This window comes from Chlorocebus sabaeus, chromosome 8 (genome assembly GCF_047675955.1).
Source record: "Chlorocebus sabaeus isolate Y175 chromosome 8, mChlSab1.0.hap1, whole genome shotgun sequence".
Lineage (NCBI taxonomy): Eukaryota > Metazoa > Chordata > Mammalia > Primates > Cercopithecidae > Chlorocebus > Chlorocebus sabaeus.
This window is the reverse complement of record NC_132911.1, coordinates 133,055,323-133,127,411: the sequence shown is the minus strand read 5'-3', so window position 1 is coordinate 133,127,411 and position 72,089 is coordinate 133,055,323. Positions and strand designations below refer to the sequence as shown.

Genomic DNA, 72,089 nt, shown 5'->3' with positions numbered 1-72,089 from the left:
TTGAACTTTGAGCACATTTTGTGTTTGTTAACAAATGCAGATAATAGGCTGGGCGTGGTGTCTCATGCCTGTAATACCAGCAGTTTGGGAGGCCAAGGTAGGTGGATCACTTGAGGTCAGGAGTTTGAGACCAGCCTGGCCAACACGGTGAAACCGCATCTCTACTAAAAGTACAAAAATTAGCTGGGTTTGGTGGCAGGTGTCTGTAATCCCAGCTACTCGGGAGGCTGAGTCAGGAGAATCGGTTGAACCTGGGAGGCGGAAGTTGCAGTCAGCTGAGCTCATATCACTGCACTCCAGCCTGGGTGATAGGGTGAGACTTTGTCTCAAAAAAAAAAAAAAAAAAAAAAAAAAAAAAAAAAAAAAAAATGCGGATAATAGAAGGGTAAGAGCATTAGCACCTCTCTGATTATTCCTTCTTGAGAATAAGGAGCATCGAAAGAGGAGTAATATTCTCACTGAGTTATTGATGATAACTTCCTCTGGTCCTGGTGTTTCTGTGCCTCCTAAAATCAACATCCCAAATTTTGAGAAACTCAGAATCACGTGATGTGAACCCGCTTCCATCGATGGCATTTGGAGCCTCAGTAGAAAAGTGGTGCTTTATCGATAGAAATCTCCTTCCTACTGTCTCTCCTTATCACTTGGAATTACATAGGAAAACTTGGTACTGTGAAAAGCCACAGAAAATAGGCTTAGTAGTTTACCTGGGTTGAGCAGACAGAAGCCAATGGCTCCTCAAGAACTTGGATCTGAGGCCACAGAACCCTGAGAACATGGTCACCCCTACTTCGCAGAGAGCACACTCTCAAAGCTTGGCTGGAACTGGACAGGTTTCATCCTGTTCTCTCAGGACTTCAAGAGAGAAGAGGAGGAGGAAACAAATTCAGTGTGTAAGTACTCCCATTAGTTAAGTTGCCTTAGGGAGTTTCAGTAGAAATGTTAAAACATTACAGGCCTAAAGGACTTGGTATTCTTACTTTTTCTCTAAAATGTAAATGGTTTTACTTTTTATTTTGACTATAGACAAGTTAAAAAAAAAAAAAAGAAAAACAATTGTTAAAATGTTACAAGTTATGTTGATTTAAAAAGTGAGAAAATAGGCTGGGTGTAGTGTCTCACACCTATAATCCCGCACTTTGGGTGGCTGAGGCGAGAGGATCGCTTGAGCCTAGGAGTTCGAGTCCAGCCTGAGCAACATGGCGAGACTTGTCTCTACAAAAAAGACAAAAATTAACTGGGTGTGCTGCCACACACCTGTAGTCCTCGCTACTCTGGAGACTGAGGCCGGTGAATTAATTGAGCCCAGGAGTTAGAGACCAGCCTGGGCAATATAGAGAGACCCTGTTTCTACAAAAAATAAATTTAAAAAGTTAGCCAGGCATGGTGGCACAGGCCTGTGGTCCCAGCTACTTAGGAGGCTGAGGCAGGTGGATCAATTGAGCCTGGGAGTTCAAGGCTGCAGTAAGCCCTGATCACAACAGTGCACTCCAGCCTAGGTGACAGAGTGAGACTCTGTCTCAAAAAAAACAAAAACAAAAACAAAAACAAAAAACTATTAAACCCGCAGAGCTCTGCTGCCCTGAGGTATTAGTTCTCTAGTCTTCTTTGTCTCTTCAGATGATTTCACCAAGCCATAGGTATCATGAGATTAGGGACCAGATTGGTATTGTTCATTGCTTTCTCGTCAATGGTTACAATAGTGCCTTGCACAAAGTAGATTATAAGTACACTTTTTTTGTTAAATAAATGACTATATGTATGCTTAAATTCTGTTTTACAAAAATGAGATATCATATCTAGAAAGTTGTAACCTAATATTTTCCACTTAATGTATCATGTAGTTTTAACCATATCAATAAATAAATATTTGCATAATTTTTTAGGTGCTATAGAGTAGCTGACTTTTTGCCTTAATAGACATATCATACTTTATTAAAACAATCCTTCATTTATACATAGTTAAGTTCTCACTATTTTTTAATTTTTACAAATAATATTGCAATAAGTATTTCTGAAAATACTTTTGCTGCTTTCTGATTATTTTCTTGGTATAAATTCCTAGAAGTGTAATTACAGAATATAAATTATATATTCTTATAGATTTTAATTCATGTTGCCAAATAGGTCCCCCAAATAGATTGGGCCAATTTACTTTTCCACCGGCCACATATGAAAACATGTTTCCTCAACAACTTTGATAAAAAACAGGCATTGCCAACATTTTAAATCATGTATTTCCATGACTGCTGATAAAAAAGAACTTTCTTTTTTCTCTTCCTTTTTGTTATTTGCATTTCTTCCTTTTGTAATTACTTTTGCATCCATTAACCTTGTTTGAATCCATCTCTATATCTTTCCTTACTGATTTTTAAGAGCTTTCTATACATTCAGAACATTAATAGTTGTGTTATACAATGCAAATATTTCCCATCTTTCCATCACTTGCTTTTTGATGTCGTTCATGACAATGGTAATGGTAATGGTTGTTATGCTACTACGTTTAATTGGTTTTGCTGTTGGTGGTGGTGGTGTTGGTGTTACTGCTTGTGGCATTGTTGGTTTTGGTTGTAGTGGTATCAGGGCTGTTGCTTTTAGTAGTGATGGCGACGCTGTGTCATTTAACCTTACAGAAGTTTAAATTCTACCAGTATTTCCTGTTATAGTTTCTGCCTTTGGTGTCATGTGCAAAAAAAAAGACCATTACTATAGCAAAGCTATGTCTTTAATAAATGTATTTTGTTCTAACTATCTTATGATTATACATATAGATACACACAGATTTTAATCTTAATTTATCTGAAATTAATTTGATACAAAATGTGTACTAGTGTCAAAGGATCATAAGAACATCATGAACTATCTTAGATTGAAAGACAAAGCTGAATTTATTGCTCACCATCAGAGAGAACTATGCTGCTAAATCAGTGTCCCCAGCAGGAGGGCAGCAGATCTTACAGAGGGTGGTGGGGAAGTGTGTAGGTCAGTGGCTGGAGGATTTCTAGGCATGTAAGTATTCTGGAACTGCAGAAAAGAAGTTGTGTGGAACTGCTGTTGAAAGACTGACATTCAGAGGTGTGTTTCTTAGAGTGAGTCAATTCCTGATAAACTGTTTTTCCAAAATAAGAGATGGTCACTGACTGGTTGGCTTATAAAAAGCAGGTTCACTAAAAGGAATTGTTGATCAACTGAAGAAGTTTAAAAGCACTTCTGGTAGTCACCTGTTACTGTGACTGTGAAAAATCAGTCTTTTCCTAGGATTGTGGGCACTTTTACCATTCTCAGTGGGGATCAATTTTTCCCCAAGTGATATGAATGGAAGAGAAGATTTTGATTATGTTTTAATATGTTTATTTTCCTGCAATGTGATTTTCTTGAGAGCAGGAAACTTACGTCCTCTTTTCCTTACTCCCAGTGTCAAATAGAGGGCTGGAACATAAAAATGTTTAATAAGGTGAATTATGGGAGCCAGGCTCTCAAGCACTAGCCCAGGCTATAGCCATAAATGACCATTTAAGTGACAACGTATTCATGTGCTCTTTGAATTTTGGCACTGCGAATATCTTAAAGATTATCAATAACCACTTCTTCACATCCCCAATGACACTCATGTTCATATTTTAGAAGGCAGGCAAAATTGATAAAAATCAGAAACATTCATAATAATGATTGATTTTTATCAATTTTGCCTGCCTTCTAAAATTATTATGCCAGTTAATATTATTTAGTATTTGCCATGTCAGTCAATATTATGTCCTTTACATGGACTACTTCATGGAATCTTAACCAGAATTCCTTGAAGTATCTGTTATTATTAACTTCATTTTACAGGTAAGGAAATCGAGGTTGAGAAAAGTATTCAATGAGTTACAGGAGGGTTGGGGTGAGGAATGGATGAAACCAGTATTCATTTAACATACATAATATAAAAAATTTTTCAAAATACGCAGGCCTATTTTTCTTTTTCTTTTTTTTTTTTGAGACGGAGTCTCACTCTGTTGCCCAGGCTGGAGTGCAGTGGCCGGATCTCAGCTCACTGCAAGCTCCACCTCTCAGGTTTATGCCATTCTCCTGCCTCAGCCTCCTGAGTAGCTGGGACTACAGGCACCCGCTACCTCGCCCAGCTAGTTTTTTGTATTTTTTAGTAGAGACAGGGTTTCACTGTGTTAGCCAGGATGGTCTCAAACTCCTGACCTTGTGATCCACCCGTCTCAGCCTCCCAAAGTGCTGGGATTACAGGCTTGAGCCACCTCACCTGGCCCTATTTTTCAGATTGGATTATCTCATATTGACCTTCTATAATTGGGAAGAGAATGATTTTAGAGAAGACCAGAGATCTATGTTAGTTGACACTGTTTGTTAGCCATACATCCATTACATAATTTAGTCTTCATGGAAGCTCTGTTAGGTGGCTGTTATTACATTTTATCTTTTATAAACGTGGAATCCAAGGCCTAGAGAAATCGAATTGCCAAAAGTTGCACAGTTAGTAAATGGCTGAGATAGACTTTTAAACACTGGTGTGATGCTGTTTAATTTCAGTGACTAGATGATGCTCTCCACACCTCTTCTTCCTATGTCTAAAAAAAGTGACCTCGGTATACTCTAATTTTTGATGAGCTGACTTTATAAGCTATATCAGTTATGAGAATTATAGGAATGTATCCAAAAATCTTATTCTCTTCCTTTTTGGAAATTTAGCCTGTAATCTGAGTTTGGCTAATTCATGCAAGATTTGCCACTAATCAAAAATCCATTTCTGTGTAAACTGATCTCTCATATTGCTGCTTTGATCGCTGTAAAGAGAGTAATGGATTTTTCAATTCATTGTTACATTATTTTCTAATTCACTTATGGTCTTAGGAGTAATTAATTACTGAATGTGAGAGTAGAAAGGTGTGATGACCTTTCATTAGCAGCTCAGGAGAATGGGAGCAATGCCATCATCTTACAGAGCTAGAATGAGAGAAGAAACAGAGTCTCATGGCTTGGGGAGGTCTCCACATTTTCCCTTCAGTCCTTTAAGTAATTTCCAATTGACTCTTTCTTGATGACTGTAGAGTTTATTCCAATAAATGTAGTATTTTTCCAGATGGCATTGTGCAGTCACAAAAATGACACTAAAAGGTAGTGTCCATTACCTTTAATATAATGGTTTCTACTAATTTCAGATAAAAAGTTTTTAATAATTTCAGATAAAAAGTTTTTACTATGTAACACCTCTGCTTTGTAGGATTTAAATTACTCTGGCAAGACTAAGTAAGGCTTATTCTTATGAGGTCTTTTAGAACAACAGTGATAGTTAAGTTTAGGAAGACAAATAAATGAAAATATCTTTAGAGGCAAATATAGGCTATCTATTTAAAAATTATTACAGAATGACTTTTGTTTTCCATTGAGACTCTATCACCCAGAATGAACAAACTCAACAAATGTTTGTTGAATGACTGAAGTAATGATAGTAAGGTACTCTTAGTTCTTTTCCTGGTTCAGTGAAGTCTCTCCAGTTGTGAAGATACTTGGTGCTTTCATCTGGAAAAAGAAATGGTTGATTAACATTTATTTATTATCTATTAATATTGCTACCATTTTCAGACATTTCTGGGTAAAGGAAAACAAAGATGAACAGAATAGATTCCTGCTCATAGGTCTTAGAGTTTAGTTATAGAGACAGCCATGTAAGCAAGTAAAGAAACTGACATAGTAACTTCTTTTTTTTTTTTTTTTTTTTTATTATTATACTTTAAGTTCTAGGGTACATGTGCATAACGTGCAGGTTTGTTACATATGTATACTTGTGCCATGTTGCTGTACTGCACCCATCAACTCGTCAGCACCCATCAACTCGTCATTTACATTGGGTATAACTCCCAATGCAATCCCTCCTCCCTCCCCACTCCCCATGATAGGCCCCAGTGTGTGATGTTCCCCTTCCCGAGTCCAAGTGATCTCCTTGTTCAGTTCCCACCTATGAGTGAGAACATGCGGTGTTTGGTTTTCTGTTCTTGTGATAGTTTGCTAAGAATGATGGTTTCCAGCTGCATCCATGTCCCTACAAAGGACACAAACTCATCCTTTTTTATGGCTGCATAGTATTCCATGGTGTATATGTGCCACATTTTCTTAATCCAATCTGTGGTAAAAGGGGAAGAACTTTCTAGAATGTCAGTAAAATATGCCATCTATCTCTATTAGGTGAGTTATTCATATTTATCGAGGGCCAATATTGGTAAGTCATTCTGCCAAGCACCGAGGATCCTAAAACTTAAAGAGATACGGCTGGTTTCTGCTCTCACAAAGCTTCTCATATTTCCTGGTGGAGAGCAACAAATTAAGCAAGTAATTCCATTAGACCGGGCTGAAAACCATGGTAGGGAAGTACAAGGTGCTCTGGGAATGCATAGCCCAGAGAATCTACCTAATTGGATGAAGAGGAGGGGACACTTAAAAGTTAAAAGGGGCCGGGCACAGTGCTCATGCCCGTAATCCCAGCACTTTGGGAGGCTGAGGTGGGTGGATCACCCAAGGTCAGGAGTTTGAGACCAGCCTGACCAACATGGTGAAACCCCGTCTCTACTAAAAATACAAAAAAAATTAGCCAGGCGTGGTGGCAGGCACTTGTAATTCCAGCTATTCGGGAGGCTGAGGCAGCAGAATTGCTTGAACCCTGGAGGTGGAGGTTGTAGTGAGCTGAGATTGTGCCACTGCACTCCAGCCTGGGCAACAAGAGCAAGACTCAGTCTCAAAAAAATAAAATAACATAAAAAATAAAACATAAAAGGCTGAGACCTGAAGATGAGTGGGAGCCAGCCAGGCAGAAGTGGCAGCATAAAGTGAGAGGAGATGTGTATGTTCAAGAAACTGGAAGATCCAGTCTACAAAATCTTAGTCTTTTTTTTTTTTTCCTACAGGAACTTTTTTTTTTTTTTTTTTTTTAACTTTTAAGTTCAAGGGTGCATATGCAGGTTTGTTGCAGCACTATTCACAATAGCAAAGACATGAAATCTTAAAAGCAAAGCATGAGAAAAATGAGGCCAAGGAGATAAAATGGTCAGATTATAAAAGGTATTATTAGCCACACTTTATAGTGAACATTACTGCAAAGAGCTATAGATGTCAAGGAAACCATTTAATGGCATTGAGTAGGGAAAGAAAGTAATTTTGCACTTGCATCTTCTAGAGTGGCTGCATTTTTGTGTGTAGTTTCAGGAACTAAATTGTGGTAGAGGTTACAGGACACAGATTCTGGCCTTGGAGGGTCAGGAACCTTAGTGTCAGTACCACATTGCAATTGAAATGAGCTTTCAAAATGCCTTGACATTCACGATCTCTTGCAGTTCTGTGAGAAAGTCAAGCAAGAGCATTAGTATCCCATTGGACTGAGGAAGAAGTTGCATTTCTGGCTGATTCAGACACGTGGCCACCATTAAGTGCTGTGTTGGTTTTGTAGTTGAGGTATCCCCAGACCTCTGGCCTTATGCTGTGGTGCGTTGCCTTTTCCACTGCATTTACTGTGTGGGTTTTCAAAGGCTTATGCAAAGCCAAGCATTTCCATGAAAAATGGGTTCCTTTCTTTATATCAGCCCTCAAAATGGCATGATTTTTCATCTCTGACTGCCCAGGCTTTTCTTAATAATACTTCGACCACATTACCAATTATAGCAATTTGGGGAGTGGGCAGTTTCTCTAGGTAGTGTGATATAAGGGGCTCCGATAAGGTTTCTATCCTCAGAAGTCTTTCCAAATTTGCCTGCCATAATTATGAAACATTTTTCCTTTACATCCTTATTTGTTTGAATGATAGTAGCAATGTCTACAAAAGGAGTCATATCACAAGCTTGTTCCCCCTACCATCCAAACTGGGGATGCTTGCTCCACCCATGTCAGGAGTTGGAAGATCAAAGACTTGCAGAAAATTACAGTTTTAAAAATGAGAGAGCTGGAAAGAATTGTAGGCATCTTATTGTTTGATTTCCCTATTTTATAGCTAAAGAAATTGAAGGTCTGAAAAAAAAGAAGTGACATATATTACTGGACCTGGGTAATGACTACATCCCTGGTACTCCGACCCTCAGACCTCGTTGTCCCAAATACCATGCTAGGCTTATTGTATCAGCTAGCACTCAGTATGTGCCAGGCTCTGTCCTAAGTGCCTAAGATATATGAAATCATTAAATTCTCATAACAAACATAATGAGGAGACAGTATTATTACTTTATACATAACATAAAAAATCTTAAGCAAAAAACATTGAGTTTCTGAAACCTACAGGGCAGGCAAATGTCAGAACTGGGATATGACCCTAAGCAGGCTGCCTTTACATGCCAGGCTCTGAACTACTACAGCAGAATAGAACTACTTTTGAGTAAAAGTCAGGCATGTATGTTGGGGGCAGAGGAGACTACAGAAAGTGGAAGAACATGAGAAATAAAAGAAATGGCCAAAATACAATCTGGGATGACTTTATAATTTCATAAAGAGGTCCTGTTTTGTCAATACATTTGAGTGACCAAGAGCACTTTGACACTCAATACATTCCTGCTTGTGCCTTGGAGGCAGAACAAAGCTCATATGTTGATCACAGGACTAAACATAAACCAAATGTGTGCCACAGTTGCTGGAAAAATTAAAACATTCTTAGGCAAAATTATTATAATAGAGTTGGAATGTACAGATTAAGGCGGTGATAAGTTCAATCATTTTCTCTAAGATAGACCACATTGGATGTGTTGTTTTAAGTGTAGGATGTCTTATTTCCAAGTTTGTGTTGGTCAAGTGGCACCCGTTTGAGAAGCCTAAACAATATGAGAGCAAGATCTGAGACCAATACCAACCAGGAATGGGGAAGAAATTGTGAATGTTTAACATGGAAAAAAGATGACTTGGAAGAGGTGTGAGGCTCATTACACATTCTTGAAGAACAGTTGCACAGTCAAAGAATAAATGCTTTCTGCCTTGCTCCAAAAGGACTAAGACATCATATTTCACTCTAATAATTGGAGCTGTTGCAAGAAAATAGAATAGGATGAGTCACAAAATAGTAAGGTAGTAAGTTTCATATCTGTTGGTGGACTCAGCTAGAGTTAGATAAATCTCCCAGGAATTATTTCAGGGACTGGGGAATGGAGAGACGGGGGAGATAAAGTACGCTTGGCCTACACGATCACCAGTCTCTGTGAAATTTTTAGTTTGGGAAATATTTTGCAAGTGTTATCTATTCAAAATTTCTTCTCAGTTATTGAGTGTATGTTATTGTAAACCAAAGATACCTAACATAGGGGAGCTTTGCTTTCCAGCATGGAAACCACGATGCCTAGTTTCATATGATGCAGATAATAACCACCACTTAACTCCTAGACACAAGGCAGCTTCTGTAGATCATTGGGTTTCACTTTTGTGAGTGACAAAAAAGAAAGGAAGGAAGAAAAACTAGCATAAAGCAAAATGGTGTGGTGGCAACTCAGGGAATTACTTATTTTTCTGCTGCTCTGGTGTCTTGGGAGTGGAAGCATATCTTGTCAATAGTGAATAGAAGCAGACATGAGTTATTATTATGGTCTCTGCCTCATAATTTCTGTCACCAAGATGTGCTCTGTTTATTACTGCACTTAGAAAGCTTTGGAATATTAGCCACATAAAGCCTCTCTCCATGGATTCTATTACCACACTCTTCAGTTGTTCCAGGAAACCAAGACTGTGGAATCACATTTCTGGGGAGAAATAGCTCTCAGCCTTGACTCTTTCTGGCTGTGCAGTCCACTGGGAAAATTTTGTCATAGATCATTAAAGCAAGAATGATCCCCAGAGATCCTCTGTCTTATCTTCCCATCCCCCCACTGCACATTTGAGGGATTGAGACGCAGGGAGAGAGTAGACATGTTCAAAATCATAGAACACGTTATAGATTTCAACTTCTGTTGCACATTCCCAGTTCAGTGGACCTGCTGTTGTGGGAGCCAACCAACCTCCTTTGGTTGGGTCCAAATGCTCATGAGTGGAATTAAGGAAAGAAGGGGTGCAGTGGACCTGCTGTTGTGGGAGCCAACCAACCTCCTTTGGTTGGGTCCAAATGCTCATGAGTGGAATTAAGGAAAGAAGGGGTGACAGTTTAAACAATGGGCCAATGTTGTGAAGCATGGGATGCCTTAGTTTCCAGTGGATGAAAACGAGAAAGGTATGTTGGAAATTTAAACATGAAAGAGTAAAAATGATTCAGATTCTGTCAAAGCTCCTCGAGGGCACTAGGGCATCTAATGTTCTCTCTCTTTGTAAGGAAGACAAGCAAGGTCTTCCCAAAGTGAGCACCTTGAGCCTCAGTTTCCTTCTGTGTAGAAATGGGACCTGCCTTACAGGACTGTTGTTGGATAAAATGACATTGGATATGTAGCACCTAACACTGCTCCAGATATAGGAGGCCCTTCATACCTTCCCTTCTTCGTTTTTTACTGAGAGATGAAGAACAGTATTTCCAAGGACTGGTCATGGTATTCGGATCTCTGCACAATGGTGAGGATGGAGTTGAGGTGGGATTTGGGGGAACAACATCTGATTCTAATCTCGTCATAAAGATTTTAAAAGCTCCCAAAGGACAAAGATCACATGAAATTGTTTCCCTTACAGTGGCTCCCCATGGCACTCATAATTAAAGGCAAAATCCTAATAATACACAGGGCCCAGAGGGCCTTCTGTGTTCAGAATCCTCATCACCTCTCTCCTCTTGTGCTTCTTTTTCTCTGCTACTTTTGCTTCATGGAATGAGAACAAAGCCAGTGGTCAAGAAATATTTGTTAAATGAGCTATCTTCACAATCCCTATGTGGGCTAGATTGCAATAGTGGAATAGTTCATTAAAGTTTAAATTCTATAGATTGTTTATATACCTGATAAATTATTCAACAGTTAAAAAAGTCCAAAACATGGTAGCACCCAATGAAGGCAGGACTTGGTGAAATTAATACACTAATATGCCACTGATTGGTGTGCAACTAGTGATTGTTTTGTGATTGCAATTGGCAATACATATTAAAAACCATAAGAAAGATAAACTCCTTTCATTTAGTAATGTTATTCACAGAAATAAAATCTAAGGTAAAAAACGTTGCAGTAAAATGGCCACACTAATAAAGATATTCTTTGCAGTGTTATGTATAATAGCAAAAATATTGAAACATTAGAATGGTTAAATAATAGTTTATTCAATGGAATTGCTATGAATAATTATATATAATTAAAAATATAATGCTAAAACTTTTTTTTACCAAATAATGTTAAAAGGAATATTAAGTAGTATCTGCACTATACTAATATTAATGTGAATTTATATGGACAAGAAATGAGCAAGAATAGTAAGAATATATAAAATAAAAATTGTGATTTGTATTGTATAAAATTTTGCTAATTTAAAGATAAAGTATATATTATGCGTATCTAATTTATATATATTTTATAAGAAAATATAGCAATAAATTAATAAATACGAAAGTGTTATTTATTAGAAATATTTCGAGAACTTTTTTTAGTTTTCTGATTTTTATTTGGAAAATCTTTTTTCTTCTTTCTATTGAAATATGAAAGTGAGGGGACAATTATTGCTCTTTGTATGAGAGGTAAAATTGCATTTCTTTTAGTCCTGTCTATGCCTTTCTCTTTACTTTTCTTTCAATCAAAAATAGCCTCTCCTCTAACTTCACCTGTAATTACTCATCCTTCATTTTTTTCTCTGAATGCCTATCCTCCAATAAGCTTTCTAAAGCTGTTGTCAGTTACTATTCCTTTAATTTATACATAGGAGATAAAAATATTTGTAGTACTCATCATCCATCTATCCATCGATAGAATCAACAAGGAAACGAGGCTTCCCCAATGCCTCAACCGTTATTTGGAATTTAAGGTGTTCATTTGAGACTTCAAGTTTGTTTTTCAAAGACATTGACAAGAAGAAAAAAATGACAGAATCTGTTGTGTCTTTATCTTTTTCTTTTTAAAAAAATGATCATTTATTTTGGCCACAATTTTTGGTGGAGCTTTGGTCTAATTTAACTGTATTTCTCATAATATCACAAGCCAATGGCTAAATGAGTTGCCTTTATTGCACTGGAATCCAGCTTTAGCATGTTTCCAATATCTGGTGAAAATATTCATTCACATAAACAGAAACTCCATAGTAGCTACATGTGGAAGTTCTGAGGTAATGTCTCCTTTCTCAAAAAAGCTTCAGTTTAGAATTTTCCAGAGTGACCCACGAAGCAGTTGGTTTTATGCCTGAGATTCTCCATTCCCATTGGGTCAGATAAACTAAGTGAGAGCAGACAGGGGAGATGGTGAGTGGCTGCCATATTCCAATCAGTGCAAGATTTCTCTTTTCTGGTTCACAAAAGAGTTCCTAATCACATCTGGAAAAGAAAATAACAGAAGTGCACTAGGATAAGTGGGTGAGGAAGAAAAAAGCAGAATAGTGTTTTTTGAGTGACTACAATGTGCCAGATCTATACACACTTTTTAATATTATTATTACACTTCAAGTTCTGGGGTACATGTGCAGAACATGCACTTTTGTTACATAGGTATACACGTGCCATGGTGAGTTGCTGCACCCATCAACCCGTCATCTACATTAGATATTTCTCCTAATGTTATTCCTCCCCAACCCCCCACCCACCGACTGGCCCCAGTATACACATGTTTTTGATACCACATTGCATTTTGAAGAAGCCATGTGACTTCTCAGATGCCATTATCCAAGCGGAAAAATGTAAGAAGAAAAACAAAAACTTCGTGATGGTTAATTTTACATGTCAGCTTGACTGGGTTAAGGGGTACTCACATTTACCAACTAATGCTGGTGAAGCTTTAGCTCTGGGAATGCCCGTGAAGGTGTTTCCAGAAGAGATTGACATCTGCATCAGTGGGTGGAGTAAGAAAGATCTGCCCTCACCAGTGTGGGTGGACATCATCCAATTCATTGAAGGCCTGCATAGAATTAAAAAGCAGTGGAAAGATGAAGTCACTCTTTTCTCTGGAGCTGAGACTTTCAGTTTTCTACCTTGGACATCAGGACTCCAGGTTTTTGGACCTGCAGATGTGGAAACTTACACCTGCCCTACACTCCCCCGCCACATGTTCTTGGCCTTTGGCCTTGAACTGAGACTTAGACCATTGGCTCTGCTTGTTCTCAGGCCTTTAGATTCAGACTTAATTACACCACCAGCTTCTCTGGTTCACCAGCTTGCTGGGGCGCATGTGGTGGGACTTCTCAGCATGTGGTCCAATTCTTGTATGTGATCCCATATGTGATCCAATTCCCACAATAATCCTATCTATCTATCTATCTATCTATCTATCTATCTATCTATCTATCTATCATCTGTCATCTACCTACCTACCTACCTATCATCCATCTGTCTATATCCATATCATCTATCTATCTATTATCTATCTGTCTGTCTATCTATCTATCTATCTATCTATCTATCTATCTATCATCTGTCATCTACCTACCTACCTACCTATCATCCATCTGTCTATATCCATATCATCTATCTATCTATTATCTATCTGTCTGTCTGTCTATCTATCTATCTATCTATCTATCTATCTATCTATTATCTATCTCTCTATGTATCGCCCATTGGTTCTGTTTCTCTAGAGGAACCAGACTAATACAAACTTGGAACAAAAAACAAGATGACCCAGCAAGCCAATGACAGAGCCCATCATCCTGCTGAGAAGGCAGTTTATAATAGTGATATTCTGTGCAAGTCCCAGGAAAATGCTTTTTGGCATCAAACCAAACATAGAATAGGGTGAATAGGCAGCAAATGAGATGTTTTATTGAAGATCAAGCTAGTTCACATGAATCGTTTCATCCCATCCTTTTTATGTTGTTCCTATGTAGATATCATTAATCCATTCAGCTGAAGCTCTTGATTTCTGAATGTCTTAATCTCTAACTGCCTGGATTTTTTTTGTTTTTTGTCAGTTGAAGCTTCTTTTGCTTAATTACATATCAGGCAAGCTGGGAGTGTTAGAGAAATGATATTGGGAGCTTCCCAACCTATGACTGATGGGAGTTGGTGGGTAAATACTCCAGCTCCATCCTTCAGAGTGAGAGGACTCTGAGGTGTGACTATCAGAGTTCTATACAGTATCAAGGATTAAATTATACGTTCCCACAGTCATAATAAGCATAATAGCATACTCTGTAAAGGCTGCCTTCCTTCTTTAATTATGTTCCGACTTTCCTACAAGTGTTTGATGGTATCATCTCTCCAACAAAATACTTCCACTCAAATCTTTGCCTCAGGGCCAGCTTCTGGGAGAACACAGAGATAATTCCACTTGGTTTGAGGTGTTACTCAGGTACAGAACATGTGTTTGGAGCCTGTGAGTAGCAGAGCTCATTATGACTGCCTATCACCTTCATAAATATGACTCCCAATTTATAAATGTATATATTGAGAACCAAAATATGTCTTTTATAATAGCACATATTAAGATAGACAAGAGTTTGGTAAATGACAGCTCATGAGCCAAATCTGGCTTTCTATCTGTTTGTTTTTATGTTCTGCATCCTACAAGCTAAGAATGATTTTTACATTTTAAAATGGCTATTTTATAAGTACTTTAATATGTGTAAATTGCTATATAAGGTATTTAAGTCATTTAAATTGTTATATGAGTTGTTATATAAGTAGCCTAAATGTTGTCTCTTGGTCCATAAAGCCTAAAGTTTTTATCTATTTTGTTGTTGTTGTTTTGAGGCAGAGTTTCTTTTTTGAGGCAAAGTTTCTTTTTTGAGGCGGAGTTTCTTTTTTTGAGGTGGAGTTTCTCTTTTGAGGTGGAGTTTCGCTCTTGTCGCCCAGGCTGGAACACAATGGCATGATCTCGGCTCACTGCAACCTCTGCCTCCCAGGTTCAAGCAATTCTCCGGCCTCAGCTTTCCGAGTAGCTGGGACTACAGGCGCCCACCACCAGTCCTGGCTAATTTTTTGTGTTTTTAGTAGAGATGGAGTTTCACCATATTGGCCAGGCTGGTCTCGAACTCCTGACCTCGGGTGATCCACCCACTTCAGCCTCCCAAAGTACTGGGATTATGGGCATAAGCCACCGTGCCAGACACGATCTGATTTTTACAGAAAGTTTGCCAATGCCTGAACTAGTCAATAGCCCTTGGATGTCCTGGCAGTCTCTTAAATCCCACATTTATATTAACCATGCCAATCATGATGTCTGACTCACCAAAAGCCCTGAGACCAGAGAGGGCACTTATCCAGTGGGTGCTAACTTATACAATATAAACAACCCATGCTGTATCCTGTCGTGAAAACATGACCATGCCTAATCAATTGTTTTGTTTTCTCTTTGGAATTTTAAATAGGCAACATGGAGGAAATAAGATAACAGGAGCCACTAGAGTTAAAAAAAAAAAAAAAAAAAAGGTATAGAAAAAGTCATGAAATAGAATCAAGTTTGGGATATATTGGGGTGGGAGGACAGAGTATGGATACGAAGTCAGAATTATGAGAGAGCAAGACAAGCAAATGTTATGAGGAATCCAAGACCTTGACACTAAGGGCAAGTAGCTCTGAGACAGGGAATAGACATAAAAAGATTGCAACCCAAATATTCTGACTCAAACAACTCCTTTGCATACTATAAATCCCCTGAGGACACTCATGTCTTAGTCCTCATTGTAATCCTGGAACTAAATATTATTCAAATGAATCAAATAAAAATTGATTAACATTCATTAATTAAATCAGTACACTTGCTTTTCATCTCATGCTCCAGTGGAATATCTTTTAATTGACTTTTGTTGCCATTTAATTTGTATGTTGTTAGTCGCTCTTAATGAGTTCGCACCTTGACTTTCCAATTGAATTAGAAGACCCACAGGCTAGAAACAGTGGTGAAAACAGCTTTGTACCATTCTTTTCACACATTCTCTGAATGAATAGTTGCTGAGTGACTCATCAATATATTTTAAAATCTTTTTTCTTTTGCTTTGCAAGAAGGCATGCAGAGTATATTTATATCAGAACAAACTCTTCAGTTGAGTGAAGGATCTTGCACTCTTACATCTATAACTCTCTACCTCCATAAGTTCTTCCAAAAGACCTTATCCATCTACAGTATTTGGTGACTTTGTTCATTATTTTCCATCTCCCTGGTGAATTATTTTCACATTTCAAGTTTTATAAATTTTCTCTGGGACACAGTTTTGGACAATTATAGTCACTTTGATTCCCAGCAGGATCATCTCTAAAATATTCCATCATCCCATGAAATAATAGATCATGGATCAGCCAGAGGTAAAATGTTTTGTTTTTGGGAATCAGACATAAAACAATGATTTTTAACATGACAAGTGCTTGTATTGCTCAACATGTACCATCTAAAAATGATTTATGTTTAGACAACACCATTATCAAATGCTTTTAGTGTTATGGTCCCACAGTATTCTGGGAGCAAAACGGTGTGGTAGAATATTTGTGAAATGCTGTCAGGAAGCAGAGCTAATCCATAAGAAAACTCACACATATTTTTGTAATACTTGGGCCATAACTTGGAGGTATGTAGACTTTTCTAGTAGCCTTTCTAGTTCCTGCAGTTTCTGCAGGACTTGGCTTTGCATGTACCAGGGAATATCACTTCTCCCTGTGCGCAATCTGGTTGTCTCCATCTTATTTAGTCAGATGGTTCTGGGGCACATCCAATAAGAAGCCAACCACAAAAATGAGCAGTTGCTGTTTATAAAATCCACACATTGTTATATAATCCAGATGACAGCACAAGTGGGAAATGCTGCTAATATTCAGCTTTAACCACAATTTTAACACTTTCAGATAGCAAATGTGTGGCTGGGGTGTCTAGTTTTATATTAGGCAAAGTCCTGGTAGAAATAGAAACTTTATGAGCTAGGTCTATTACACTGAAATTTTACTGTGCTAGTTACATGCTGAGGCAACAGGCAGCAGGGACTTGGACCAATGTGAAGAGCCAAAGTCAGTTTTCCATAAAGCCCTTGGTTGGTTCTGCCATCATTCAGTGCTATGAAGTATTTAGCTATGTGCTTATTATGGAATAGTTTCTGTTTCTAAATGTGACACTGAATACATCTACCATTGGATCATTTCTAGAACTAACTTTTACCTCTCAAGGAACATATCACCACAGCTAAAAAAGCCATTTAAATATGACAGGGAAAATAACCAAAATAAAATGCATTAAAAACTAAAATAACCATAAGTCTTTTGCTGTTGTTAATTTATGAAGTTTCATCCTACCAACACTTCTTTGTATTTATCCATAGTCTATGTAATTTTATCAGATGGAAATATATTCGGACTCAAGTAACAGGAAATATGACTAATAGTGAGGGTTTATTTTTCATGTAACAAGAAGGTACTAGTTCAGTAGGACTAGTTTAGTCACTCAATTATGTCTAGGTTCAACTATGATTTACTTGTTTTTTCTCCAATGGGCTAGGTGGTTACTACAGCTCCAGCCATCATTGCTGTATTTGGGTTCAGAGAGTGGAAAAGGAGAGTAATGATGCTAAATATCTAAATATCTGAAGATGTCTCAAGATATTTCCCAGGCTAAAACTTAAACCACGGCTAACCTAGTGGCAAGGAAAATAGAGCGTTCGATGATAATGATTGGCTTAGACAACAGTTAATTATCTAAGAGTGGGTATACTAATATTCAGAACAAAATCCACATTCTGTTGGCAAGAAAGAAAGGTGTTCTGGACCCTGGGTAGGTGTATGACAATGTCTGCAAAAACATCCTTTGGGGATACTCAAGTCTCTTCTTCTATAATCCCATTGGTTTCTCCATCTTTGCTTTTTCTTTTGGTCCTTGTTTGACCCATCAAAATAACTTCTTAGTGAATTTTAAAGTAGTACCCAAGTCAAGAATAAATACAGAACTAATTATTATAAAAATTATTCAAATTTGAGAGTGGAAGAGGAATGCAAAAAATCTCAAGTGACAGTAAAAGCAGGAGCTTTGGAGTCAGGTGGAATCATTTTTGAGTCCTGTCTCAATCATTGTTTCTTACCCCCAGCGTGATTTAAATTTAGCTTCCTGAAAACTCAGTTTTATTGCAAAATGCAAATGAAAGCAATCATAAAAATGCAAATGAAAGCAATAATAAAAATCCTCAAATCAGAAAGTGGTTTGAGGATTAAATCCTTGTCAAATGCTTGTCAAAGTGCCTAACCCACAGTAAAGCATAAATGTTAGCTATAGTGAAACAGTCATTGGTTAAAGCTTGAAGACTATGTTGATGTCACTGTTTTATATAAATGTTTTAAAAAGTCTATGATTAGATGTGTTGATTTGGGGCTCTATTAAATGTCTAGGATTGTTATGGTTCAAATAAGTGGTTTAGTATATTGATGTAACACACGTGCTGAGCATGATAGAAGCAGACTCTAAGTCAGGTGTTGGAGACTCAAAGATGAAGTGGTTGATGAGTTTAATAGCTTGGAAAAATTACAAGTAAATACATACACACATGAGTTGGTACATTTGGATGTTCATCATATTGGAGTTGCTCAATGAGAAGTGAGACAGAAAGTTCAACTCTGTTTAAAATTTGACTTCATACTTAGGTTTGCTGCATGGATGAATGTTGGAGAAATAGTTGGAATATGTACCTGGCACATAGTAACCAGTTGAAAAATGCTGCCTCGCATTATTTTTTTTCTGCCTTATTTTTCTGGTTGCAAATGTTTAATTTCTATGTAATTAATATTGGTGTTGTAAAATTATATAATATCAGCCTGAGAAGATAATAAGCAATGTCAGAGCCCTTTATATAAGGAACTAATAAAAGTGGTAATTATAAAAATAACAATAAAATAACTAACATTTATCAAGGGAATGTGCCAGTACTGTGAAAAATTCTTTACATGCTGATTTCATTGAATACTGACCTCAACCATATGAGATAAGTTCTATAATTCTTCCATTTTAGAGGTGAGAAAACCAATATGTAGAAAGTATACATAATTTTTCCGAGGTTACAAATATAGTAAATATTGTAACTTGGAACCAAATCCAGGTTTATGCCCACTCTAGCCTCCAAGCTCTTATCTCCAATGATGTTATGCCTCCTCTTGTCATTGTTTACTAATTACTTCACATACTAATGTTTACTCAATAAATGGATTCACAAAATGAAACCTAAGTGGAGAGTTTCTAATGGAAGATGCTCCTTCCAGCTCACTATTTTACTAAAGCCTTGGGAGCATCACATGTTGCTTTTGTTTTCACAAGACTCAAGAGGGCAGACACACATGAGCATTTCTCTAATGAGATCATCTATTTTCAAAGGCCGACTTGGTTCTCCTGCTTATATTTTAGCTTCCTATTTTAATTTCGCAATATAAGTAACAGGTGCTTTTATTAACTGTTTGAAAATATGAGAAAAATTAGGTTTAAAACCAGGGAAACATGTCCCGCACATTGTTTAACTCCTTTTGGGACTTACTGATCTCTCAGTGCTTTCATGTTCACTTCCCTTAAAATAGCCAGTAAATTCATCTGAAGGGAAAGGAGAGGACTAATTAGGATGGCAATATGAATGATATTCTGTTTTTCATCAACTGTGCTTCCTTAAAGTCTAACCAATTTCTGTTAACTGAAGGAAGAACTGAGGAAAAAAAAATTTGAGAAATTTGTGATGCTGTTAGGCAATTCATACTTTTGGTGCTTACAATCTATAAAATTAGATTGTAAAATTTACAACCTATAAAATTATAAATCTATACATTTATAACTTATAAAATTATAAAGTTACATATGGCTCTACCAAGCTCACCAGGTAGACATCTCCCTACTCCAAATATCTGTTAGGTTTTACCATGAGCACCTAAAATACAACACATCCAAAATAAAACCCATCACCTCCCACCTCTTCCTCCATCCCCCAACCAAATGGTCTGTTTCGCTGGGGAACTCTTCTCATTTATTGACATTTCTATCCATCCCATTTCCCAAGTCAGATATCTGAAAGTTGACTTTGGCTCTATTTTACCTCACCTTCTACATTGAACCAAGTATGAAAAAAATGTAAGATTAACAATTCTCACATCTTTGTTCTCATCATCCACCTGGCACTACCTTCAGACCACCAACCTATATCAACTTCACTTGAATTACTGGAATGACCTGTTGTCTTCAGTGATGAGCATCATTCCTCAAGCTGTTCTCCAAGCTCCAGCAGCCAATAATCTTTATTTAAACAAGGCTGATACCATTGTTTTTCTCCTTATCAATCTTCTGGAATTTCCTTTCACTTTAAGAAGAATTCAAAAATTTTTTAGATGATTCCACGCTGGAGAAGGCTTAATCTCTGCTTACCTGTTCAACTTCTCCCCTATCTGCTTATCCCCGAGTCATGGTTCAGTGAGGATGAATGCTGCATGGTTCTTCAAGAAGCTTCTGGTCTCTATCACTCCCAGTAGTCTGTAATGATATTCTTGCTGCCTAGAAACATTTGCTTTCCTTTATATCCATTTTGAGTGGGTAATTCTTCACATTGCAGCTCAGAAATTACTTCTCTGGGATGCCTTCCTTGATTTTTAGGACTAGGTTGTGGCCTTTCTATAGGCTAACCCTTACCACAATGCATAGTCACCCTAGTCTACTACCTCTTTGAAAAACTGTGTATTTGTTAATCAGGTTATATCCCTGTGGTCTAGTGCATAACAGTTGTTGGGCAAACGCTGAAGAAATGGCATGCTGATAGGAAGGAAATGGGGGCCATTTGTGGAATTATTTCTAGTAAAACGTATACCTTTGGCTCAATTATCCTGATACTTTGAGATAAAACCTGTGAGTGTGTGTGTGTGAGTGTGTGTGTGTTTGTGTGTGTGCATATACATGCTTAATCTGAGTTATTAGGGTTATTACTGTTGGTATTTCCTTTTCTAAGCTAGATAGATAAACTAGGCTCATTCAGAAGACTGAGAGCAATTTTTAGATTTGAGGTACTCAGCTCACCTGTATTTGTTTTCTATTGCTATATGATAAATTACTACAAAATTTGTGGCTTAAAATAATACCCGTTAAATATTTCACAGTTCTGAAGTTCAGATGTCCAGTTCAACATGGCTGGGTTCTCTGCCCAGAGTACCACAAAGCTGAAATTAAGGTATCATCTAGACTGAATTCTCTTCTCCAAGATCTAGGAAATATAAACCCTCTTTTAAACTCATTCTTGTTGGCAGAATTCAGTTCCTATGGTTGTAGGACTTAGGTCCCTGTCTCCTTGCTGGCTGTCAGCTCTCGGTTTCTAGGGGCCTCTTGCATTCCTTGCTGTCGCCCCTTCCATCTTCAAGCAAACTGTGGTGTGCTGAACCATTCACATGTTTTCAATCTCTGACTTTCCTTTCTGCTGCTGGAGAAGACTTTCTGCTTGCAAAGGGCTCATGTGTTTATGTCAGGCCCATATATGCTCTTTATCTTACAGTCAATTGATGTGGGACCTTACTGACGTCCATGAAATCTCTTCAGAGTTGAATCAAATACCTATATTGGTGTTTGATTGAATAAATGGGAAGTATGTGTATACCAGGGGCCAGGAATCTGGGGCAGTCATTGGAAAATTCTACCTACCACACCACCATATTATACAATAAAATGAAAATAAATGAAAACCAAATAGAATATCAACAACAAAATTTGGTGATAAGAATTGGGTTTGAGTGGCAGTACACATGCTCTAATTTTTGAAGGGAAACCCAGATTCCTGATAATGTCACACTTGATATTATGTGCTGTGAAACTTGTCCTGTACAAACATTAATAGATGTAAATTCAGGGCTGCTTTTTACCTTCTGTTCCAGGTTACATGACTTTCTCGTTCACAGCCTCTGTTTGGCCTCAGGCACATGTTTTACTGAATTCCTCATCTTTCTCCCTTTTCATTTCTATTATCATTGTCATCATCATTTTTAATCACACCATTTACTGAACACTTACTCTGTACCAACACGCTAGGTATCTTATTTCATTTAATTTGTTCAATAACTCTTAACTAGTTGTGAGTGTGCCCATTTCATTAATTCACTCAAGACCAGCAGCAAATCAGTAGTCGAGGCTCTGGTTGTTGTCTTCTAAAGTCCCTTTGTTTCTCCTCAACGTTATACTGTTGTCTTTCAAGGATGTGATAAACCAGGTTCATTCAGGAGCATGTGTTGGAAAGATAAGGATTAGAACTCAGTGCCTGATACTTCCAGGCTTATCCTTCCAACTCTTCAGCTGTTGAGTCAATAACTGAAAAGATGCCCTGCCTGCCTTCTAAGAAATTGGCTCCTGTGGGCAAACAACACTGTCTTCATTTATTTCCTCTGACATTATGAATTAATTGTGAACTAAGTGACCAAATCATCATAATACAATTGGCCTCTAAATACTAAATTGTAAACTTGCGTGAATCAGGATCATGTGTCCTATAACATTTCTTTCTTTCTTTTTTAATTGAGCTTCACTCTGACATTCTCAGTAAAGTCTAACAATGGGTTGCTCTGTTTCAAGAGTTAGTCAGACCCAGCTGTTATGAAAATAATATGTTTGAGAAAATTGACTTGACATTTGATGGCCTTACGATACTTCTGACAGGATATAATCAACCCATTAGGGAGAAACAGAAACATTCCTTGTATAGCCACGTTATTTCTGGGCATGACCGAATTCCCTCAAAGTGGAGTGGGTGAGTTTTCAGGGCAAGCTGAGACTTCATCGCCTCAAGCCCTGCAGTCAAAGTGACTGAATGTACTTTCTCTTCCCTTGTCCACTGCCCTTGATCTGATGAAAGGAAAACATTACTTTCCTAAGCCAACAATTTCTTTTTTCTTCTTCTTTTCCTCTCCTGAAGTCTAAATTTATTACAAGGGCTTGGGTTTTAAAAGATTCTCTCAGTCTTTCTTCCACTCAGGAACAGCTGGGACAACTCTCTTGGGAAAGTGATTAGAAGCAGGAAGTGGCAATTGGGATTCCTGACTTCAGTTCCCAGGCCTCTCCTGAGCTCTCTGTGGGACTCTGAAGGGCTCATCTCAACCTCTTTGCTAAGTTCTTTGCTATAAAATTTCAGCCTCTAACTCCCTGCTGCTTTGCTTTTGTTCTTTCCCAAACAGGCAATATGAAGAACAGGGAAGAGAACCAACTGTAGAGTCAAAAATCCCAGCTCTCTAGGGTCTAGAAAGTGATCAAACTTTTTCAGGCCAGATTTTCATGTCCGTAAAATGAGACCAATAACGAGACCAATAACCTTGAAAAGCTACCGTCAATATCAAAGGAGAGCAAATATAGACAATACCTTACATAGTTCTTGGCAGGTCTTTTAAATTCTATACTAGATTTATTTCCCTGGAACTTCCTGCAATTTCTTTAAGTCATTCTATTCAATCTGTCAGTAAATATATGCCTGATCTTATGTTTTTAAAAAATGCTTCATCATAAAATAATCATATTAAATTGAATTATTACAATTAGAATTTATATATATACTACAAGTTTCAGGTTATAAAACTTATTCTTAAGGCTATCCTCACTTAATGTTCTGATTCACTATATCATAACCTCCACCAGAAAAGGAACTGTGTCTATCTTATCATGTCTGTGTCATGAGTATCTAAAAAGAGTCTGGGGTGAGAGGGAATAGTTTCCAGATGAAACTGTTCCAACTCAGATCACTAGGCATTCGTTAGATTCTCATAAGGAGTGTGCAGCCTAGATCCCTTGCATGTGCAGTTCATGATAGGGTTCGTGCTCCTATGAGAATCTAATGTCACTGCTGATCAGACAGGGAGGTGGGGCTCAGGCGGTAATGCTCACTTGCTGAGCTCACCTCCTGCTGGGCAGCCTAGTTCCTAACAGGCCACAGACCAGTACTGGTCCATGGCTCGGGAGTTTGGGATCCCCGACCTAGAGATTTGCTAAATGAGTAAATTATGTAATTAATTAAATGTCTTTCCACATAGTTTCTATTCTCTATGTTTGGCTTTCCCTTGTGTATTTTATATCAGGGGTTGGCAAACTAAGGCCTGTGGGCTAAACACTACCTGTTGTCCGTTTCTGTACATTTAAATTCAGCCATGCCCATCCACTACACTACCCATCCAAAAGTGCTTATATTTGCTTTTGCACTATTGCAAAAGCAGTTTAATAGTTGTGCCAGAGACTATATATATCATGAGATGCAAAACGCTTACTGTCTAGTTCTCTGTCTTTTACTAAAGATAGAGTGATATTTCCAAAGTAAAAATCCAATTATTTCACTATCCTTGCTTAAAGTCCTCAGTGACTCAATCATTGTCATAAAGAAGTCTAATATTTTTCTATGACATGATCTGAACCCTGTCAATCTCTGCAGACTCATCCCTTGCTACTTTTTTGCTTAAACCATGTAATTTTTCAGCCTGTCAAAGGTTCTGGACCTTTACATAAGCTATTGCCTGTGCTGGGAACACTGTTCCTTCCAATTTTTCCTTGTTAACCTCTACTCATCCTTCTTGAATTTGCTTAAACATCATTTCTGTGGGAATGCTTTCTCTGAAGTTACCTGTGAGAATGCTTTCTCTAAAGAAGTTAGTAGATTCTTGTTCATGGTCCAACTGCATCTTGTACTTTTCTTGTTCCAGCACTAATCAGCACTTTGCTAATGATAAAACACAGGTGCAAAAAAAAAAAAAAAAAAAAAAAAAACACACAGGTCAATTTGACCATGCTCACAGTAGTAAGCAGAGAGTTTGGGATTTGAATTGAGAGCTGTCTAAATCTAATGACCACTTTCTTTCTGTCACACTTTGCATCTGATTAATATGTAAGATAATATTTATAGCATGTGGAGTCGGTACAGGATGATGTATGGGTCTAATGAAGCATAACCTTGGGATTTTCTAATCAATGCACAATGCCAGCCACAGAAATATTAATCATGGTAGCTGCGACACACCTGTTAACAGTCGATTTAGTTGGCAAGTGCCAAGATTTATAGATGTCCCTGCCGTTATAAGTTATCTGCTGTTTCATAACAAATTACCCCAACACACAGAGACTTAAAAGAACAACCCTGTATCATCTTACAGTTCTATGGATCAGAAATCTGGGTATGGTTTAGTTGGGCACCTCTGGCTCAGCATCTCACAAGAGGTTGTAGTCAAGTTGTCAACCAAAGCTGTGGTCTCATCTGAAGACCTGACTAGAGAGACATCTGCTTCTAAGTTTACTCACATGGTTGTTGGAAGTCCTCACTCCCTTCCCATGTGGTTCTCTCCACATATCTACCTCACATCATGACAGCTGGCTTTCTCTAGAGAAAAGTTATCTAAGAGGGTGAGACACAACTCCCAACATGGAGTCTTCTATAACTTAATCTCAAAAGTGACATCACATCATTTTAAACATGTTCTATTCATTAGAAGTGAGTCAATAGATCAGGCCCACACTCACAGAAAAGGAATTGGACAAAGACATGAATACCAGGAAGTGGGAATCATTGGCAACCATCTTGGAGTTGGCTTAGTGTCCTGCCCTTACTCTGCATTCCACCTGTGAAGTTTTAGATCACAGAGTTTCCTTCCAGTCAGATTTCAATTATAGGTTTGTTCATGCTTTTTTACAGGAACATATGGAGTATTTGCATATTGACATTTTGGGTTGGATAATTCTTTGTTACTGTGGGCTATTTTGTGCCTTACAGGATATTTAGAAGCATCCCTGGCCTCTACCCACTAGATCCCAGTTGCACCTGCTCTATTCAGTTTAACAATCAAAAAATGTCTCCAGACATTACCACATTCATAGATTCATCAGAAGTCACCCTTGGGGGCTAAGACTGAGTCAGTGAGGAATGTTGACAGCCTCAACAAAGTCAGGCTTCTGCCAAGAGAGAGTATGAACAGATGTAGGGCAGGTAACTGGCAGTGTTTTTTAAATAAATCTAAATCCTAACTTACATAGTTCCAGGTAACTGGATAATAGGATAAAAATATGAAAAACACTTTGTAAGGTTATAAGAGCTGAGGTATGAAGGTATTAAAAAGACAACTTGAGTCCATATTCTATGCCCAAATCTCTCAATGGTAGAAATTCTGACTTATAACGACTAAGTTTATCAGTGCTTAAAACTTAATTCTCTTTACTTTTATCTATTAAACACCAATTTTCCCCAAGAATTTTGACATCTGGTTCTCTTATTCCAGAAAGTAGCCTAGTGTCTGAATACATATTTTATGAATGAATAAATGACTTTTATTAATACCTTTGACTTTTACCATTTGTATGTAAACAGATGATATTAGAGCATAAATATACAGCCCAGAGAGCTTTCTTATGCTCCAGGTCCATTCATCTTTCATTTATCTACAACATCTGTGTATGCAGGTTGCTTTCACACAGATTAATTTTAAAAGTAAACTTATCATCTCTTTCCTAGAATCTTTTTCATATTCCTGAATTTAATATCTCAGTGATTACCAAGATAGGAACATGAAAATCATCTTTGATTCATCCTTTTTCCTCATCCCACTTCTTGTAATGTCCTACCATTCAATTACATGAATGTTCATTAAATATGAACATTTATTCATTCCACAATCATTCATTGAACATCTGGTGTGTACTGGGGACTGTGGCACGTCTCTCTACCACTACCAACACTGTTTTCATTCACAATCTCATTACATTTTATCCAGAATAATGATATTATTTTGTGAGTGACTGGGGCTATTCAATGTGTTCAGACTATGTAAGTAAGGATTACTCGACAAGAAAACCAATCATACTAGATCAATCTATTTATTATTTTATCACAAGTTGATACCTTTGATTTATAATTAGAACCATATTTAATTTTAGTCCATTCATATAGCATAAGTGGTGGGAAAAAATACCACACAATGAATTTGAGAGAAAGTTAAGACAGAGCCAGTTGCTTTATGGTGATGGAAATGAAATGCTTACTCAGAGTATGTCTTGTAGTCACCAAAACAACCAGATGATTTGTTACAGGTTTCCATCTATCCAATCCTAAAACATCCATTACTTTAATTGCAGTAGATCAACACTGTGGTCATTCTTTCCTTTGAACTATGAAAGAAACACTCACGTCTATTCTCCCTAGGCTTCCATTGCTTTCTGAAAATAAGGTAGTGCTCAGGAACCTTATGTTAAAAGGAATGACAGTGCCTAGAAATAGCCTTCTGCTGTGAAGCAGGAGTATATTATCATAGTAGATGGCCTCACTGAGTCACAAGACCCATTGCTGTCTTTTGGTGGTGGGTTGGTGATTATGAACAAGTCACTTAAGCCTCCTGAGCCTCAGTTCTGCCATCTGTAAAGTGGAGATAATTTCCTGACTTCTTTATATTTTTAAATTTATTTTTCATTTTTATTTTTATTTATTTATTTATTTATTTTTTTGAGATGGAGTCTTGCTCTGTCGCCCAGGCTGGAGTGCAGTGGCACAATCTCAGCTCACTGCAAGCTCCGCCTTCCGGGTTCATGCCATTCTCCTGCCTTAGCCTCACGAGTAGCTGGGACTACAGGCACCTGCCACCACGCCCAGCTAATTTTTTGCATTTTTAGTAGAGACAGGGTTTCACCATACTAGCCAGGATGGTCTCTATCTCTGGACCTCGTGATTCACCCACCTCGGCCTCCCAAAGTGCTGGGATTACAGGCGTGAGCCACCACGCCCAGCCATTTTCTGACTTCTTTATGGCATTTTTCTGAGCATTATATAAAATTTTGTTTGTGAAACCATTTGAGGGTTATAAACACTACATAAGAAGCTGATATGTCTTTTTCAGAGTGTCGTTATTAATTCAGAATTCTTGCTACTTAGCCTCTCAAATATTATTTTTCCTCTCTGCTTAATGGAAATAATACCTCAACAATCTGAAATGTGGATTAATGTGACTTATGACTCAATAAATATTAGTCCCTCAACATTCTTGACGTCTTTTGTAAGAAATATATATTTTTTTGAGACAGAGTCTCGCTCTGTTGCCCAGGCTGGAGTGCAGTGATGCAATCTCGGCTAACTGCAAGCTCTGCTTCCTGGGTTCAGGCCATTCTCCTGCCTCAACCTCCCGAGTATCTGGGACTACAGGTGCCCGCCACTACTCCCAGCTAATTTTTTATATTTTTAGTAGAGATGGGGTTTCACTGTGTTAGCCAGGATGGTCTTGATCTCCCGACCTGGTGATCCACCCGCCTCAGCCTCCCAAAGTGCTGGGATTACAGGCGTGAGCCACAGCGCCCGGCCAACAAATGTTTTTATGAATAAGAGTGATCAAAATTTCAAATTCAAGTTTTTAGCACGATTTCAATTCTATTATCATACATAATATAAACCCAAAGTTGAACAAAGCTAGCATTATTAGAAAAAATTGTAGTTCAACTTGCTTCAGACACAAGCAGACAACTTTCCATGGGAGCAGTCCCTCCTGTGGGAACCTCTCAAGTAAATTTATGGCACAGAAGGGTGATACAAAACTTGTTTTTCCATGTGAGCTAATGGCTCTCAGTAAGTGACAGATGAGTTCAAAGGTCTGAAGCATATACAACCTACCAGTTAACTCAAAATTGATCTAGATTCAATGCATTGAAGTCAAAACTTTATCACACATTTTTGTAGAAATTAACAAGATGGCTCAAAAATGTACATAAAACTCAGAGGCCTTAAAATAGTCAAGAAAACTTTGGAGAAGGATAAAGCTAGATGACTTATACCATCTGATTTCAAGGTTCACTATAAAGCTACCGTAATTCTGGGACTTTGGTTGGTGACACAAGTCAATAGTCAATAAACTTAAGATAAAGATGCCAATGCAATTTAATAGGGAAGAGGAAAGTCTTTACAATAGTGCTGAAACAATTGAATATTCATATGGAGCAAAATAAATCTTGAGTTCTATCTGACAGCCTACAAAAATGAGTTAGAGAAGGATAATAGATCCAAACGTGTAAGTAAAATCTATAAAATGTTTTTAAAGAAAAAAATGATGAAGTATCATTATAGCCATAGAGTAGATTAAGATTTATTAGACAGGACACAAAGACACTAACCATTATAAGGTGATACATTAGACTTTAAGTAAATACTTCTGCCTACCAAAAGATACTAGTAGAAATATGAAAAGATAGGTCATGATTGGGAGAATATATTCACAAAATATATGTGACAAAGAAATTATATCCAGAATAAATAGCTCCCAAAAATCGATAATAAAAGATAGACTTATATTACGTCTGAGATGAGATATCAAGAATCAGATTTACTCTCTTGACTGAGAAAAGCCAAAAACACTCCCAACATATTTAAGAATAAGATATTCAAGACATCAGTTAATAATGGAAAATTGTTCTTAAAAGGGGAAAAATATAAGATGAGATCTGATCTATAATTTCTTCATATTGCTTCCTTGAGAACGTTTACATGCTGAAGTATATAAAAGAAAAACCAAGACAGAGTCTGGCAAACTTCTTGAGTTGAAGAGATGTATCTGTCTTGGGAGATACAGGTTTCTACAATTTGCAGGTTGTAGAACTGTAAAGGAAAGAGCTGCATAAAGATAGAACTCTAGAAATCTACAGAGATTCCCCCTTGAGTAATCAGCTGATTACTGATGAGCTCATGTGTGTGAAGCCTGGAAAAGAATCACTCAAAAGGATAAGAGATGAATGTGTTGCCCTCACGCTGGGCTAGAATTAGTGCTTATCCTGTCAGACTAGAAAATCTAATGATTCATGGAGTACTGAGTAAAATATAAAGAATGGTTTTACCTTAGTATTGGGGAATAACTTATTCTAGATTTAGAACTGCTTAGGTCTCACCTAATAAAGCTTAATAACAACACTCCAAGGGATAAAATTTCCAAGTAACTTACCTGCATTCCGGAGCAAAGCAAAAGTATAATTATTGGAAACAAGTATCTAGTATCCAACAACGTAAAATTCACAATGTCTGTCATCATATAATTTAAAAAAAATAGCAGGCATGCAAAGCAGACAAAACTATGATCCATAATATGGAGAAAAACCAACCAATTGAAGCTGTACCAGAAATAACACAGATGTTACATTTGTCAGGCAAAGACATTAAATCAATTATTATAACATAATTCTAGATCTTCAGAACATTCAGTGGAAATATGGAAAAAATCTAAAGGACCTAAATCAAATTTCTTGACATTAAAAACTACTGCGTGTGGAATAGAAGATATACTGGATGGAATTAACACAATATAGACATTGAAAAATGAAGTATCAGTAAACTTTAAGGCAAAGAATGAAAACTATTTGGTATGGAACATAAATAAAAGAGAATAATTTTTTAATAAAAATAACAGTAGTTGCAGAATGACTTTGAGTAATGTAATCTACAAATAAGTGGAGCTGCCAAAGGAGAGGAGAATGGGGGTGACAGATAAATAGTCAAAAAAATAATTGCTAAAAATATTTCAAATTTGATGAAAAGTATAGACCTACAGATCCAGGAATCTCAATGATACCCAAGTATAAGAAACATAAACAAAACTATAACATAAAATATCACAATTAAATTGTTTAAAACTAGAAGTAAAGAAAAACATGTGAAAACCAGCCGGATGGAAGACCCATTACGTATAGAACAAGGACATGTGAAGCAGCAGATTTTTTCAAAACCAATGCAAATGTGTAGACAATATAGCAACATCTTTAAAGTGCTGTAAGATAATAATCAGAAAACCAATAATCTGTCAAGTTAGAATACTAAACCCAGTGAAAATCTTCCCAAAATGAAGGCAAAATAAAGATTCATAGAAATACGCAGCAGCTAAAATAATTTATCACCTACAACACTGAACTACAAGAAATATTTAAGAAAGTCATTCAGGTAGAAGAAAAATGATACTTAATGGTAATATCAATCTTCACAAAGGAATGAAGAGAACTGGAAATCTTAACCCCATGAGTGAATACATAACATTTTTTCATATTATTTAAGTCTCTTTAAAAAGGAGTTGGCTGTTTAAACAAAAATAATAATGGTACAGTGTAAGATACATAACATTTAAAGTTAAAATGTATGACAACAATAGCACAAAGGTAGAGAAAGGAAAATAGTATTAAAACCAGAAGAATAAAAAAGTATTATATTATTGTCAATTTTTTGTACTATAGGTGAAGTTTTATAATGTCACTACAAGTTAAATTGTGATAAATTAAAGACGTATCCTTTAAACCTCAAAGCAACCATGCACAAAAAAGAGGCCCAGCTAATAAGACAGTGAAGATGATAGATATAAACCTAAACTTCTTAGAATTCACATTACATTTTATAGTCTAAATGTTGCAATTGAAAATGAAAGATTGTGGATAAATGAGCAAAACCTAACTAAAGAAAAAAATCAGTTTAAAAATGAAGACAAAAGTATGTTACAAGTTAAGAGACAAAGATATACTATGCTAACACCAATCAGAAGAATGCTGGGGTGGCTGTATTAATATTAGATACACACAAAAAATATGTTGCAACACAGAATATTACCGGAAATAAGATGATTATTTCATAATGATAAATAAGTAAATTCTTCAAGATAATATAATAATTCTAAACATTTGGTGCAACTAATAGTGATAGATAAGTAACCCAGTTAAAATGAACAAAAGACTTGAATGGACAAAATATATATCAATATTTATAAAGGAGTTCAACATTCTTAATTTTCAGGAAAATGTAAATTTAAAACATGATGAAATGCCACTGCATATGCATTAAAATGGCTAGAATTAAAATGATGAATTTCATTCCTAGATATTTACGTAAGAGAGAAGAAGACAGATGTCCACAAAAAATATTTGTATAAGAATTTTCATAGCAGATATATTAATAATAGCCAAACACTAGAAATAAACTATTTGTCAGCCAAGAGGTGAATGAATAAATAAACTTTGCTCTAGCCATACAATGGAATACTTGTCAACAATAAAAAGGAACAATCTACTGATGTATGCAACAACATGAATGAATCTCAGAAGCATAGTGAACAAAGTTGCAAAAACATATAAACTGTATAATTTCATTTATATTAAGTTCAATGAAAAAAATTGTTCTGTAATGATAAAATGAGAACACTGGTTGCCTATATTAAAGTTGGGTATTTACTAGAAATGAATATGTGGGAACTTTCAGGAGTGATGAAAACGTTAAGTTAAATTTCTTGCTTTGAGTGGTAGTTACATGAATGTGTACATTTATCAAAACCCATCCAATCATATACTTTGGATTTATAAACTTTATATAAAATATACCTCATTTAAAATAATGCTATGTAGATTAAATTCTTGCGCAGGGTTGTGTAATTGATCACCATCAGGTTTGTCATTGCAGAAAATGGTGACAAAAGTAATCAAAATTATTATTTATTGAGTCCTTATTATAGACTAGGTACTATGTTAGACAATTAAATAGATTAGGTTAATTCTCAAAATAACCATGACGGGATGCCTGTGTGAGGAGTCCCCAGATCCTTGCCCTTAAGCATTAACTGCTCAAAATGATTTTTTTTTTTAAAACCAGCCATTTAAAGTGTCTGGATATTTTCTTAAGGGCATACAGCAAATGGAGAAACATCTATTCAAAAAAATTTACTAAATCTTGACAAGAGCAGTGAAACTGTGACATTTGGTTCATGACACACTAATATACCTTCCCCCAGCTTAGTGTGTCAGAAGCTCTCCTCTGGACATTTGCACTCAGTCTCCCTCTCCACCTAGTTACCAGTCTTAAGGCTATGGTTTCACTCCAAGAGTGAGCGGTACTGTTATCTCTTATGCCTGTAGCTCCATGTTGCATAAGCTCTATTCTGGGTAAGCACGGTCCAGAGGCAGAGTTTACCTTCCCTTAATCAGCTCCTACTCATGGGATAAAAGATCTGATCCAGGTATAGCAGTCCGAAAATACTGGACCCTGAAGGTCACTCCGCTAGTTTGTATATAAGGGAAGAAGTTCCACTGTGGGAGAGGCAAACTGAGAATACCAGGGGTTACTGTCCCTGCCCAGAGCCTTGTTCATAGACCAGGGATGTCATTATAAAAAAAAGTGAGTCACTGTTCCTGCCCTCAGCTCTGGTACAGTAATAAATAATACAAGGTTTTGACCCAGAGGAACAGGCAGATCTTAAGGACAGAATCTCTATAGATCTCCCTAAACAGACTGACTTCACCTGTAAAAGAGTCTGGGGAAGTATGCCTAAAGGCACAGTGGAGATCCTGGCATGATCAATCAAGAGAAGGCTGGTACTTTCATGATCCTCAAAGTGAAAATGAATATGTTATCAGCTAAAATTTTAACAGAGAGAACCAGAAAAATAGACAGTTAAGAAGAATCCTATTAGAGTTAAACCATCCCCCAAAACTGACAGTCTCATGCCCTACAAAGGATAGAATTCTTGAGCAATTTATGCCCCAGGACATTGCCAAAAACAACAGAGCAATTAAGTAACAATTAGTAAAGTCTAATATTTGAGTGTGAAGCCAATACAAGCAGATCACCCAGCTGATCAAGGAGACTGCATATACCCCAGGCTGCACACTTTTAGAAGTGACATCAGAGCTGTACACTATGGGAAAACACTTTACTAAACTAGTTCCTTCAAGTCACTAAAATAAAATTAAGTAAACAAGCAAATAACAAAAATGAAGCTCTGGTTAGGGAGTCAGTTTCCATACATGTTATGTGTATGGAAACATGTTATAGTGTATTATCTAAAATATATCTATTTTTCAGCAAAAATTATGACACATTCAGAGAAAGAGGAATGTGTGATCTATGCACAGAAAAAAAAAAGATTGAACAAAAGAAACTGCCTGTAAAGGGGCCCAGATGTCAGACTTAACAAAGTTTTAAAGTTGATGGTTTCAAAGGTAAGTTGTACTTATCTAAAAAAAGTATTTAAGATGTATTAGTAGCCACTCTTTACAAATTCCTCCAAAAAATAGAAAAAGGAATCAGTTCAAAAATTAGAAGAGGAAGGACTGCTTCCTCTTCTTTGAGGTCAGTTATTACCTAGGTGACAAAACTAGAAAAAATAAATCTTAACCATAAAACTATTTTATGAATACATACAAAAAAAATCCTCAATAAAATACCAGCAAACTGAATTTGGCATCATATAAAAATGATTGAATACCATGGCAAAGTAGAATTATCCCAGGAATGCAAGGATGGCTTAATATCTGTACTAAATTATGTAATGCATAGTATCAATAAAATAAAGAACAAACAATACATGACCATCATAATATATACAGAGAAAAACGGACATGACACAACACACTTTATGATAAAAACACTCAAGAAACTAGAAAAAGAAGGCAACTTCCTCAATTTAATAAAGTGCATCTGTGAAAACTCCATAGCTAACATAATACATAATGGTGAAAGACTGAATTAAATTTTGTGTATGCTTTTCCCCTAAGATCAGAAAAAGTCAAGATGTCCTTTCTTATTACTTCTATTCACATTTTACTGGAGATTTTAGTCAGGAGAATTAGGTCACAAAAAAATGAAATAAATGGCATCCAATTTAAAAATGAAGAAGTAAAACTATCTCTATTTGCAGATTGTATAATTTTGTATGTGAAAAATCATTAAAAATCAAATAAAATCTGTTAAAGCCAATAAACAAGTTTTCTATATTTCAGTACATAGGAACACCATACAAAGATTGATTATATTTCTATACACTGGCAATGAACATTCTGAATATGAAATTCAAAACAATTTATTTTATGATAATATCAAAAAGAATAAAATACTTGGGGACAAAATAGTGCAAGACTTGTACATTATAAACTAAAAGTCATTGGTAAAAGTAATTAAATATTAAGTAAAAGGATAGATATCACTACAGTTACACATTAGAGAGTAAAATATGCTTAAGATGGCAATACTCCCCAAGTTGATCTACAAATTCAGTGCAACCTCTTTCAAAATACAGCTAGGTTTGTTTTTTTTTTTCTTTTCTTTTTTGCAGAAATGGACACACTGGTTCTAAAATCCAAATGGCAATGCCAGGGACCCAGAATAGCCAAAATAATCTTCAAAAAGAAAATAGAATTTACACTTTCTGATTTAAAAACTTACTACAAAACTTGATTGCAAGATCAAGATTGTGTAGTTCTGACATAAGCAAAGGCACATGAATCAATGGAAGAGCATGGAGATTCCAGGAATGAATTTATACATTTATGATCACGTAATTTGTACCAAGAAAATGAAACAGGGACACCTGAATATTAATATGCAAAATAATGAAGTTGGATCATCTCCTCACACCATACATGAAAATCAACTCATAATGGATAGCAGAAAGATTAAAGAGTGTGAGATCTTAAAGTTCAGTGAAATAGAGGCCTTTTGCATGTGAACATCAGTTGTCAAGTTTACTGGCTACCAGCTCCAAAGTAGTATCCCATTTCATGCCATTCAGAGCACTTTGTTTGTCTGGACCAGCAGCCTGAGCCACCCCACCGTTCCTATGCAGACATTATGGTAAAGTGGGGCCCTCTTTGCTCCATTCCCAGGCAGATCTCCAGGCATTTAGAGCACCCACTTGCCCAGGTCAGCAGTCTGAGCCATTTCACCCTTCCTGTGCAAAGATTGTGGTAAAGTGGAGCCCTCTCTGCTTCAGACCCAGGTAAATCTCCAGGTAGTCAGAGAACCTGCTTGCCTGAATCATCAGCCTGAGCTGGCCCACCTCTCCTGTGCAGAGACCATGGTACAGCAGGGCCCTTTATACTCCACACACAGGCAAATCTCTAGACATTTGGAACACCCACTGTTCTGGATTAGGAGTTTAGGCTACTCTCTCTCCCCATGCATAGAACTTGGAGCCAAGGAGGTTTTTCAGCTCTGTGCCTAGGTACACCTCTGGGGGCTTGTTGACTGCCCACTGGATTCTCCCTCAATGCTGGTGCTTGTGCTTGCCACAGAGGGACCTGTAGATAGGCCTGACTGATCCAGTCTCACCCATCTTGCCCTCCCAATCCCCTGAGGCTAAGCAGAGGGCTCAGACCACTGTGTACTCCACAGATCAGACCATTGCCTATGGCAATAGAGACCGTCTCCCAGGGAGCAACGATCAAGTATATAATCATTTGCATTATCTACAATTGGCTCTTACCCATAAGCGCCATCTACTGGCTCATAGTTTGAACCGCATACCCCAATATAAAGACTGCTAACAGAAGTGCACAGGGCTATAGAATCATAGCCAAAATCCCCTACCCAACAGTCACATTCCCAAGGGACAGGGAAAGGGAAAAGGAAAGGAAAAAAATGTAGAGAGAAGAGATTGGATTAAGATGGCAGATAGGAGGCAGGACTAGCTTGTAGCCCCCATTTGGGATGACAGAACAGTGTGTGGAGACTCACATCATGAACTTTTGCTCCAAGAACTACCGCAGGAACATACTTGCAAGGCTGAGAGAATCCACAGACCCTCTGAAGGAACTGGATCACTGCTGCAGGTTCCTTGAGATGCCGAAAAACTGAGTCTGCTTGGTTTCTCAATGGGGAGGCTCATGGTCTGGAGCAAGTTCTCAATTCTGGTCACCAGCTGCCTGAAAACAGACTTCTTGCCATTAGGGGGACACGGTGGAAGTGAGATTGGCCTTTAGGACTATGGACTGTGTGGAAGCAGGTTGAGGCCTGTGACTGCCAGCTTTCCCCCACTTCCCTGGTGACCTGTATGACTCAGCAGAGGCTGCCATAATTCCCCTGGGAATATAAGTCCATTGGACTGGGAACCATTCCCCCATCTTCCACAGCAGCAGCAGCAAGCCCCGCCCAAGGAGAGGCTGAGCTCAGAAATGCCTATCCCTGCCCCCACCTGGTGGTCTTTCTCTACCCACTTAGTAAACAAAAACAAAGGTCATATCTCCTGGGAGTTCTATAGCCCTACCCACCACCTGAGAAACTGAATACCTAGCTAGGTGTCCCTCGGGAAAGTGTGTATCTTTCCTATAGGGCTGCAGTTTATGTGCTCTTGAAAGTACCACCTTCAGACTAGAGGCCAACCAATACAAAACCAGCACACTAAACACAAACACAACCAAAGACCTTCAAAGAGTCCACTTCACTCCCCTGCTACCTCCACTAGAGCAGGTGCAGGTCTCCATGGCTACAAGACCTGAAGAAATATCACATCACAGGAAAATTTGCAGACATCCTCCCAGCACCAGCATAGAGCCCAGTAGGTCTGCTGGGTGGCTAGACCCAGAAGAGCAAAAACAATCACTACAATTAAGCTCTCAGGAAGCCCCATTCAGGAGAACACCATATCAAGGGAGCACCCCATGGGACAAAATAATCTGAAGAGCAATGCTTGAATTCCAGATCTTTCCTCTGACATAGTCTACCCAAATGAGAAGTAACCAGAAAAACAATTCTGGTTATATGACAAAACAAGGTTCTTTAACACCCCCAAAAGATCATACCAGCTCACCAGCAGCAATGGATCCAAACCAAGACAAAATCTCTGAGTTGCCAGAAAAGAATTCCAAAGGTCAAGCATAAAGCTGATGAAGGAGGCACCAGAGAAAGGTGAAGTACAATTTAAAAGAAATAAAAAACATGATACAGGATATGAAAGAAAAATTCTTCAGTGAAATAGCACAAATAAAAAAGATCACAACTTCTAGAAATCAAAAACACACTTAGAGAAATGCAAAATGCACTGAAAAGTCTCAGCAATAGAATTGAACAAGCAGAAGAAAGAACTTCAGAGACTGGAGACAAGGCTTTCAAATTAACCAAACAAAGACAAAGGACAAAGAACTAAAAAAAAAAAAAGCCTCTAAGAAGTTTGAAACTATGTTAAATGTCTAAACATAAAAATAATTGGTGTTAAGGCTGGGCGCGGTGGCTCAAGCCTGTAATCCCAGCACTTTGGGAGGCTGAGACAGGCAGATCATGAGGTCAGGAGATCGAGACCATCCTGGCTAACACGGTGAAACCCCGTCTCTACTAAAAAATACAAAAAAATAGCCAGGCAAAGTGGCCGGCACCTGTAGTCCCAGCTACTCGGGAGGCTGAGGCAGGAGAATGGCTAAACCTGGGAGGCGGAGCTTGCAGTGAGCTGAGATCTGGCCACTGCACTCCAGCCGGGGTGACAGAGCGAGAATCTGTCTCAAAAAAAAAAAAAAAAAAAAAAAATTGGTGTTCCCAAGGAAGAGGTGACATCTAAAAGTTTGGAAAACATATTTGAGGAAATAATCCAGGGAAACTTCCCTAGCCTTGCTAGAGATCTGGATATCCAAACACAAGAAGCTCAAAGAACACCTAGGAAATTTATTGAAAAAAGATCATTGTGTAGGCACATAATAATCAGGTTATCTAAAGTCAAGATGAAGGAAAGAATCTTAAGATCTGTGAGGCAAAAGCATCAGGTAACCTGTAATGGAAAACCTAACAGATTAAAAGCAGATTTCTCAGCAGAAACCCTACAAGCTAGAAGGGATTGATATCCTGTTTTTAGCCTCATTAAACAAAACATTCATCAACCAAGAATTGTGTACCCAGTGAAACTAAGCTTCATAAATGAAGGAAAGATACAGTCTTTTCCAGACAAATACTGAGAGAATTTGCCACTACTGCAACTGCAAGCACTGCAAGAACTGCTAAAAGGAGCTCTAAATCTTGAAACAAATTCTTGAAATACGCCAAAATAGAACCTCTTTAAAAAATAAATCTCACAGGACCTATATAACAATAACACAAAGAAAAAAACACAAGGTATTCAGATAACAAATACCATGATGAATAGAATAGTACCTCACCTCTGTATACAAATATTGAATCTAAATGGCCTAAATGCTCCACTTAAAAGATACAGAATGACAGAATGCATAAGTATTCACCAACCAAGTTTCTTCTGTCTTCAGGAGACTCATCTAACACATGAGGATTCACATAAACTTAAAGTGGAAGAGTGGAAAAAGATATTCTATGCAAATGGACACTAAAAGTGAGCAGGAGTAGCTATTCTTATATCACACAAAACAAACTTTAAAACAACAGCAGTTAAAAAAGACAAAGAGGGACATTATATAATGAAAAAAGGACTAGACCATCAGGAAAATCTCATAATTCTAAATATATATGCACCTAACACTAAAGCTTCCAAATGTACAAAACAATTACAACTAGATGCATGAAATGAGAAAAACAGCAACACAACAATAGTGGGGGACTTTAATACTCCACTAACAGCACTAGATAGGTTATCGAGACAGAAAGTCAACAAAGAAACAATGGACTTAAACTATACCTTACAGCTAATGGACTTAACAGATATTTACAGAACATTCTATCTAGCAACTACAGAATATATATTTATTCATTAGCATTTGGAACATTCTCCACGATAGACCATATGATAGGCCACAAAACAAGTCTCACTGAATTTAAGGAAATGGAAATCATATCAAGCACTCCCTTAGACCACAGTGGAATAAAATTAGAAATCAAATCCGAAAAGAACCCTCAAAACCATGCATGTACATGAAAATTAAATAACCTGCTCCTGAATGATCACTGGGTCAACAATGAAATCAAGATGGAAATTTAAAAACTTGAACTGAACAATATAGTGGCACAACCTATTAAAACCTCTGGGATACAGCAAAAGTGGTGGTAAGAGGAAAGTTTACAGCATTGAATTACTACATTAAAAAGTCTGAAAGAGCACAAATAGACAATGTAAGGTCACACCTCAAAGAACTAAAGAAACTAGAACAAAGCAAACCCAGCAGAAGAAAAGATATAACAATGAGAGCAGAACTAAATAAAATTGAAACAAACAAACAAAGATAAATGAAACAAAAAGCTGGTAATTTGAAAAGATAAAATTAGTAGACAATTAGTGAGACTAACCAAGAAGAGAGAAGATCCAAATAAGCTCAATTGGAAATAAACAGGGAGATTTACAACTGATACCACAGAAATACAAAGGATTATTTAAGGATACTATGAGCACTTTTATGTGCACAAACTAGAAAACCTAGAGGAGATAGATAAATTCCTGGAAATATACAACACTCCTACATTAAGCCAGAAAGATACAGAATATCTGAACAGTCCAATACCAAGCAGTCAGCTTGAACTGGTAATTAAAAAACATTGCCAATAACAAAAAAGGTCCAGAACCAGATGGATCCACAGCTGAATTTTATCAGACAAAGAATTGGCACCAACCCTATTGATGCTAATCTAAAAAGTAGAGGAAGAGGGAATTCTCCCTAAATCATTATATGAAGACAGCATCACCTTAATGCCAAAACCAGAAGGATATAACAAAAAAGGAAGTACAGACCAATATCCCTGACGAACATAGATGCAAAAATCCTCAGCGAAATGATAGCAAAAAACTCCAATAGCATATCAAGAAGATAATCCATCATGATTAAGTGGGTTTTATACCGGAAATGCAGGGATGATTTAACATACGTAAGTCAATAAATGTGATACACCACATAGACAGAATTAAAAACAAAAATCACATGATCATCTCAATAGACACAGAAGAAGCATTTGACATAATCCAACATCCCTTAATGATTACAACCATCAGCAAAATTGGCATAGAAGGGACGCACCTTAATTAAAACAAGTCATCTACAACAAACCCACAGCCAACGTTATATGGAATGGGGAAAAGTTGAAAGCATTCCCCCTGAGAACTGGAACAAGACAAGGATGCCCACTCTCCACTTCTATTTAACATAGTACTAGAAGTCCTAGCTAGAGCAGTCAGACAAGAGAAAGAAATAAAGGGCATCCATATTGGTAAAGAGGAAGTCAAACTGTCGCTGTTTGCTGATGATATGATCGTATACCTAGAAAACACTAAGGACTCATTCAAAAAGCTCCTAGAACTGGTAAATGAATTCAGCAAAGTTTCAGGATACAAAAATAATGTCCACAAATCAGTAGCTCTGCTATACTCCAACAGTGACCAAGCTGAGAATCAAATCAGGAACTCAATCCCTTTCACAATATCTGCAAAAAAATAAAATACTTAGGAATATACCTAACCAAGGAGGTGAAAGCCATCTACAAGGAAAACTACAAAGCACTGCTGAAAGAAATCACAGATGCCACAAAAAATAGAAACACATCTTATGCTCATGGATGGGTAGAATCAATATTGTGAAAATCACCATACTGCCAAAAGCAATCTACAATTTCAATGCAATTCCCATCAAAATACTACCAATATTTTTCACAGAACTGGAAAAAGCAATCCTAAAATTCATATGGAACCAAAGAAGAGCCTACATAGCCAAAGCAAGACTAAGCAAAAATAACAAATCTGGAGGCATCACATCACTCAAATTCAAACTATACTATGAGGCCATAGTCACCAAAACAACATGGGACTGGTATAAAAATAGGCACATAGACCAATGGAACAGAATAGAGAATCCAGAAATAAACCCAAATACTTACAGCCAACTGATATTTGACAAAGTAAACAAAAACATAAAGTGAGGGAAAGGACATCGCATTCAACAAATGGTGCCGGGATAATTGGCAAGCTACATGTAACATGTAGAAGAATGAAACTAGATCCTTATCTCTCACCGTATACCAAAATCAACTCAAGATGGATCAAAGACTTAAGACTAAGACCTAAAATCATAAAGATTCTAGACATTGGCTTAGGAAAAGACTTCATGACCAAGAACCCGAAAGCAAATGCCAGAAAAACAAAGATAAATAGATGGGACTTAATTAAACTACAAAGCTTCTGCACAGCAAAAGAAATAATCCACAGTTAACAATCAATACACAGAGTGGGAGAAAATATTCACAGTCTATACATTCAACAAGGACTAATATCCAGAATCTACAAAGAACTCAAACAAATCATCAAGAAAAAAACAATCTCATGAAAAAGTGGTCTAAGGACATAAAAAGACAGTTCTCAAAAGAAGATATACAAATGGCCAATGAGCATGTGGAGAAATGCTCAACATCACTAATGATCAGGGAAATGCAAATCAAAACCGCAATGTGATATCACTTCACTCCTGCAACAATGGCCACAATTTAAAAATCAGAAAATAATAGATGTTGGCCTGGATGTGGTGAAAAGGGAACACTTTTGCACTGTTGGTGGGAATGTAAACTAGTAAAACCTCTATGGAAGATGGTGCAGAGATTCCTTAAGTAACTAAAAGTCTACCTACCTTTTGATCCAGCAATCCCATTCCTGGGTATCTATCCAGAGGAAAAGAAGTCATTATACAAACAAGATACTTGCACATGCATGTTTATAGTAGCACAATTTGCAATTGCAAAAATATGATACCAGCCCAAATGCCCATCTGTCAACTAGTGAATAAAGAAAATGTGTTATATGCACCACGGAATGCTACTCAGCCATAAAAAAGAATAAAAAATGACATCTGCAGCAACTTGGATGGAATTGGAGACTATTATTCTAAGTGAAGTAACTCAGGAATGGAAAATCAAACTTTGTATATTCTCACTTACATGTGGAAGCTAAGCTATGAGGATGCAAAGGCATAAGAACAATATATGGGACTTTGGTGACTCAGGGAAATGGATTGGTGGTGGCAAGGGATAAAAGACTACACACTGAATACAGTATACACTGCTCTGGTGAAGGGTGCACCAAAATCTCAGAAGTCACCTTTAAAGAACTTATTCATGTAACCAAACACCATCTGTTCCCCAAACACCTATTGAAAGAAAACAAGTTTTAAAAATTAAAGTTAAAGTGACTAAAATATTTTTTAAAATTATAGGGAAAAAAAGAAAAAAATTCCTACAAAAATAATGACATAAATTAGAAGTGTCAAAACAATCCTAAGGAAAAAGAACAAAGCTGGGGGCATCACATTACCCAACTTCAAACTACAATATGTGGCTACAGTAACCAAAACAGCATGGTTCTAGTGCAAAAACAGATACAGAGACCAATGGAATGGAATAGAGAACCCAGAAATAAAGCCATATGCCTACAGGCAACCGGTCTTTGACAAAGTTGACAAAAGTAAGTGATGAGGAAAGAACTCCCCATTCAATAAATGATGCTGGGATACCTGGCTAGCTATATGCAGAAGAATGAAACTGGACCCCTTTCTCTCACCATGTACAAAAATTATATCAAGATGGATTATAAGATCTAAATGTAAGACTTCAAACTATAAGAATGGTAGAGGAAAACCTGGGAAACACCATTCTGGACATCAGCCTTGGGAAATAATTTGTGACTAAGTACTCAAAAGCAATTGACAATAATACCAAAAATTGACATGTGAGATGTAATTAAACTAAAGAGCTTCTTCATGGAAGTTTTCTCATGGGAGAAAATATTCACAAACTGTGCATTGGAGAAAGATCTAATATCCAAAATCTATAAGAAATTTAATTCAATTAGCCCAAAACAAATAACTCCATTAAAAAGTGGGCAAAAGACATGGACAGACACTGCTCAAAAGAAGACATATAAGTGGCCAAAAAACATATTTTTAAAACACTCAACATCACTAATCATCAGAAAATGCAAATCAAAGCCACAATGATGTACCATATCACACCAGTCAGAATGGAGATTACTAAAAGGTCAAAAAACAATAGATGCTGGTGAGGCTGTGGAGAAAAAAGAATGTTTATATAGTTTTGGTGGAAATGTAAATTAGTTCAGTTACTGTGGAAAGCAGTTTGGAGATATCTCAAAGAACTGAAAGCAGCACTACCATTTGACCCAACAATCCCATTACTGGATACATATCTAAAAGAAAAAAAATTGTTCTTCTCAAAACACACACACACATATTGGGGAACCCACCCCCAATAATTCAATATAGGTTCTTTTCTATTTCCCTAAGTGTCGGCCAGTCTGAGAAATAAAGGGAAAGAGTACAAAAAAGAAATTTAAAGCTGGGTGTCCGGGGGAGACATCACATGTCTGCAGGTTCTGTGATGCCCCCCAAACCACAAAACCAGCAAGCTTTATTAGTGATTTTCAAAAGGGAAGGGAGTGTATGAACAGGTTGTGGGTCAAGGGATCACATGCTTCACAAGGTAATAAAATATCAAAAGGCAAATGGAGGCAGGGTGAGATCACAGGACTGGGGCAAAATTAAAAATGCTAATGAAGTTTCATGTCCCACTAGGCACGCATTGTCATTGATAACATCTTATGAGGAGACAGGGTTTGAGAGCAGAAAACTGGTCTGACCAAAATTTATTACGCAGGAATTTCCTTGTCCTAATAGGCCTGGGAGCATTATGGGAGACTGGGGCTTATTTCATCATTTATCTGCAACTGTATAAGACAGCATTATGGGAGACTGGGGCTTATTTCATCATTTATCTGCAACTGTATAAGACAGACATTCCCAGAGCAGCCATTTCAGAGACCTCCCCCTAGGAATACATTCTCTTTCTCAGGGCTGTTCCTTGCTGAGAAAAAGAATTCAGCAATATTTCTCCTATTTGATTTTGAAAGAAGAGAAATAAGGCTCTGCTCTGCCTGGCTCTCAGGCAGCCAGACCTAATGGTTATCTCCCTTGTCCCTTGAACATCACTGTTATCCTGTTCTTTCTTCAAGGTGCCCAGATTTCATATTGTTTACACACACATGCTTTAAGAACAATTTGTGCAGTTAACGCAATCATCACAGGGTCCTGTGGCAACATACATCCTCAGTTTATGAAGATGATGGGATTAAGAGATTAAAGTAAAGGCAGGCATAGGAAATCACAAGAGTATTGATTGGGGAAGTGATAAATGTCCATGAAATCTTCACAATTTATGTTCAGAGATTGCAGTAAAGACAGGTGTAAGAAATTATAAAAGTATTAATTTGGGGAACTAATAAATGTCCATGAAATCTTCACAATTTATGTTCTTCTGCCATGGCTTCAACTGGTCCCTCCGTTTGGGGTCCCTGACTTCCCACAACACACACACACTGATATGTCCATCCCAGCCCTATTCACAATGGCAAAGACATGGAATCAACCTATGTGCTCATCAATGGTGGAATGAATAAAGAAAATGTGGTACATATACACCATGAAATACTATGCAGCCACAAGAAAGAAGGAAATTATGTCCTTTGTAACAACATGGATGCAGCTGGAGGCCTTTATCTTAAGCAAACTAACAAAAGGAACAGAAAACCAAATACTGCATGTTTGCTCTCACTTATAAGTGTATATTCCTGGAGATACAGATGGCGATAATAGACAATGGGGGCTCCTACAGAAGGGGCTAAGGGTTGTAAAACTAACTATTGGCTATCTTGCTCAGTAAATGGCTGATGTGATCAATCATACCCCAAACCTTGGCATTGCCCATATTCCTCTATAACAAAACTGTACATATACCCCCTGAATCTAAAATAAAAGTTGAAATTATTTTTAAAAAGTTAAAAAATAAAAGTTCTATCTCTGTAGCAAATAGAAATAACAAGAATCCAACCAACTAACTAAACAAGAAAACTAAATGGATGTCAGGTCTAAATGTGACAGCTTAAAGTATTCACTTACTAAAAGAAAACCTACAAATAACTTTTTGTGAACTCAGATTATACAATTTTTTTAAAGTTATAATTTAAAAAGCAAGCAAAGAAGAAAAAACTATAAATTGAACTATAAAAGTGTAATATTTTGTGTTGTAAAATCTACCATCAAAAAAGTGAAAAGAACCATCTATATAAGAGAAAATATTTGCAAATCATATATCTGCTAAGAGACTTGTATCCAGAATATACAAAAAACTAATATTCAATAATAAAAAGATAGCCTATCTTTTTAATGAGCAAAGGACCTGTATAGACATTTCTTAAAGAGAGGGATATAAATGGACAATAAGCATATGAAAAATGCTTAGTCATCAGGTAAATGCAAATGAAAATCTAAATAAGATACCACTTCATTTCTACTAAAATAACAAATATTGGTAAGAAAGTAGAGAAACTGGAACAGTGATATATTGCTGGTGGAATATATTGCTGCTTTGAAAACATTTTGGCAGCTCCTCAAAAAGTTAAACATAGAGTTAACATATGACCCTGTAATTCCACTTCTAGATATATAACCCAAGCGAAGTGAAAACATGTCCACACAAAAACTTGTATGCATATTTATAGAAGCATTTCTCATCATAGTTAAAAAGCAGAAACAACTCAAATATTCATCATCTGATAAATGGGTAAATACAATGTGATATATTTATGCAATAGAATATTATTTAGCAATGAAAAATAATGAAATTTTGATACTAAAGCACTGGTGAATCTTGAAAATGTTATGCTAAGTGCAAGAAGCTAGTCACAAAAGATCACATATTGTATGTTTCCATTTGTATAAAATAGCAAGAATAAACAAGTCTGTAAAGACAGAAAATAGATTAGTTGTTTCATAAAGTTGTCAGGAGAAGTAAGTAATGATGTTTCTTTTATCAGTGTGATGAAACGTTTTAAAGTTAGTTTGTAGTGATGGTGGCACAGTTCTGTGGATATATGAAAAATAATTTAGTTTTACACTTTGAGACAAATGTATGATGTATAAATTATGTCTCAACAAAGCTCTTAAACTGCAACCCTAAAAAATTATTATCCATATTATTTAACAGATGAAGAAAGTAAGTCCACAAAAAACACAAGGTTGATCAAACTAGGATTACAAGACCCTAGCTGATTACAAAACCCATGTTTTGCCACCATATTACTCATCTGTGGAAGTGGGTCATACACAGATCCCATTGTTCACATTTAATGGAAACGAGGAATAACAGTAGAATCCAGAATAGCAAGTGCTGACCAGGAATGCAACCATAGTTTGTGTCCTTGAATATAATGAATCTGGAGCACTTTGATAGTAAGCAATAGAATGGAAGAAAGAAGCTCAGAATGGGAATAACAATCCCTCAGTTAAACATGGGGATTTACAGTCTTCTTCATAAGAGATTGTAAAGGTGTTGAACCTGCATAATATGGTTTGGCTCTGTGTCCCCATCCAAATCTCATGTTGAATTTTAATTCCCACGTGTTGATGGAGGGGCTGAGTGGCAGGTGATTGGATAATGGGGGCCGACTTCTCCCTTGCTGTTCTCGTGATAGTGAGTGAGTTCTCATGAGATCTGATGGTTTTAAAGTGTGGCACTTCCCCCTTACTCCCTCTCTCCTGCCACCTTGTGAAGGTGCCTTCCTCTCCTTCACCTTCTGCCATGATTGTAAGTTTGCTGAGGCTTCCCCAGCCATGTGAACTGTGAGTCAATTAAGCCTCTTTTCTTGATAAATTACCTAGTCTCAGGTAGTTCTTTGTAGCCATGTGAAAACAAACTAATACACTGCATTACATCCCCAGTGGAGAAAGAAAGAACTGGAAGCTCAAAGAAGTTAACCAATTTGTCTAGTCACGAAGTTAGCAAGTAGATGAGCATCACAAAGCAAAGACTATGTTTTAGTTTAGTTTTGTCTTGACTTACCCATTTTCTCTTTTCCTCTCTGTAATAAATGGTGTGGACAAGCACTCTCCTTTATTGTGGCAAGATGTACTCATGCTGGATGAATCATCAACTACGTAAATGAAGAAAAATCATTGCTGGCAATTTTGCATTAGCTAGGTTGTTTATTGGAATGATACATGCATTAGTTTTATTTCTTGATAGATGGTTGGCCTTCAAATCTTACAAGTGACCATATAAACATGTGAATAGGTTTAAGCTCTATAAGAACGGAAAACATAGCTGGAATGTTCCATGACGCAGACGTTGCAAAAACACTCTTCATCAGAAATGTTCCATATCACAAACATATTGTTCACTATTTCTGATCCTGTGTGCTTAAAAATAGACCATCATTAAGTCTATAAAGACTGTTCCTTTAAGTATTCAGGTCTCAGATGTTCTTGGCACCTATTATTCCATTGATAATAGACAAGAACTGTGTGTTCCAGGCAGGTCAGTCAGTAGACCATTCTGGCAGGCTGGTTTTCACCAGTGAGTGAAATAAGAGAAACGGATTGGTGTCAGGAGCTTGGAGACAGAATCCATAATCTCAGAGAAATGACTGTGCCTGCTGAAGCCCTCACAAGAGGAGCTAGCACTTACAGAGGGCATTTTAACTCAGTCTCATTGAAGCCTGGCAAGGATGAAGATTAATATTATTATCCCTCCTTTAAAGACAAGGAAACTCAAGGCCAATGAGACTATGTAGTCTAGCCAGAATCACGGAGATATAAGTGGCAGGGTTGACATTTGAACTGTCTAAAAACAGTGACATTGAAAACAATGTCTTTAGTGACTCCAACCTAAGTCCTCCCCACTGTCTCCTGGATGCTGTGCGCTCAACGGTGCCCTGGATATTCATGTTATGCTCTTAACAGCATTATCAGTATAAGCTAGAAAGTCCGGATTAACACTCAGACTAGAAAGGAGACTTTCATCTTGATGTCTCAGAACTGCTTGTCCGTGAAAGAACAGCCTTGAAAAAAGAGGAAACAGACCTGGTTCAATCTCTGCCATTAACTGTGTGTGACCTTGGGAAAGAAAGTGACTCAATTTCTCTGAGCTTCAATTGCTTCATCCTGTGACATGGATCTACTAGTGTTCCTTTGCTAACGTCACAAGGTTATTGTGAATATTAAATAAAATCTCAGACGTGGAAGGATGTAATTGATTCATTCAGCACCATGACTCTGCTCTGACTCAGGAAACCTGGGAGGTGATGGTGATGATTGTCTCTCTCATCCCCCACTGTGCTTTGTTTCTAGTCTGGGGCTCCCTCCCCCGACTCCCACCCCTGGTCACCACCTAGCAAGTGCTTTCAATCTTATCCCCAGTTGCCACATTAGCATACAAATATCCAACTAACAATGTCAGAAGGAAATGGATTCATTCTATGACATTAGCAACTGACAATCTAGGTTTCCCAGTGTTTTGTATTTCAATTCCTCCAGTAAAACAGAGCTTTGTAATCTGCAGTCTCATTCATTCATGGGTTTCAGGGAGCTCATGAAACATCTGAAATTGCATGAAAAATTGTTTGTATATGTGCATGTGTGCCTTTTTCTGGATAGAGTCCCCAGAGTTTCTATCAGATTTTAGAAAAACCCAGTGACTCTGAAGAGTCAAAAATGTACTCTAGGAAAGTAGTTTCATGACCATGTAGCAGCCACCTAAGTTAGAATCACCAGTTACATCTAGGTCTCTTCCCTCTCTCATCATCAGTGTCCCATGTATCACTGAATCTATCTTCTGATATCTTCTAAACTTTAATTGCCTTCTAAACTCACTTCTATTTAGACTTTCATCATCTATTGCCAAGAGGATTAAAATGTTTGAAATGGTCTTCCTGACCCTATTCTTGCTACATCTGAGCCTTCAGTAGAATCTCAGTGACTTTTAAAAGCACATGTCTAACCTGTTATTACTCTGCTTAAATTGGCTCCCTAGCATCTTCACTGCAAAGCTCAACCTCATTATGCTTTATTTCATGGACTTCAAAACCTCTGAACCGCCTAGCCCTACCCCAACATTTTTTTTTTTGAGAAGGAGTCTTGCTCTGTTGCCCAGGTTGGAGTGCAGTGGCACCATTTCGGCTCACTGCAAGCTCCACCTCCCAGGTTCATGCCATTCTCCTGCCTCAGCCTCCCAAATAGCTGGGACTACAGGTGCCTGCCACCACGGCTGGCTAATTTTTTGACGGGGGTTTCACCATGTTAGCCAGGGTGGTCTCGATCTCCTGACCTGGTGATCCACCCGCCTCAAGCTCCCAAAGTGCTGGGATTACAGGCATGAGCCACCGCGCCCGGCCGCCTTACCCCAAGTTTTTAGTCATGTCCCTTTTCCCCGCCTTCTATGGACTCTATGACTCTGTTTAGGCGATCTCAGACCGTTAGAATTTGATTACTCTGTTTCCTCTATCTGGCATATTCTTTTACCTTCTCCATCTAACAAACTCCTTCTTAGCTTTTCAGGCTCAACTCCAATATCACCTGTGTTGCAAAGCTTCTCCCTATCCCCATAATTTACTCCTAGAACAGTGAGTCACTCCTTCCTTTATGCTCCAAATCTCACTTCCTGTGTGATTATTTCTACCAAATTGTATTTTCTTAATTCTATAGATATATGCATTTCCTACTATACTGTGACCTTCATATTATCAGAGGTGACCAAGATAAGTAAGACGCAGTCATTTCTAAATAAATGTTTGTTGAATATAGAAATAGATTATTTAGTAATTCATGTTGAAGAAGCAGGCACCACTTCAGACAACAGAGTTGGACCTGGGATTAGTTTGAAGTTTTCGACCATGCTTGACAAATCATACCAAACATTGGTGACTCCTTTTATCCATGAAATGGGAGTAGAAGGTCAATAATGATGTTTTGGAAATATTTATGTCAATAGATACAGGATAACATATTGCAAAGAATACTGAATTAGGAATTAAGAACCCTAGATTAGAATAACAGCCTTGTTATTAACTTCTTAAATGTCACTGGCCAAATTTGCTGTGATCTAAGGGTCTCAGTGTTATTAGCAAGACGATGTTAAAACAGACTATCTCTTAGATCACTTACTTGCAGCATTAACATTTTATGAGTCTAAAAAAGCAAACCACAACCTTACATTCTGGGCTGGTTTCCTGACCTGGTTTGGCAAAGACAAATGGAGATATGAAAACTACTGCATCTCAATGAGAAATGCATCTTTTTATGTTAGGGCCTTCAGGCAGGAGGTGGTGGGGAAGTAACATTTTGTAACATTTATCTGGGACTCCATAAAGATACCTCAATTGTGTGAAACTCTGGCATTAGTGTGTAGTTTCCCAGAAGAGCTTTTATGAGACTCTCTTGAGTCAAAGATCCTCTGCAAGATCGTCCAGAATTATGACTCAAGTCTGGTAAGTTAATAGGAGGGTCAAGAAGCCAAAAGGCCATGGTTGGGAATCAAGATCTTAAGTCTGGACCAAATCCCAAAGCTGGCCCCCATCCTTAAGAGCATATAACAGTAAATCAAGTGTTCTTTTCTTAAAGAGAATGGGCAGAGTGAATCTTTTATCTATGTGTGCTGGAATATTTCTCTCATGACAAAAAAAAAAAACAAACAAACAACAAAAAAAAAACCATTCTGGTATAAAGAAAAGGATACCAGACCATTTCAAGTAGCTGCGTCAGTCCCCTTGAGAAAGTCATAATTTCTCTAGGCCTCCATTTCTGCATCTGTGCAATGGTAACAGCCTTCTCTTTTACTTCTTTGAGTTGTTGACAGGAACAGGTGAATCTTTGTATGTGAAAGCACTTTGCAGTTTGTGAGGTGAAAGTACTATTGGAGGGGTGGGCCACAGTTAGAAAAATAAAAGGAAATGATATCTTCTTTTCAACTCTTGGTTCATTATATTCCTAAACCTGATGGGCTTCTCTCTTGGAGGTGACTGATTTGGAACTTAAACTTGAGCTTCTTGATTTTTGAAGAAGGAGGCACAGAATTCAGAAACCCAGAATATTCAGATATGGTACTATATCCCTAAAATTATAGTGACTACTAAAAATCAACAATCAGTAGAGAGGAAGGTAGCAAACATCCATTAACAAATACATTTTATGTTCTGCCAAACATTGATTCCAGAAGAATGTAAAAATAAATATTCATTATATATTTCAACCCAAATATATACCCATATCACGTCAGAGAAAGTGGGAACCTGTGATGGACCCCTTTATTTCATTTGGCTTCCCTCACCAAATCCTCACCTGGTGTGACTACATTTCTTTAGTCATGACCACCTGTCTTTGTGAGATCTCCCCTAACAGAGCACCACAGACTGAATGGTGTAGGCAACAGGACTTTATTGTCTCATGGTTTGGGGGACTGGAAGTCTGTGATGGGTGTTGGCAGGACCATGCTCCCTCTTAAGGTGCTAGCAAAGGATCTCCTGGAGGCGTCTCTCTGAGCTTCTGGTGGTTCCCTGGCTTGTGGCAGGAAACTCCTATCTTTACATGGTGTTCTATTCCCTGGGAGTGCATTTGTATCCAAACTTCTCTTTCTTATAAGGACACTAGTCATATTGGATTAGGGGCCCACCTTTTCCTATCTCAACTAATTATATCTACAATGACCCCCTAATCAAATAAAACCGTATTCTGAGGTACTAGGGCTAGGACCTTAACATATACATTTTTGGGGTGCCACAATTTAACCCATAATACTGCCTGTCTCTATCAAAGAGAAACTATGTCTCTTTGGACTCTCTATCATCACCTTATACTGTCATGGGTGTGGGATCCATTGTACCCATTTGATCTCTCTCCTAGTTCCCCTTGCCCTCCCTGTCCTTAGACATAGAGAGCTTGTTTGGAGGCTCTAGCAGGGGAGCACAGCTACTCATATACCTTGACAGAGGCACAGTCCTCCTCTCTTGGAGAAGGTTGTCCTCTTTGACTGAGCTTGCAGCTTCTGGAAAGACACACATGGAGCAGTAAGGGAGAAAGCAGACACATCCTGGCCAGCCAGCTCAGCCAAATCAACCCTGGCAATCAGTGGAGTGACAGATGTCAGAGCCAGATAACTCTCACATCCTAGAGTTAGATTATTAATTCACTGGTGCTTATACTAAATAGGATAAGGAAATAGACAATGAGTCCTACAAAGGGAGAGATAAAAAGAATGAAGTATTATTTGAGGTGGACAAGAGGACATGTTACTGACCGTATTGACTTTCTGTCAGAAAATTTCTAGCGAATTAATATAATACACATGTCTCCGTTCTTTCTCTGACTTGATTTACATGGCCCCCTTCTATAATTCTAGTTTGGACACGGGAGAAAAGTGGAGAACATTTCTTGCCACATTCTCACTACTTTATATTATCTGTGTATATAAGACAAATGAGGAAGAGAATCACCACTGTGTATTCTTTGCAGCGTAATTCAGTGGTTTTTTCATTGGGGTTGATTTTATTCCCCGAAGGACATATGGGTATGCCTAGAGCTAATTTTGCTGTCACAAATGAGGGAGGGATGCATCTAGTGGTATAGGACAGGGATGCTGCTAAATACTCTGCAATGTACAGCACAACAAAGGATCATCTAGCCCAAAAAGTCAATAGTGGTAAAACTAAGAAAACCTGGCCTAGATATGTGATTGTACACTTCACAATGGCTATAAAAAAGAATTTCAAATGCTTCTCTACTAAGTTGAGATCTTTTAGCTATTGAATCATTTTAGTGTTTTACCTTCATATCCTTTGTAGAGACCACTAAGAAATAACCTTTAGGACTCAGAGTCACCTGTTATCTCCCACCATGGGCATGTGTTCTGTTGCCTCCATATATAAAAATGGGCAAAAATTAGTCAATCTCAAGCTTCCTTTTAGTTCTTAAAGTCAGCGAATTTCTAGTTTTAGAAATAGTCACTTTCAATAACTGTATTTAAAAATTCAGCAATATCAGCATTGTCTTTCCACATTAGATTTGTAATATTTTAAATGGCCAATAATCTTTAAGAAGTAATGTTGTCAAAAGTTTTTGACTTTGCAAATACGTCACTTATTAGGTTACCTATTGCTCATTGGCATGAAGATAGATTCAGACAACAAAGACATACTTAGTATATAAAGCCAGTTCCACTAGCAATCTCCCATAGATGAGATTAGCTTAGGGGAGGAACTATTTTTTCTTGTTATATAGGAACTCTCTATTCTGATTGAGGATGTAACCCCTGAGTTCCTTCTATGTGTCAGATACTTTACATGCATTACTTCATTCAGTTACCACACAGGTCTATGTGGACAGTACTATTATTATTCCTAGGAAACTGAGGTCAGAGAAGGTAAACAACTTACCTCCTCTGATCACGTGGCTAATAAGTGGTAAAGTCATAATGTTAGTCTAGGTTTGTCTGACTTTAGGGTCTCAAACTTTGGATAAGAATTCAGTTAATGAACTTAGTGTTTATTGATGAATACTTTAAGAGACAGAAAATTAGGAAGTGATTTTAGAAAGTGCTGTTGGCCCTTTGTATCCATGGGTTTGCATCCATAGATTCAATTAACCAAGGTTAAAAAATATTATTAAAAATAATTAAAATAACAATACAGCAATAAAAATTAATAAAAATAAAAAACAGTGTACAACTATTTACATAGCATTTACATTGTACTAGATACATTAAAAGTAATCTAGGGATGATTTAAAATATGCAGGAGAATATGCACAGGTTATATGCAAATACTATGCCATTTTATATAAGGAGCTTGAGCATCTGCAGAGTTTGTTATCCACAAGGGGTACTGGAATATCTCATGGACACCAAAGAATGGCTGTATGATGATAAATAAATGCTTAAACAAATTATAATACATCCATAGTATGTATTACCATGTAGCTATCAAAACTTATATTTTAGAGTAATAAAAATAACAATATAAATACCATGGATTTATAATGCCAGGCATATGAAAATGTTCCTAATGTGTTGATAAGTGAAAAAAGCAGAATGGAGATAAAATGTGTAGTGTGATTTCAATTTTAAAAAATAATTACATGTGTTATACATAACTTGTGTATGTGAAAAATACTAGTATAGTGTATACACCAAAATATTAAGAGTAATTATGTCTGAATGGCAATATTCTGGGTCATTTTTATTGATGCTTTTCTGTAGTTACCATACTTAAACTTACATACATTTTTGTAATTGGATAAACTGGTTTTCATGTGTCTATATCTATGTACATGACTAATGCACATTTATGTCCATGACCATATCTCTGTCTTATCTAGTTCATCAACTCTCTGACTACGGAGGCGAACATTTTTTCTTATCTATCTGGAATCATTTTCCTTTCCCCCCTTTTTATAGTATTTGGATCCATCTGTCTCTTTTTTTAAGTTTCACCTTTTTTAAAAATAAATTTTTTATTAATTTCAATAGCTTTTTGGGTACAAGTGGGTTTTGGTTACATGGATGAATTGTATAGTGAAGTCTGAGATTTTAGTGCATCTGTCACCTGAGTAGTGGGTGCACAACATATTGTACTCAATACGTAGTGTTTTATCCCTCATGCCCCCCCACCCTCCCTCTTCTGAGTCTCTACAGTTCATTATATCACTCTGCATGCTTTCGTGTACCCACAGCTTAGCTCCCACTTATAAGTGAGAACATACAGTATTTGGTTTTCCATTCCTGAGTTACTTCATTTAGAATAATGACCTCCAGCTCCATCCAAGTTGCTGCAAAAGACATTATTTCATTTTTTTTTATGGCTGAGTAGTATTCCATGGTGTATATATGCCAAATTTTCTTTATCTACTCATCTGTCAATGGGCACTTAAGTTGGTTCTGTTGCCGATGGAGGGTGTCCAGGTTCTTGGTGTTTTGAAAAAAGAATTGGACAAAGTGCATAAATAAAGCAAAGAAATAATGAAACAACAAAGGCAGAGTGTTATTGAAAACAAAAGCACATTCCACAGGGTGGGAGTGGGCCTGAGCAAGTGGCTCAAGAACTCAGTTACAGAATTATCTGGGGTTTAAATACCCTATAGAGGATTCCCATTGTTTACTTGGTATATGCCTTATGTAAATGAAGAGGTTGAAGTGAAGTTATGAAGTTATTTACTTGGTGTATACCCTATGCAAATGAAGAGGACATTTTCCTGTCATAGATGAAGCAGAGTTACAGACTTATTTACTTAGTCATGGAAAATTGGGGTTTTTCTGTTTGATTTAGTTCTAGGAAGTCCTTAGATTCCCTATGCCAGATCCTATTCTTCTGCCTCAGTTCCATAGCTTTGCATTTGTGAATTGTGAAGTGATAAACACACATGTACAGGTGTGTTTTTGATATAAAGACTTCTTTTCCTTTGAGTAGACACCCAATAGTGGGATTGCTGGATCTAATGGTAGATCTACTTTTAGTTCTTTAAGAACTCTCCATACTGTTGCCCTAGAGGTAGAGTAGGGATTGTACTAATTTACATTCCCACCAGCAGTGTGTAAGCATTCCCGTTTTTACCAAACCATTCCAACGTGTATCATGTTTTTTTTTTTTTTTTTTTTTTGAGACGGAGTCTCGCTCTGTCGCCCAGGCTGGAGTGCAGTGGCGCAATCTCGGCTCACTGCAAGCTCCGCCTCCCGGGTTCACGCCATTCTCCTGCCTCAGCCTCCCGAGTAGCTGGGACTACAGGCGCCCGCCACTGCGCCCGGCTAATTTTTTTCTATTTTTTAGTAGAGACGGGGTTTCACCATGGTCTCGATCTCCTGACCTTGTGATCCGCCCGCCTCGGCCTCCCAAAGTGCTGGGATTACAGGCGTGAATGTATCATGTTTTGACATTTTATTATGGAACCATATATCTCTTAATTTAAGAGACCCACGTATTTCTTAATTAGTCCATTTATCACTGGGGAAGTTAAACCCATCCAAGCTCCATGGGGAAGTTTTGATGGTCAAAGTAAGTCAGGGTAATCCATTCAGTCTTGTGGAGTTATTGGTTCAGGTAATGTAGACCAAAGGCAGCTAGCTCTTGGAATTATGATACACAGGATTTGGGTCCCAACTGGGCATACATGACTCAATTTAAGCCAGTTAGTTGAAAACTGAGGATTTATCAAGGGCACTGAGGTAAGAATCTTGCTTATTATTCTCAGACAGGTAAGAAAAGAGAAGACATGGTGTTTGAATGTGAACACCTTGGAATTGCTATAGGCAATTCATGGGGGTTTATCTGCCTTTGGATGAAACTGAACTCACAGCAAAGGTGAGAGTAGAGTAATAGACACACACAAATGCACACATGCACATACATGCAAGTCCTTGGTGACATTGTTAAATCTCTCAGTCAAACCAACCCTGAATCAATTGCGAGTGTGGAGAAATGAGAACTGTAAATCAGTGAAGCCATTACAAAAAACAGTATAAAGATTCCTTTATAAATTAAAAGTAAAATTACCATACAATTGAACAATCCCACTTATGGGTTTATATCCAAAGGAAATGGAAGCAGTAGGTCAAAGAGAGGTCTGCACCCCCATATATTTTGCAGCATTATTCACAACAGCCAAGATGTAAAAACAGCCTAAGTATCCACTGATCATCTAAGAATGGATAAAGAAAATGTGGTGTGTGTATGTGTACAATAAAATATTATTCAGTCATAAAAAGAAGGAAATCCTTTCATTTGTGACAACATGGATGGAACTGGAGGAAATTATGCTAACTAAAATAAGATAGACCCAGAAAGACATACACTGTATGATCTCATTTACATATGTGGAGCCTAAAAACGTGAAATACATAGATGCAGAGAGTAGAAGGGTGGTGACCAGGGTCGGAAATGGGGAAAAGAGGTGCTGTCCAAGGGTGCAAAGTTTCAGTTAAGTTCTGAGCATTTAATGTACATCATGCTGACTATAGTTAATAATACTATGCTGTTTAGTTGAAATTTGAAGAGAGGGTATTTTAAGTATCCTCATCAACACATATACAAAATGGTGACTATGAATAATGATAGATGTGTTGATTAATTGGATTGTCATTATCAGGAAATGATGTACACATGTACCAATCATCACATTGTATACCTCGAATATATAAAATTTTCACTTGTCAATTAAATATTTAAAAATGAAAAAAGAATCCAAGTATTAAAAAATAGCCCTAAATCTTGTTTCTGGACTTTTAATTATGTGAAGCAAATAAAATTTCCTGTATGTTTTAAGTCAGTTTGAGGTTTTTCTTTCTCTTTTCAAACAAAAAGAGTTATGACAAACGTAACAGAAATGTTAGAAGCCCAACACACAGGCCAACAAATGTCTCAATTCAGTGGTTTTATAAAATGAGCTACCCCTACAATACTGTTAATTTCATCATTTCCAGAATGCCACATTGAAATATTCTAAATTCATAAGCCGGATATTCATTAAGATGAAATAATAATCATGAACCTGACACAAAGTCATCTCTTAATTGTTTTGTTTTCTTTGCCTTCTCTATAATTTGAAATATTCGGCAAACAAGTCAAGTTGAAGAAAAACAGGAGAGGTAATAATTCTTAGGCACCTATGAGGGCATAAAAGTCACTTTAATCCCATCTCCTTTTATGGCCACAACAATCCTCTATAGTGGCAATTAAAACTTCTATTTTACAAATATGAAAACTGTGGCTCAAATAAATTATGTAATTTTTACAAAATTTAAGATTGGACTTGTGTTTCTCTTTGCACCATAACGAAAATTCCTCCTGGTATACCGCATTTGTTTTTGATTAAGAGAGGAAAATGTGAACTGTCAATAGTCTCCAAGAAAATAATTACAGGTATATCCAAACTACCGCAATAAAGTGAACATTGTAATAAAGTGAGTCACACAAATTTTTTGATTTTCCAGTGCATACAAAGGTTATGTTTACACTACACTGTAGTCTACTAAGTGTGCAATAACATTATGTCTAAAAATAATGGAGGTACCTTTACTTTAAAATATTTTGTTCCTAAAAATGCTAACAATCATCGGAGCCTTCAGCAAGTCATAATCTTTTTGCTGGTGGAGGGTCTTGCCTCACTGTTGATAGCTGATGACTGATCAGAATGGTGCTTGCTAAAGTTTGAAGTGGCTGTGGCAATTTCTTAAAATATCAAAACAATGATGTCTGCTACATTAATTTATTCTTCTTTTCACAAAAGACTTATCTGAAGCATGTGATGCTTTTTGATAGCATTTTACCCATAGCAGAACTTCTCTCAAAACTGGTCAATCTTCTGAAACCCTGATGCTGCTTTATCAACTAAATTGAGCTAATATTTTAAACTCTGTTATCATTTTGACACGCTCATAGCATTTTCATCAAAAGTAGATTCCCTCTCAAAAAAAAAAAATCACTTTCTTTGCTTATTCATAAGAAGTAACTTCTCATTCATTAAATTTTTATCATGAGGTTGCAGCAATTCAGTCACATCTTCAGACTCCAATTCTAATTCTAGTTCTCTTGCTATTTTCATCAAATCTGCAGTGACTTTCTCCACTGAAGTCTTGAACCCCTTAAATTCATCCATGAGGGTTGGAATCTACTTCTTTGAAACTCCTATTAATATTGATATTTTGACCTTTTCCCATGAATCACCAATGTACTTGATGGCATCTTGAATACTAAATCCTTTCCAGAAGATTTTCAATTTACTTTGCCCAGATCCATGAGAGGAATCACTATTTATGGCAGCTATAGCCTTTTGAAGTGAATTTCTCCAATAATAAGATTTGAAAGTCAAAATTATTCCTTGATCCATGGGCTGAAGAATGGACATTATGTTAGTAGGCATGAAAACAACATTAATCTCCTTGTACATCTCCATTAGTGTTCTTGGAGGATGAGATGCATTGTCATTACAAAGTAATATTTTGGAAGGAATCTTTTAAAATTAACAGTAGGTCCGAACAGTGGGCTTAAAATATCCAGTAAACCATGCTGAAACAGATGTGGAGTCATCCAGGCTTCATTGGTCCATCTATACAGTTAGGTGGAGCAAATTTAGCATAATTATTAAGGGCTCTAGGATTTTCAGAATGGTAAATGAGCAGTGGCTTCAAGACAGAGTCACCAGCTGCATTATTTGCTAATGAGAGAGTCAGCCCGTCCTTGGAAGTTTTGAAGCCAGGCACTATTTTTTCTCTACCTATGAACGTCCTAGATGGCATCTTCTTTTGATAGAAGGCTATTATGTCTACATTGTAAATCTGTTAATGTAGCCACTTTTATCAATTAGCTTAGCTGGATCTTCTGGATCACTTGCTGCACCTTCTTCATCAGCCCTTGTGGCTTCAATTTGCATTTTTATGCTATGGAGACAGCTTCTTTCCTTAAACCTCATCAGCCAACCTCTGCTAGCTTCAAACTTTTCTCCTGCAGCTTTGTCACCTTTCTTATTCTTTGTAGAACTGAAGAGCATTTGGCCTTTGCTCTGGATAAGGCTTTGGCTTAAGGGTATGTTGTGGCTGGTTTGATCTTCCATCCAGACTGCTAAAACTTTCTCCATATTAGCAATAAGGCTGTTTTGCTTTCTTATCAATCATGTGATCACTGGAGCAGCACTTTTGATTTTCTTCAAAAACCTTTTCTATGCATTCACCATTTGGCTGTTTGACACAAAAGCCCTAGTTTTGACTTATCTCAGCTTTCCTCACTAACCTTAATCATTTCTAGTTTTTTATTTACAGTGAGAGATGCATGACTCTTCCTTTTACCTGAACACTTAGAGTTCATTGCAGGGTTATTAATTGGTCTAATTTCAATATTGTTGTGTCTCAGGGAATAGGGAGGCCCAAGGAGAGGGAGAGAGATGGTGGAACAGGCAGAACACAAACAGTACTTATCAATAAGTTCACTCTCTTATATGGAAGTGATTAGTGGTGCTCCAAACAATTGTAAGAGTAATATCAAAGATAACTGATCATAGATCACCATATGATATGGTTTGGATCTGTGTCCCTCCTAAATCTCATGTTGAATTGTAATCCCCGGTGTTGGAGATGGGGCCTGGTGGGAAGTGATCCAATTGTGGGGCAGTTTCTCATGGTTTAATACTATTCCCCTTGGTGTTGTCATGACAATAGTGAGTGAGGGAGTTATTGAGAGATCTGGTTGTTTAAAAGTGTTAGGCACCGCCCCCTTCCCCCTGCTCTGGCCATGTAAGACATACCTGCTTCCAACCTTTGCCTTCTGCCATGATTGTAAGTTTCATGAGCTCTCCCCAGAAGCCCAGCAGATGCCAGCATCATGCTTTCTGTAAAGCCTGCAAAACTGTGAGCAAACTAAACCCCTTTTCTTTATAAATCACTCAGTCTCAGGTATTCCTTCATAGCAATGTGATAATAAACTAATACACCATAACAGATATAATAGTAATACAAGTTTGAAATATTGTGAGAATTACCACAATGTGACACAGAGACATAATGCAAACACGTGTTGTTGGAGAATGGTGCCCATAGACTCGCTTGGCACAGGGTTGCCACAATCTTTCAATTTGTAAAACATCTGATACCTGCGAAGCACAATAAAGCAAAGCACAATAAAACAAAGTATGCCCATATATTCTTTAAGTATTTTTCTGTTATCCAAAAATTGCCTAGAAGAAGGGTACTGGGAATAGCTAGTAGATTTTCCCATATAACTAGCCTAAAGTTATTTTTAATCATTACAACATTTGCTCCTGTTTGAAGTGTTACTTTTAGTATAGTTAAAAGTAGTTTAATCTTTTACATAGAATATAAATAGTTAAAATTAACTCACATATATTCATTCGTATATTATAATTCCAGCTCTGATACTTATTAGTTGGTTATTTGTTAGTTAAATGATAAAAAGTAAAAATGATGATAATAACCTCATTCTGAGGTTTTTTTTTTTTTTGGAAAAAAGCATCATTTGAAAGTACCTAACACAGAGTTCAACATATGGAAAGCACTCAATGAATATTTAAAAGAACTATAAAAACAGTGGAGAATAAAAAATATAATGAGGTTTCATTGTGTGAAAAATTTTAAGCCTCAATTTCATCATATGTATTAATCTTACTGCCTTAGTTGGTCACGATCATTATTGCACGAGGTTATTTGAGATTCTGCAGGATACAAGTTTCCATGGAAACTTCCAATGTCCTAGTAACTTCTTAATGTTGCAACTCAAAATATGAAATCACTTGGAATGGATGGAAAGTTTCCCTGAAATTGCATATCTTTTTTTTTTCATTTATGAATTTATTTACTTTAAACAAAGTATCAATTGTATATGCCTGGAATGCTATGTCTGCTACCCTTTATCTATTCAAAGCATGAGATTCTTTAGAAGTTTTCTGTGTTCCCTCAATTTATAATTTCTTTCTTTGATCTATTATGTATTTTTTTTAAATGCTTATTTCCTCATGCCTGCCATGGATGATTATTTAACTCTTCATGCATTTATCCAATCACTTCTTTATTAAAAGATATGTATTGATTACTTAATTGTGCAGGGTTCTCTGCGTGGGGAAAAGCTGAACTATGAATGATATGCACTTGCTTGGATATTATTTTTGTCTACTCAGTTTGGGACATTTGTAGTTATTTTGTAACCACAAGAGATGTTAGCCTAAGTAAGAAGCCAAAACAGAGAGGAAGGCCGAGCCAAGAGCACCACGGAGTAATGCAAGGAAGGCCATTGCATTCAGCCATCTCTGAAATCTGCCTTACCTCTCAATGTCTGTTCCCGGGAGCCTCACAAACCATTTCTGTATTATTTAAGCTAACTTCAGTTTGGTTATTTGGGCTATTTGTAGCCCAAGCTATTTTAATTGATATACCTATTCTTATCTTTCACGTGAGAGTCTAAGTTCCTGAAGAATAAGGAATAGTTCATGAGTTTACATTGGTATACAATGGTTTACATTGATTAGCACAGTTTTGAACTTATGGTAGATATCCAGAATTTGAACCCAGATATTTCTGATTTCATATTGCAGGAATTCCCTTTGCATTAACAATTAATAATTCTTGGTGTTTTTAAGGTCATGCATCTTTCAACAACTGAATGTGAGAAGGTATTGACTCTCTCTCTCTCTCTCTCTCTCTCTCTCTCTCTCTGTGTGTGTGTCTATATATATACTTTTACATGCAACAAACTGAATATTTATGTGAAATTTCAGGATTTTGTAATTCTCTCTGAAGCTATTCATTCACTCAAAGCTCTCTGCTAAGAATTCCTTTCTAAGTGATGATTTCTGTCTAGAAATTTACATTGGCTCATTCTCCATGATCCTCTTTAAAGCCCAAATAATATGAAATATGACCTTCCAAACTTGTGCAAAAATGAGAATTATTTTTTACTTACTGGTTGTCAACATTATTTACACCCATTGTCTGCTATTAATTTGAGAGACAGGTCACTACTTTAGTGCTTAATACTTAATAAAATGATTTCTTTAATAAAGGGGGGAATTCCTTAAAATTTAAAATGACCATAATTTTAAAAATATTTTCTTTTTCATAAATCCTTATATTAATAACAACAATAATAATAATGACAGCAGTGAATATTTGCATAGTGGGTTTCAGTTTTCAGAGTTTTTGTCTAATTTATTCCATTCTCAACAGCCTTGTGAGGTAGAAAGAGTGGATATTTGTTAATTTATGACTATCTAGCATCCATTAAAATGAGGGACCTAACTAGCCCCCGTTTTGTACATTCTCGGTGGGACCATAAATCAATGCCCACTGCCCTTCCAATAGAGAACCAGAGGTCCCTGAAGGCTAGTACACTCTCCTCCCTCCAGATTCTCTCTCTCACTGCTTCAAAGAAGTCCAGGGGTTTTTGATCTATGCTGATCAATCACACTCTTTCTACCAGAACTTTACGTGTAGAATCAAGTGACTCACAACAGAGAAAAATGGAGTCCTTCATTTTAGGTATGGCACTCTAATGAGATGATAGACTGGCTCTTGTTGTGGGGATCCTATTTTGATTTTTGACTCTGATTTTTGCTTTGTTTCTAAGCTTGGATACTAGCCTATCAATTTACTTTGTGAAATCTTTGTCAGCACTCCAATACATTCCCTTTTTTTTTTTTTTCTTAAGTTAACTAGATTCAGACTGGGCTACTGCCAGGAAAGAGAGCTGATAATGGAGAAAATATAGACTTTTCATCACTATATTATGTCTGAGAATATGGAGTTGCAATTAAACAATAAAAAATCCAGACATGCCCAGTGCCATGGCTCATGCCTGTAATCTCAGCACTTTGGGAGACCGAGGTGGATGGATCACTTTAAGTTAGAGGTTCGAGACTAGCTCGGCCAACATGCCAAAACCCCGTCTCTACTAAAAACACAAAACATTAGCCAGGCATGGTGGCACGCACCTGTGATCCTGGCTACTCAGGTGGCTGAGGCATGAGAATTGCTTGAACCTGGGAGGTGGAGGTTGCAGTGAACTGAGATTGCCACCAATGAACTCCAGCCTGGGCGACAGTGAGACCCTGTCTCAAAAAAAAAAAAAAAAAAAAAAAAGCCAGAATTTAATATAAGACTCTGAGTGTTCTGCTGTTTCTAGTGCTCTTTCAAGTAATTTTTAAAAAGTCACCTGGGTTTTCTTGGCTGTGAAAGCAAGGGTTGAACAGAATTCAACTTTGAACCCTGTATGGGTTAGTATTAATTTCAGCTGAATTAACAGGAAAACCCAAAGTAATTGCTTTTAAAAAGAACACTTTTGGTCAGGTGTGGTGGCTCACACCTGTAATCCCAGCACTTTGGGAGGCCCAGGTTGGCGGATCACCTGAGGTCAGGAGTTTGAGACCAGCCTGGCCAACATGGTGAAACCCTATCTCTACTAAAAATGCAAAAATTAGCTGGGCATGGTGGTGGGCACCTGTAATCCCATCTACTCAGGAGGTTGAGGTAGGAGAATTGCTTGAACCCAGGAGATGGAGGTTGCAGTGAGCTGAGATCACACCACTGTACTCCAACCTGGGTGACAGAGCGAGACTCCGTTTCACAAAAAAAAAGATTACTTTTTCCCACTCTTTCTCATGTAAAGTAAATCTGGAGGCATAGCAGTTGTGAAAAGTTGTTAGGCAGGGCCAAGGCTTTTTCTAGCTAACCTCTCAAATATCCTTAGGGTATGATTTTTGTCCTCATGATTCCAGATAGTCTACATACACATCATATGTGTTTCCTGGGCTCAGTATTGAGGAGGAAATTGGAGATGATCACTTCCATATTCCTTTAAGAAGACTTACCAGCAATACCACTCAGCATCTGTGTTTTTTTTTTTTTTTTTTTAATTTTTTTGAGACAGAGTATCACTCTGTCACCCAGACTGGAGTGCAATGGCACTATCTCGGCTCACTGAAACCTCTTCCTCCTGGGTTCAAGCGATTCTCCTACCTCAGCCTCCTGAGTAGCTGGGATTACAGATGTGCGCCACCAGGCACGGCTAAGTTTTGTAATTTTAGTAAAGATGGAGTTTCACCATGTTGATGAGGCTGGTCTCGAACTCCTGACCTCATGATTTGCCCACCTTGGTCTCCTAAAGTGCTGGGATTACAGGTGTGAGCCACCACGCCTGGCCTGTGTTTATTCTTTATTGGCTAGAACTCAGTAATACTACATTCCTAGCTGCAAGGGAGTCTTACAAATGTAATCTTTTTAGCCAGATAAATATGCCCAGATAAGTGTATTTACAAATTTTCTCAAAGGAAGTCCATCTGTGTAAACAACACCCAGGTCATGAAACAGAACAGTATCAACACCAAAAATGAGAACTATTTTCATAAAGAAAAGAGAATAGATACTTGGCAGGAACCAGTAGCCTCTGCAATAAACCCCAAACCACACTGCCCCACTAATTTGCTTGATACTTAATTCAAGCAACTGCTTCTTCTTCTAACGGAAACATCATTCAATCAACATTTTCATCATTACAACTCCAATGACAAGTTCAGTGAGCAGCACAGAAAACATGCTTACTAAATATATTGAATAATTGATTGAAGAAACGAATCTCTCCAACTCTCCAAAAGCTAAAATATTAAATTAATCACTTAGTACCTGAATTTACAAAAAACATTTTATAAAACAGTAGAAGTTGTATGAAAATAAAGGTTAAAAGTTATTTCAAATTTCAGTTCATATATTTTGTTATGGTTATTGCTGAGTAATTAGTTTCTAGGATTCAGGCACTGAGGAATTTATATACATTATCTCATTTAATTTGCAAAGCAAAGTGGGTAGTTTTACCCATATTGAAAACTGAGGCTTAGTGGGATTAAGTGGTCTATTAAAAGTTATCTGATTAGTAACATTTTCCTACAGTTTATGTTCCTATGTCACGTCTCTGCATATAATTCTTAAGTCTCTTTTCTTTACCTTCTGCCTGTAAGAACTCTTTCTCATGATGCTACCGAGTCCAGGCCCATTTTGTTTTTCTCTGAACCCCTGATACTTGTTATATTCTGGGTCTTTTCATACACACTTTGTTTCCCATCTTACATCTCCATGTATGCTAATTTCCCTTTGCTAATTTCCATTTGGCCTTCAGGCCTCTGCTTAGATGTCAGTTTCTCTAGGAATCCTGGCCTTCCCTCCTGTGTCAATTCCTTCTCCTTTATAGTCCCACCTTGTGTCACGTCTCATCAAAGCGCTTCTCAGCTGTATTATGATGCCAGCTTTCTTGTTCAATATACCCTGGGTGACAAGCTTGAGAGGAGGGTCCTAGCTCATCCGCTGCTTGATCCTTAAGCACACAGTAGCCACTTGGAAATACATGTTGGATGATTGAATGAATGAATGACGTATAGCGCTATGATTCAAAGCAACATCTGGGCAATTCCAAAGCTTGTTTGTCCAACCTACTGATACACAGTGTCACTTTAGAGCTCCTTGTCAGCAAGAGATAGATTTATCACAACATATAAATTCCAAGACGGGCTGTATCTTCTCCAGAAGAGCATTCACTCACTGGATTTTCCCACAGAATATGACTATCCCCTAAGTTATGAAATGGTTTCTTTCACTCTGTATCTCCCAGTTTGACACATATGACCACAAAAGGTTTCTTCTTGTAATGTTTATCATGATGCCTCTTTTTATTACCTTCTAATTGCAAGCAGTAGCTCCTTTTTGAGCCACGAGAACTCAAACAGGCATTGGTGAGGCCCATCATCCCTAAATGGTGTGTGCCACAGCAGAGTACTGATTGCTTCCTCACTCAAATATTGGAGATCTGGACACTGACAAATATCCTGTGGGGAGAATGTTCAGTGCCAGCTTCTGGGAATAGATCACTTGTCCACCAAAGTGTTTTTCATCTTTAGTTCTTTGGATTCTGTGAACTGTGTAGGCTGGGCTTTGATTTGATGTTTAGGGTAGTGAACTCAATAAATAAAGACTATTTCCCACTCTTATTGTTTCATTTCCAGTGCAGCCCTGGCCAGACAGGGCAGAAGCCATTTATTGTGAATGCAAAGCTGTGACTATGGCTGCCTGAACAGTGTGATATACATTCTCTATCTCTGCTTTTATAAGGCAGCTGTTTCTTGGAGGATCAAGCTCAGGTATCGGCAGTGTGAATTATGAGTCCTAATCAACTTGGTCATGCTTTGTGGCCTGGGAAAAGCCAGAATGTTTCCCTTTTATGATTTGAGAGTGCACTTTTTGCAGCCTGTGGAGCAATTAGTCAATCTTTGAAATGGATATGCTGTAAATGCAGCATATCCTTGGAGAGCCACTGGGACAGCTTACTATGGGAGGGGAGGCCATAAGGTGATCCCCACAACAAATGCCCTAGCTTTGGCTAAAAGATCCGCAAGACAATGGAAAACATGACTTTTAGAGAAAGAAAACGAAACTTCCAGACAGTCAGGAACATCGACATATTTATAGATGCCCTTCCCCACATTAAATCACTAACTTGTCAAAGAGTTTTTATAGCATGTAGACTAAAGGTTAAAAAGGATCCTGCTATTTACTTTATAATTTTAAAGTTATTTACATAACTTTATACATAGTTCAAACTTTCAAATATTTCTTTAATTGTCACATCGATTTGTCAGGCTTAACATTATGTTTGTGTAAGGAAATGATGATCTCCTGAAAGGGTGGAGGAAGACCAGAAATCAAATATCCCTCAGGTTTAGATGAGAACTGTAGCCAAGGGAAGTGGGAGTTTTTGTCCTTGGCATGATTATTTCTCCCCTGTGCATATTTTTAAAAAGGTATATTGAGGTGGCATTCACGTAACATAAAATTAACCATTATAAAGTGAACAATTCAATGACATTTAGTACATTCATAACGTTGTACAAACACCATGTCTCTCTAGCTCGAAAATATTTTTGTTACTCCAAAAGAAAACTTCAAAACGGTTAAGCAGTTACTCCCTTTCCCCCTTTCCCATACCCTGTGGCAATCACTAATCTGCTTTCTGTTTGTATGGATTTACCTATTCTAGATATTTCATATAAATGAAATGATATACCGTGTGACTGTGTCCAGCTTCTTTCCTGTATACAATAAAGAAACCAGAATTAGGTAACATAACATCAGGTGAAAAGATAACTTGGTTCCAGAACTGTTGTTCTAGGAACCCCAGATGGGCACTTATTTGAGGTAGGTACTGAAAATATGGAAACAAATATTATAAATATACTACAAAGCTATAGTAATGAAAACAGCATGATACTGGCATTAAAAACAGACACATAGACCAATAGAAAGCCCAGAAGAAAATTCACATATTTATGATCACTTGATTGTTAACAAAGTCACCAAAAACACACAATGGGGAAAGAAAAGTGTCCTCGATAAATTGCTATGGGAAAACTGGATATCTGAAGAAGAAAGAGATTTTTATATTTATCTCAGCACCATATACAGAAATCAACTCAAAATGAATTAAAGACTTAAATTTAAGACCTAAAATTGTAAAACTACTAGAAAGGGGGAAAAAAGGGGAAAATTTCTATGACATTGGTCTCGGCAATAATTCCTTAGGGCCCAAAAAGCACAGGCAGCCAAAGCTCTTCTACTTAATCCATTTTTCACAGCACCTTGCATTACTCTGGGTTAAGTATGTATGTGTGGAAGGACTTGCCAATAGTCTTGCATATGTCAATTAACAGTTGCTTATTCAGTACTCATAGATTTTCCTGCATGTTTTTATCTTTGCTAAACAGCATAAGTGTACAATTTACAGTTTTAGATCAAACTACACTCTCTTGAGCAGCCTCATATATAACAAATCTAATTAGAAATAGAGACAAAACCAGTATTTAATAAATCACTTTTGTAGAACAATCATTTAATTTATTTGCTAAATTACTCCAGTAACAATCTGCTTCTGAGTGGAAAAAAGCAAAAAAAATTTAAAAGTATTACTGCTCTCAGTAAATAGGACCATTATATATCCAATTTCTAAATCTAAACTTAAATATCCCTGAGCCTTCCCTTTCCTTCAGTTTCAACATCCAATCAACTGCCAATTCTCCTTTTCAAGTCCTTGAACATTCTTTATTACACTGATGTGTCTCTAATACACTGCCATTCTTCTTATTTCAATGTTCCATCATTTCCTTTCTGGGACACAAAACAGCCTCCTAGTTTGTCTACTAATTTTAATCTTGATCCCCACTAATCCACTTTTCCCCAGCCTTTGGGGTACTCTTTACACACACACAGACACACACACACACACACACACCCCACACCACATTCATATACTACCCTATTAAAAACCTTCAAAATTTTGCTGCCTTTGAAATAAATCTGAACTTACAGAAACTGACTAGCATACAATTCTAGCAGTATCTCTCTCCACTCCCAATCGTTCATGTCTTCCCTGTTATGTTCCATCTATTCAGAACTTCTTTAGGGTCCTGACAGTACCCTGCCTTTTTCTCCTTCTTAGGCTTTAGTTTTTATTGCTTCCTTTGCCTGAAATGTGCCCTTCCCTAATCCTTTTTCACTTAGATTCTCCTGTGTGTATTTCAGGACTTAGTTTAGATACTACTTTATCTAGGAAGTCTTCCTTCCACCTCTCAGCTCTCCAGGGCCTGCACTCTGAACCCTTCCTCAGTTCATGAAGCACCCTGGAATCAGACTTTTAATTGCCAGTTTAGGTACTTTTCTTTTCCATAAAGTGTGCAATGCTGGAAGACAGGGATTATGGCTCATTTGTTATTGATTCCCCAGGCTTAATGTAAGTTAAGGCCGGGCAGTTTATTGATGGATCATGGGATATTGGTAAGGTTTAACTGGTCTTAAGAGGCCAGAGACTAAAGGTTTACTACATAAGGCCACATCACTTTATACACTTCTTGATCAGTTAGATGAAATAATGCTGATCTAGGCTTAAAAGACTAAATGTCAGAACGCTTTTGCTCAGCTGTTCTGGAAGAAGCAGAGACTGAGTAGTAATAGTTTCAGTCATTGTCTCCATTGAGACTAGTAAGACTATCGCCTCCCTGAAATCTGACCCTGCACACACATGCAATTATCTTTCCTTCTTGTGAAATTTTGTAAGACTTAAGAGTTACTCATGTTCTGGACTGGTTTCCTGACCTCAGTTTATGAAATGAAAGCAGAGAACTGAATACAATAGCCCTACAAAGAAACTTTCCCAATGAAACAAATCTTGTGCCTTGATGGGGTGGTAGTTAAATAAGTCTGTGTGTCTGTGTGGTCACTGAATCAACCACTGGTCATTGAGTTAGGGTTTGGATGTCCATCTTATAGGACTAAGACTAAATGGTCTTACTGGCAGTCCCAACAGCCTCAAACATTTGTTACATTTTTTTTCACAACCTTTGTTTAATAACTTTTGTAGAATTGGTCACTCCTACATTTGCACTAACATAGCACTTTATGCAAACAATTACTATGGTGTTATCACCAATGGTATGAAGTTATCTAGGAGTAGGTTTGTCTCTCTTTGAGCATAGAGATTGCTTCTCAAATTCCTCTTTATACCTCTTGTGTGTAGCACAGAACCCCATACATGATAAGTAATTACAATGATTACTTTAATAGAATCAAATAGTCAGTTATCTTATGAGAGTGAAATTGTGTCTGATCTTTCTCCTCTCTCTAGTACTAGTGTAGTTTCATGAAAGGCTCTCAATTGTTGTTGATATTATTATAGAAAACGAAAAATTCCCTTGCTCCATAAACATAACACTGTTATGTTATGGAGTGTGATCACACTATCCCCCAAGCTATAGGAGTGTAATAATGCTCCTTTATCAGACATGATCCTGAGAAGAATAGCCATGATTCTACTTGTTAATATTCTGTATGCTCAAAACACCATTAGGGAATACATATTATGAGTAACTCAATTAAAAACAAAATTTACTGTGTAATTTTATGTGTCTCGTATATCAAATTATTGTTGAGACTGATAAACATGGTTTGAAATTAAATCAAGGACCATCTATCCTAGCAGATGCAATGACCAGAATTCAGTGTGCCTAGTCCACTTGACCGTAGCCAGGCTTGGAATCTGTGGGTGTTGGCTTCCTTTGCAGGGAACATTTCCTTGTCTCAATTGTGCCTCTTGGTAGAGGAAAGGTTATTTTTTTGGTCACGGTGATCCCATTTTTTCTTGGAAAAGATAAAGATGCCTGTCATCTCAGGGCTTCATACTTAGGGAACACAGAGTTCTGTTCTCCCCTTGGGAATCTAAAAATGTCAATCAGAGAATGTCACATCCAGTTGGTTCAGAGGAAGGAGAATATCTTCCCACATTCTTTACTCTGACTCTGTTTCCCAGAGGATGCATTCAGTTATTTTAGTGAGTCATAAAAAAATCCCTAGAGGTATCATACTTTTCTGAGTTTGTGCTTCCCTCTACCAGCACTTTTTTTTTTTTTTTTTTTTGGCTAAAGAAAATTAAGGGTGGTGGGTAGAGAAGTGGTAATGATGATTTAAAAAGAGGAGAGAGTTCAGGGACAAAAGTGTCAGTTTCAAAAGGCCATGTCATGTAATCACCACCATGCAAACATGTGGCCCTGGGCAAGTCATCTAACTACTAAGAGGGTTAGTATCTTCATCAAGAAATTCAGAAAAATAAGCCCTGTTATTTGCCAAAATGTGCATTTATTATTTTTATGTACATTTATACTTATTTTAAATGATAAAGTCTTATAAGATAGCTCACAGAAACTAGTTCAATGATGCTGAGGTGTGCTGATCTTAATGGGACCATTGGATCCACCCAGATAGGGAGAACCTTCTAGGACTAGTTAGTTCAGCTGAGCTTCTTAATCCTGATTGCAATGGGTGGTTTTACCAAAGAGGTGCCTGAGGAAGAGGTTAGTGTTGCTTTCCTTTACCACTTTTTTGACTCCAAATAGACAACTACAAAACCATTGTAATAGGTTTCATTGTGTTGCTTGTTGCCAATTTTATACAAGCAATGGTTTCACATTTACATTAGTGAGAGAATTCTAATCTTTGGCAGATAGGGGCTCCATTTATATATAGCTGTGTGTCTTAGATTCTTCACCTGT

The 72,089-nt window shown here is 37.3% G+C and overlaps 1 long non-coding RNA gene across 2 annotated transcripts; it reads right to left on the bottom strand.

The window, feature by feature from the left end:
- Nucleotides 1-12,006: 12,006 nt before the first annotated feature.
- LOC140712335 (uncharacterized) lies at nt 12,007-47,588 on the bottom strand. Of its 2 annotated transcripts, none has more exons than XR_012093866.1 (3): nt 47,539-47,588; nt 12,823-12,968; nt 12,007-12,391 (listed from the first exon to the last, which is right to left on the bottom strand). It is a non-coding gene; the product is annotated as an uncharacterized lncRNA (long non-coding RNA). The 2 variants fall into 2 exon arrangements; XR_012093867.1 differs by lacking the exon at nt 47,539-47,588 and adding an exon at nt 36,482-36,693.
- Nucleotides 47,589-72,089: the final 24,501 nt, after the last annotated feature.